This window comes from Neopsephotus bourkii, unplaced genomic scaffold, assembly GCF_033783945.1.
Source record: "Neopsephotus bourkii isolate Nb327-2 ecotype Australia unplaced genomic scaffold, CSIRO-AGI_Nbou_v1 NB_633, whole genome shotgun sequence".
In the NCBI taxonomy this organism is placed as follows: Eukaryota; Metazoa; Chordata; class Aves; order Psittaciformes; family Psittacidae; genus Neopsephotus; species Neopsephotus bourkii.
In genome coordinates this window covers 27685-99773 of record NW_026901132.1, presented here as the reverse complement: position 1 = coordinate 99773, position 72089 = coordinate 27685, and the positions used below count along the sequence as shown (strand labels likewise).

At 40.0% G+C, this 72089-nt stretch overlaps 1 protein-coding gene across 7 annotated transcripts; it reads left to right on the top strand.

Annotated features, from left to right (window-relative positions):
* The first annotated feature begins 32252 nt into the window (after window positions 1-32252).
* Window positions 32253-63733, top strand: GDA (guanine deaminase). 7 transcript variants are annotated; one of them, XM_061352207.1, is made up of 15 exons: window positions 32253-32427; window positions 32471-32604; window positions 38687-38775; window positions 40410-40581; window positions 42624-42711; window positions 45717-45822; window positions 48043-48070; window positions 49259-49366; window positions 50412-50519; window positions 52638-52735; window positions 53540-53607; window positions 54066-54212; window positions 59137-59255; window positions 60931-60958; window positions 61981-63733. In XM_061352207.1, exons 1-15 carry the CDS (start codon window positions 32334-32336, stop codon window positions 62049-62051), a joined length of 1458 nt encoding a protein of 485 aa, XP_061208191.1. In that variant the 5' UTR covers window positions 32253-32333; the 3' UTR covers window positions 62052-63733. The 7 variants fall into 7 exon arrangements, with proteins under 7 accessions (XP_061208191.1, XP_061208186.1, XP_061208188.1 ...); XM_061352201.1 differs by having other exon boundaries at window positions 32259-32604; XM_061352206.1 differs by lacking the exons at window positions 32253-32427; window positions 32471-32604 and adding an exon at window positions 32835-32959.
* Window positions 63734-72089: the final 8356 nt, after the last annotated feature.

The following is a 72089-nucleotide window of genomic DNA, read 5'->3' as shown; positions in this document are numbered from 1 at the left end:
GCACATACGTATGGGAAATGTTCTTCCATTAGGAAAAATTAGGTAATGACCTAACCCTTTGCCTGAAGGTGAGGGGAAATCCTGAAATGATAAGAAAGTATGTCATGGTACTGGCAGGATGACAAAATGAGGGGAAGGATGCTCTTCTCAAAGTGGTGACACGACCTGTCAGTACTGAGGAAGAGCAGTGCCTCACAGGTGAGCAACAAGTAGCCACAAAACACAGATGTTAGGGAAAGTCCCCTAAAATTAGTTAGCATCTTCATGTTGCACCATTAATGCTCTGTCCTTTAGCTAGGCATTTGGTGCCACAGCTGATGAAACTTTGCTGTGAGAGAGCATAGCTGCAGTGGTGGCTGGCTGTGTAGTCCAACCTTTCTCTCTGAAGACAGCTTTTGTTTCTTGCAAGTGTTCTGCCTTTAGCCATAACTGTGGTTAGAAGATACACTGCTGGAAGTGATTGCTGCAGTTGACGCCATGTATGATGGTGGTTGTGAGTCAGCTTGAAAAATTGCTAACTTGGACTTTGGATCCTTACTGAATACAGTGCTGAAGAAGAGAATGATAGATGTTAATATTAGTCATCTGACGAATAAATGTGATGCTGCTGACACAGTTGAATTCCTGTTAACTGATTGTCCTAAGGAGTGTTACCAATTCTCATTTAGTGTGACTCAATGCTGACAGTAATGAATTGGATAATGGACTGTCGGCATGTGTAAGGCAGACATGCAAGATGATTCTTACTTCACAGGGGAAATGCTTATCATAGGCTCGAGCTGTCAGAGTTTGTCATTGTTGATTGTACAGGCTTCCGGAAAGCCAAATTCCCACATACAAGGATTTCTCAGGACAATCTGGATTCATTGCAGTATGAGGAGTCTGGTATGGACACAGTGCTGCCTCCTAGCATAATTCCTGAACAATCTTCTCTGTCAAAGTTCACAGTCTTCTCTGAGACATCCTATCATCAAATGTTTTGAAGTATCATGTGATACAAAAAACATTGCCTAATGATTTACTTCTAGTTTTGCATGGGCTGGGCTCTTCTGTTCGTGTTTTGGCTACTGATGAATCTCTATGCCTCTACAGTACTAAAGTAATACCAGCCTCTGAAGGTTTATAGGACTACTGGTTAATTAGGAAAAGGATGGCTTGTTTTCCCCTGTAATGGGCAGGTATGTGGATGCTGAGATGCAAATTGTGGCATTAGCAAGGAAAATAGAGAAAAACATAGCAGGTAATCAAATATGAGCCACCTTGTAAACCTCTGGCCCTGCAATTATATGTGTTTTCTTTGTTCAGGAGTTCTCACAAGTAAACGGATGCTGGTAGAAAATGCAAAACTACCTCTACTTACAGGAACCATCAGGATGACTTGCTGTCTTAATGAAGAAAGGTTTGTAAGTATCATAAGGACATTCTTGATAATCAGATGTTTAGGAAGCTGGTCGTGTATACTGCCAGCATCTGTTTTGCTTCATTCTTCTGCCTACTTTTTACCTAAAAGCTATTATAGGACAAAACTGTATATGAAAAAGAAAGTATGTGCCCTGCATACATGTTCTTGTCACATACGGTAAGTGTGTGAAGTAAGGTTCATAAATCTCAGAACAGTTGAAAATACACTACTGTGTGAAGTGAAGACTGTCTAGGGATTGATAACATGTTCTCAGACAAATTACCAGTAAGAGGTTAGAAATTAAATACTTGACGTATTTCAGGTAGCAGGTTTTCCTATTAGAGCCTCTGAAGTAGTTAAGATTAAATCAGATGGGAGTTATCTTTTTTCCTAAGAAAACAACTGTTTTTAGAAATAGGGATAGGCACCTAATGCAGTCATCAGTAAGAAGTTTGAGTATTTAAAAACAGGGGCTGAAGATCACATCCAATGCATTAAGATTTCACCTGAATTTTGGATATGTATAGCATCTGTACATGTATTTGCCTTTGATACAGCTTTAGAAACCCAAGTTAAGAAAGGTCTGTTGTAGCCTGATAACTAAAAGTGCTTTGAAAGCAGTACCAAGTATTTTAATGTTTTTTTGCTTTAAACTGTAACACGGAAGATTGGGTTTGTACAAAAATAATGGATTATGCATGCTCCTGAATGGCAGTGCTCACTTGAAACCTCTCTTTAGGACAGCTTTTCTTTCTGAGTCTCCAGTTTGTCACAGCTATGCTCCTTGCACTTGGCTCACTGTTTCCTAAATGCTATGTGAGCAAGTGTGCCATAATATGTAAAAAGAGTCTATAAAGGGTACCCATAGTTAACATATTAGTATGTGTAGCAGCGGTGGAATTTGTAGCTTTTTTTATATCAGTAATCGCAAGCTGTATGTGTAACAGTATGATTGTTTTTTTCTTTTTTCCCTCATAAACCTTACTCTGTTTCCTGACTGTTTTGTTCCTTTTAGGGTTATTTTCTGTCTTTGTCCCACAGCGTGGTTCTGCACTGTAGAAGCTGCTAGCTTGAATGAGAGCTGATGGAGCCTCTGACTGACAGCAGCAGTAGTTTACTCTGGGTTATTCCCAGTAGCAGCAACAGGGTTGATGTCATAACCATAAAATACTTTGAAGTGGTGATGTTTGTGAGATTATGTGAAGTGAAATGAAACCACAGGTCTTGGGGAAAAGGATAAAAGGGCCCTACCAGGTTTTTTAGTATAGTGGAGAAATGCAGAAGCCTTCCATTTCCAAGGAAAAATAAACCCCATAAAATCAGACCATATCTATTATCTTGACAACAGCAGATTTACTATTGTGTGACAAAGATTTTAGAAGTCTCTGGGAATGGCTAATATGCTCAAAGGATAATAGCTTTTTATTCAGTTGTGGTTCAATCTTTCTTATAATGTTAGTGATGGAATTGCCCAGAATGCAACAACCTGTACTTCCATTATTGGGGAAAAGATGTAATACAGTCTTTTATGTTGTAAAACTATAATCCTATGCTCTGCAAAGACCATAAGGATTTGGCATAAATGTCTAGAAAGCCTGATGCTGTTACGCAAAAGTCTATTTTAGGGAAGTGTTACACGAAGGATTAAACTCCGCAGTGACTGGTACTTCAGACCTACTGTATTTACTCCATTTCAGCAGAAAGTTCTTTCTTACCCACCTCTTTCCAGTTTTTCTATTAACCTGGGTTGCATTTGAGTATAAGTATTACTAACACTGTGATTTCTCTGCACCAAGGAAGAATTACACCTTGGATCAGCACATTCAACTAGTTATTCCTTTCTCATCCTCATGACTGGACTTCTCTCCGAAGTCTTCAGAGTACGAGCAAAGTTGATGGCGGCTGTGTTACTTCATAGTCACATTAGCAGCTGAGTGGCTGTGGCAAACAAAAGACAGGAGTGCTCATCCAGTGCACTGCAGAAATTCATGCCATTGGGCATTCTGGTTCCCTGCCACTCGTAGCATGTAGCAGTGCAGACCTCTCCACTATAGAGGCTAGAATTAAAAGTGTGCATTGTACGCCCACTGAGCAGAGAGATTTTGTTTGTCATTAATGAGAGCACAGTGTGTGGCTTACACAGAAGGGTAATGTATATGTCTGTAGTCTTTAAATGGAGAGAAGGGTCTTTGCCAAATATTTGAGGGTGACAGGCAGGATGCCCAAGCCAGGTCTGTCCAAAATGCTGTGAATGGGGAGACGGGTGGGAAGAAAAAGCTTCTAACGGAAATAGACACGGCACTGAGCTTGTGAGTGTGGTAGTACAAAGGTTCACACAACCTGCAACTGCCTCTCTTCATCTTTGCAGTCTACAGCTGTCACTGCAGTGTGCATGGAAATTAGCCAAATAACAAACCTACAACTTCACCATAATTAGCCTGACAAGAAGTTAGTGTTTATTGCCCCCTATCATGTTAAATGAGATTTGCAAGTGGGCTGCAAACAATGAAATAGCTTGTTATGGTTTGAGTCCTCTAAATGTGAGGTGAAAATGAAAGCAACTTAAATAAAACTTTGTAATGAACAGTAACTATTCTGTAATGTACGTGTTCTCCTGAGGCCTAAATGGAAATTATTGAAAAAAGACTAATTTAGATTAAGAATCCTGTTCCTGAAACTGAAGCTAGACTTTCAGAGTGACAAAATATGGAGTTATCACTTTAACTCTGTAATTTGATGGGTTTTAAAATAATTTTCCCCTTCATATTAAAGCTATGTTTGCCATTAGTTACGCTATTGAGCTTAGCTCTATTCTGCACAAAGCTACACCTTTCACCGCAAGACCACTCAGTCATGTTGTTCTGCAACTAGGAATGCTGTGCTCCTTCCTAAAGATAAGTAGTGTTACAAGGGAGCTTGATTTACTGAATAGACTATGTTGGTGGCTAAGTATATCTTCCCTAACTGATTTAACATCAAGATAGTCCACTGGGCTTCATGTTTCACTTAATTTGTCTGAGGGTTGGGTTTTTCTTGTGTGTGTGCTTTTATTTACATGAGTGGTTTGCTACTCTATCATAGACAAAGCCCCAAGATTTGTGTGGCGGTTGCTGTTCCATAAATCAGTTAGGGTACATGCATGAGGTCATAGGAGCTACCAGATCAGCAGGAGACTTGCAACAGAACCTGTAACTCTTACATCCTACTCCAGTGCCTTAGCTATTTGATTTTGCTGTCCACCGTGTGACTTTGACCCACAATAGACAAATGAGGGGTGTGACCTTGTATAGAGTGAGAATCTTCAGCACAAAACAGACAAAAAAAAAAAAAAAAACAGCTCTTTTTTTTAGTTAATAAATGTGGAACAAGGAAAATCGTGCTAAAATATATATACACATATATATATATATAAGCCTTGTGTTTAAAATCGGTACATTTTCTTGCCAGTGAGATGGGGAATGGCTGAGCAAAAGGTGCAAGTGTTTCTGGCGCTGCTTTTACGGACGTCTTCAAGTTTCTCTCTCGAAAAAGCTCGGTTGCAACACCAGGTGTCAGTGTAACAAAGAGAAAAAGCTGACTGCGAAGTTGGCTTCACAGCGCGCGGTGGTAGCGGCTTTAAAACCCACGAGAGCCCTCAGGTCTCCAGGCTGGCTGTGTCGAAGGTGCTTTGCTTTCGTACGCCGGGGCTGGCTGGCCAGCTTTTGTCTCGCAGGGATGCAACAAACCCTGACCTGTGCAGAGAGTGACCTACACTTCTAACAAGCTGCTCAGGAGAGGAGGCTGGGCCAAGGGCAGACACCTGAGCTGAGAATTCTGCTTTTAATCTGGAGTCTGCTTTTAGCAAAAACCTTAAACGGATGTGCTTCCCAGCCTGGCCTCCACACCTGCCCTGCAGTGCCACAAGTAGGCAAATACTGAGTTTTCAGAAATCACTGCTAACGTGCTCATTCAGTATTCTGACAGCCTGTCATGTGAATTAAAAACCCCTCAACGCTCCACATATCACATATTAATCACACTGGACAGGATTACACTTTAGTATATTAAGCTCAGCTCATGAGTTTCCTCAGAAGTCTTGGAAAACTGGCATGGTATGGCTGAGAGAGAAAGAAGCCTGAAAATGAAAAATGTTACTACAAAATGACATTTCACCCAGAACACCTTTTTTTATCATCAGCTTCTCAGGAGCACATCTGAGCTTCTAGTTAACAAGGCCTCAGAGTACCTGTGTATTGGGGCCAACAAAACGTTAGCTCTTATCTTCAGATAGCTGAGAGAAAGAACACGTGAAAAATGAGTTAGTTGTGTGTTGAATTCCACCTCAACAAGGATCCCAGTTACTTACTGTGAAACAGCCTTGGTTAACAGCCAAGCGCCCACATGGCCACTTGCTCAACTCCCCTCTCCTGCAGCATGGGACAGAGTAGAAGGAAAGGGAAGGAAACTTTTGGATCAAGATTATGACAGTTTAATAAAGACAGCAAAAGCGGCACATGCAAGGAAAGCAAAAAGAATTAATTCACCACTTCCTGTGGGCAGGCAGATGTTTAGCTATGTTTAGCTGCTTCCTGGAGAGAAGGGCTTCATCATGGGTAACAGTTACTTGAGAAGACAAACACCATCAAACATCCCCTTTTTCTTCTCCTTTCCTTCAGCTTCTGTTGCTGAGCATGATGCCATGTGGCATGGGGTTTCCCTCTGGCCAGTTTGGGTTGGTTGTCCCAGCTGTGACACCTCTCAGCTTCCTGCCCACCCCTGCCCTGCTTCTTGCTGCATGGAAGAATGTGAAAGAGAAACAGCATTGTCCAGCAATAGCCAAAACACGGATGTGCTGTCGACATCTTTCCGGGCACAAATGGAAAGCTTGACACCGTGGCTGCTGTGGAGAAAGTCAACCCCCTCCTAGCCAGACCCAGTATATTATGTACGGAGTTTGCTTTCTGAATTGTCTCAGTGTTACAGCAATCTCAGCTCTGAGTGCCAAAAGTAGAAATTACTATTAAATTTTCAATACAGACCTTTCTAGGCACAGGCTGAACAAATCTGAGAAAATCTATGAGCATACTCATGGTGATCCATACGCACCAATCTGATGAAATGTTTGCCTCTCACTAAAAGTTAGGTGCTATATTCACCTTGGGGTAAAATGCATGCTGAGCAACACTTCTCTTGAAAAAAGAGATCTGAACTATATTAAAAAATAAAAAAAAAATCTACGTCTTCTTTCTTAGGTATTTGAAGACTGAAAAAAAAAAAACCCAAACAAAAACCACTTATAAGGTGCTGAACATTTAGGAGTGTGATATTTGGAATGAAAGAATGACATTTGAGTTTGTGGTGAGCAGGCACTTTGTCTATTCCTCTTTTGGAGGTTCCTGAATCACTTGACAGATGTGTGTGTTCTGGAGGAGTTAAGTATAAGAATAATCATGAGAAAGACAAGTTACAATCATAAGTGCTTGGGAGTGGAAATCTGGAAACTACTTATGGGCCACTCCTGAAAAGAGAGCTCCTTTATTTGTTCCTTTCACAGTTCATTTCATGCTCTGACTGGTGATCTCTGGCAATTAGCCATGTGCATAAGAGCATTCAGATCCACACCAGCATGTTTTTTTAGTTAGTATGAAAAGTCTGTATAGCAATTCACAGAGCAGCATTGCATAAGAGTTTTGTTCTGGAAGTACTGAAAGGTTTTCTGAGAATTATGGAATTGTTCATTTATCTTGGGTCAAATCCAGACTGTTTAAAAATCAGTACAAGTTTCACTACTAAATCTAATGGTCTCTGGAACTGACATTTTTAAATTTGTACTGTGCTAAGGGTGATTTGACTATGAAACCTTACGCAGTTGTAAACACTTAGAATAAATGCCCTCATGGGCATATGGAGTCTCAGAATAATGGTCTGATTCACAAGTATATTTGCTAGAAAATGGTAACAACCTTGTTTGTCCAAACTAGTGACGAAGAAGTTACTTTGAAAAGCTATTATATCAGTATATATTTCTGATGTGAAGTTTTCTTGGCAGAAAGGCCAATGAAAGGGACTCTCACCTCTCAAACAAGGTAGATTTTGTGGTAAAACTCTTTCCACCCCACCTGGTGTAACTGCTGCTCATCTCTGTCCCACATTCTCTGACCCAGATCTTGGGAAAGGTGAACTGAAGGATGTATCTTCCAGTGGTGTAAGACTTGTGTGCAGAGGGGAGTTGGATAAGACAGCTGCCAGCCATGCTTCTGGTTTTGTAGACTTTTCTTGGGGAATGGCAGCAGTAAAGATTTCCCTCCTGTTGCTGACCAGACTGCCCCACACCTGCACCTGCTATCCAACAGCTGTTATCTGCACAACTTTACATTGTCGTGGCGATCCATAGGTCCCTTGTTAGGACACTCTCAATGAAGAGAGGCTTGAGTGGGTATTGCCAGTCTGAGGGTGTTTGTCCACTGAAAGCGAAATAGATTAACAACATCAGTTAAAATTTTCCCTGTGTTCGCCAATAACATCTTGTTGTGATCTTAAATGATTTCTATGGTAACAGCAGAAGAGTATTTCTATATTTATAACATCACACTGGGGGTGTGCATCAGTGCTGTTTTCTGAAGGATATTTGCAGTTGAGCTATTATAGGCAAAGTCTAAGACTTGCTTAAAACAAAATATACGTTTTATTGTTTGACTTTGCAGGGGAGATGCAGCAGGCAAAAAATTAATTTTTATTCACAGTTTAACTCATCCACCATTTTCCTTTACTGCACTGACTGTGGTGACTGGATTAGCTACAATATTAGCAATGTTCAGATGTCAAAAATGCTTCCTTTACATAATGGAAGTCATTAAAGTGTCAAAATCAAATGTCTGGTCACAATAATTACTGATGATGTCATTATGTTTGTACCATAAGTGCAAGCATTTATAGAGACCAAATAAAAAACATGAAATGCCAATGCACATAAAAGCTACAGTTCCACAAGAAAGCATTTATGATTTAGCACTAATATCAAATGTGCAAATAAAATTATTAACATCAAAATAGTGTAAAAAAATGTTTGTTATCACAGAGTAAATCTAATGGTGTCTTATCAGGTATTCTATGTAGGCATATCCCTACTGCTTTTTAAAATAAGCAGTGGTAAGCTTTTTAAAATAAGCAGGATAAGGCAGTGCCTCGATCTGTGTTAAATGTTGAAAGCATATTTTTTGCAATTGAATTTGATCTACAGTGCTTTTTGTGTTGCAAATGGCACTGTGGTAAAAGGCACAGGCCATCACATAAGTAAACAGTATATGGAACAAAATATTACTACCTTAAGTGCATGAAGGTAGAGAAAGTTGTGTTTTTTAAAGAGATACAACTTTTTAGGAATTGGATGTAACATGGGAAAATTATTTGTCTCTGTAAGCTTTTGCTGGTTTACACAAAATAACATGTAACAGGAGGACTTCAGCTGATCAAATGGCAGGCATCGGCACTGGTCATTTGCTGAATGTGTATCTAGTAAAAAATAATGTATCTCTCTACAGACTTGAACTTACACTTTTAGCCTTGCATCATTTTGTGCAGCCAGACCTTTCCTGTTGCAGATGTGGTCTAGTGTTAAATCACTTGTCTTAAGACAGCTAATCAGGTAGGAAATAGGTAAAAGAAAACTGTTCTCCTCTCTAGATGTTTTTTAGTTAAGTAAGAAAATATATAGCAAGATGACAACATTGTTTAGTAGTAAGTGTCACATTTATAATGGCAAAGTACACGAACTGCATGTATATAGGCTGGTGATGCAACTACAATATGGAGTTACTAATGCTTGCATGAGTTGGTTGAAACTTTCAGTGAAGATTTAATTTTTAGGTGTGTATTTCCCAGCTAAATTAGCAGCTGTTGAAGAACTGGAGTTGAAGAATTTCCTAAGTTCAAGCAGAATAAACGTGGAAAAAAATCCTCTCCCAGAACTATCAGAAGAAAAATCCTTCCCAATGAGGAGTGAGTTGATGAGAATTTGAGCAAGTAGACGAGAGAAAGAAAGTCCTTCCTTTGGTTTGTAGATAGAAATTAATGAACAGAAATACTGTTTTTGTTAACATTCTTTTAATTGTAATTTTTCAGACACTAACTTCCTGACTAGAAATTCTTTTCCTGGTAGGGAAAACAGCTGCAAGAACAAACATACCAGCACAGAAGGGCCTATAAAATATTCCATGTGCTACAAACAACTTGCTTTAAAAGCCCGAATAGTCCTTTTGGCATTGTGCAGACAATCAGCTGGAGTCTAACTTCACCTTCTACAAAAAAAATAAAACTCATTTTTGTGCCATCTTAAAAAAAAGCCACCAAAAAGGAAGCCATGATGTGGTCAGTTCATTTTCTTTTGTTCCTGTTGTCAGTTTCTCCCTTTTGCGATTGCTTGTTGCAGAGTGCAGGGACACTCTGATTCATGCCTGTGGTGTTTTGCATCTAACACAGCCCTATTCCGGTGAACAGTTGTACTGAAATGGGGCCAACCTGGAATGCAACATAGATTTAGTGGGGCAGTCCATTTTCAAGAAAATGTTCCCTCCCTGTTTCTTGTTTAGGAGTAAGTAACCATGGTGACTGCAAAAGCTCAACTTCTGCACATACTCTGAGGTTATCATCTCTTACAGTTTTAGTCCCTGCTTAACCCCCCAAAAAGAGTTACCTTGACAAAATAACTCCATTGTTCCACAATGTGATGCTAATAGCACATCCTTACTTTAAACTGCAGTCAGTGTATCATGGAGCAGATCTCATATCTGCATGTCATATCTCATATCTTGCTAATCTCATATCTACATGGCAATTCTAATGGCAAACTGGAAAAAAAGCTGACCAAACAAGTCCAAAGGACGTTCTCCACATGCAAGATAAGACTTTCAAAACACCCATATGACTAAGAAGCCCAGGGTGTGCAGGCTTCTCAAAGCATTTGGCTCATTGTTGAACATGTTAAAGCTGTCCAGCTCATTTCTGAAGCACGGAGTTGGTCAGTGATGACCAGGTTTGTTCCCTGGTCTTCAGTGTGCCTCCAACATCATCACTGTGCTGGGAAGTCCAGTTTGAGAAGGCCAGGAGAGAGCTGATGCCCACAGTGAAGCAGTGCAGGGGCAGTCAGCATCAGAAGCCAGTAAAGCCATAGCTCTGCCACCACCACCAACCACCCCCAACAGCCTCTACTTGACATGGGCACCATCTCACGTCATTTGGAGATGCATACTGGCTTACCTTGTCCAGTGAGGAATCATGCCTAATGCTAACAATTAATCCCCCAAAAGTTGTTTTTCTGTATTTCTAATGCTTACAGTATGTATCCCAGCGTGGACTGTACACATTCACTTCAAGAAAGATCGTGGACTGATGTCCACATCTTTTGTCCTATTTTAAATGTATAAAGAGTGGTATATATCATCTGTACATGACCTTTCTTACCCTTAATATACCTTTAATGGTTACCTTAATTACCTGTAATGTAAATAAAGGGATGTCTGCTAGTGAAATGCTGCTCTCTTTACCGGAAGTGCACCCAGGTAAATCACTTTGCATGGCTCTGCGGACAAAACTGGAGCAACTGCTCCTCCTCATTAGCTGGTCTAGGATCACTATGATGACTGAGGACAGCTGGTAGGAAAGTACTTTCCTTTTCTTTTCTTTGCTTCTATGAATTGCATACCTCTTGGAAGTGTAAAAAAATACTTTTGCATAAAGTTGCTTTTATACTCAACACCAGCTGCAATTAGCTAACCTGAGAACCTCTCTTAACTTAAAAAGCATTGTTGGAAAGAAGAAACTGAATTATCAAGATAACCATTACAACATTTTCCAAAATCATTTTATAAAGAAGCCTCCAGGTCTTTAACAACCTTTGTAATACAATTATTCTTATTCTGAAGAAATGTTCAGAAAACAATACATTATCCTTCCTTCATTGTTGGGCAATGTGAACTGAATTTTGTAGCAGTGGAAGAAAGGTTGGTGAGGAAGTCAGTATGGCTTTTGAGATCCAGTCAGGACAAATAAAGAGAAGACTTCTCACATCCCCCTATGTGTTGAGAACACAGTGCTGGTTTTGGGGGGCATGCTGGTGGGCAGGCAGCAGAATTGGGTCAGGTTAGGTGACCACCTCTCTTTGCCTGTTCCCAAAACTGGCCTGGAGTAAAGCTGTAGATGGCCGAGCTGGGATAAAAATAAGGGATATAAAGCAAGCTCTCACTCACTGTTTTGGGAGTGTGCCAAACACACCAGCTCCAAGCTGATGATAATGTCTCCAAATAAGTGCTGTCTGAAAATTCCCATCTTGACTTTGGCTAAGCTTTCCCCTGAACATTGGTCTCTGAGCTTTAGGAGAATTTAAGTTACCAGGTGAGAGGTGTCATCTGTTTGAAAAGTCAGTTCCTTATTTTGTAATGGAAGCTGCTTTGGAGATTAAAATGTTTTTTCATTCCTTCCAACATAGAAATGCAATGTAACAAATGACATGCATTTCTGTTGTATGCTGTCAAGAGACATCTAAAACAATTTCTGTTATTTAAAAAAGCATAAAAGTACTTTACATTTTAAATCCTCTAGCCGACAGGTGTTCCAATACTTTAGTGTGGAAACCAAATATGTGCTTGACTAACGTCTTCATTTGAACAAAGCTGAAGTAATAGTTATGAAGTGTAATATTGTCTTTTTCCAAGAAGTAGAAACATTACTTTTTTACCACAGTCCCTAAGCTACAAAGCAAAAGATTGATATTTTAAAATAAATAAATAAGTTAATTACACCAGTCTTTGAATTAACATTCATTGCTGGTAAGTGAAAAGAGACTTAAAGGGATGAGTCAGAGGAGAAAGATGTGAACACTGAAAACGTGCTGGATTCTGAGCGCACCATGCATGTTTCTGCTCTACTTAATGTTTCACTAAACTCTTCTGAATTAGGGTGTGGGAGATTTTGGGGAGGAGGTGTTTAGTGGGAGAGAGTGCTTTTAATTCTTTCTTTCTGTGGAATCTCTTGACCACCAAATAAGCTCCAAGTTAAAAAGCTGTATTTTTCTTGGGTTGGAGCAGGACTCACTTGAAATTCTTTCAAGTCATAGGCTTACTGCAGCTGAAAGCTTGCATAATTTAGCCTTCTTTGTTAATGAAATTAAAACACTACCCTCTCTATATCATCAAGACCTACTAGTGGCTTTGTTCTGTTTGCCATGCAGCCACTCTTGTCAAAAGTCTGACTGATGCAGGGCAAGAAGTTACAGCTTTTGTGAGGTTTGTTTATTTGGTATAGTTGCATAAAAAAAGTAGGACTAAGGCAACGACATCCAGTGTACAACTATTAGAAGGAATTAGATAATGGCCACCTACCAGGTAACACCCCTCTGGCAAACCAATAACATGTCTGGATGAGCTGAAATGGACTGGTTTTAATCTACAAAAGGAGGAAATAAGTCTTAGAGCCAAACCAAAGAGATCTTGAGCCTGGCCATCGTGGACTCAGAGACCCAAAGCCAGCCAAGACTGTGAACATCAGAGCCAGAAAAGGAGCATCAGCTATGTGATGTAGTATGTTAGCCCAACTAACATACTTGATTGATGATTGATTTTTAGATGCTAACAGATTGCCTAGTCTTTGAACATAAATAAAAGCATGTTGGAAGCTTTGAGATTTGCCTGCTCACGTCACAGCAGTACACAGACACCTAATAATAACAGTTGCAACACCACCAAAATACAAATTACACAACAGGTGGTTAACTGCTATATCAGTTCATTGTTTATGTCCACACAATGGTCTTTATGCTTTAACACGCCAGGGACCCAAGATAAACATCGCTGCAGGGAATATCTGAGGAACAAACCTTCCTCCCACAGATAATGTGTTTTACAGCTTGTTTTAGCTGCCCTTACATATTTATTTTTCAGTGCTACGTATGATAATATTCAAGCCCTTTGTAGGACTAACAGAATATAAACACTATCATGATTACCATGGTTACACTGTTATTAAAGTTTAACCTTGCAGATGGTTTTCAAAAATGTTGGTATCAGAAGTGCTGGTAATCTGTCCAATTGGTCTAACTGTATCTTTTTGTCTGAATAATGACTGCACCTGTAACTCAGCCTTGCACAGCAAACCTTGTGATTTATTAGGATTAACTTTTCCTGATGGTACTTCCGAAAACTGAAAAGGTCAAAAGCTACCTTATGACTGGCTGGAGGCTGCTGATGCAGCCTCATCACTGGCCCCCATCAGGGACCTCACTACAGACCCCATTGCTACTGTCACAGAGCAGCTGCAGTCCTGCTGCACCTTAGCACCATGTCTGTCTGAGATGTTTCCCTTCTCTGAGCCACGGGAGCTGGTGCAGCATTATGCTCAAAATCTTGTTTACGGGAAAGATGAATCATGCCTTGTATACAAGTAAAGCCAGAAATTTCTTGTTAGGATGATGGAAATTTTAAAGGTCTAATTCAAGGATCTGTAGTCATCTAGATCTAATTATTAGAAAAATGAAAGAATAATTTTGCAGTTGAATTACTTCTGTGTGGAAAAGTATCAATAATAATAAAATTAAAATTGAAACACACACATTCTGTAGTTTCTATCCCCTTTTTTTACTGATGTTATGTTCACCTTTCTACTGCTTCTCTGCATCTTGAAGTCAATAGCTTTGGACTCCTAGAGAGGGCAATACCAGAAGCTGTCAGCGCCCTGGGTCCTTTGGGAGGAAAATTAGGTTGATGTTGTTAGCTTCTTCCTTCTCTCCCCAGGATCCACTTGAGGCAGATCAGCTGATCAACAGAGTTGTTTATAGCTGCAGGGTCTCTCTCCAGTGCCAAGCCTGTGCCCCATCTCATATCACCCATGCCTATAATCTGAGCCATACATGTGTGTCTGCTATTGCACCAGACTTGGGTTTCTCTGTACTATGTCATTGTGTCAGAGGTGTAAATATCCCATTCTGCATAGAATAACTGCTTGTATCCACTATCTGTATAAAAACAGGGTTGTTGTACACACAAATAAAACAGAGTGATCGTGAGCACCTTGGTCATTGAGAGAAATTGCCTTGACAGGCCAACCAAAAGAAGGTGCGGGCCAGAACCAGTTCAATCAGCACAATTCTGACAAGCCTCAGCCCTGAGGCTTTGCAAATTCAGTGCACAGCATAAGGCCTGTAACTAGCAATGGCAATACTGTGCTGGAGACTTACCTGCTCTGATAACTCTGCAACCCAATTAGCTGCCCTGAGTGGGAAAATCCAGTTTCTGCCACCTCTACCCTTAACAAGCTACATGCCAATTGCTCTAAGAGCATTCTTATTCCCGAAACTCTGGACAGGGAAGGGGTAACACTTCTCAAAGGTATGTGCTGGAATTGGGAAAAAAAGTCATCTTTTGATTAGTCTCCTAGAAGCAGGAGTCTATAGGTATCTGGACATGCCAGGTCTGGATCAAGGAAGAGAAACAGAAGCTGAGATGATGGGATGGGATGGGATGGGATGGGATGGGATGGGATGGATGGATGGATGGATGGATGGATGGATGGCTGGCTGGCTGGATAGATGGATGGATGGAAGGAACTTTGGCATGTATAGCTCATGATTACAAGTACAAAATATGCATTGCAAATAGCCATACAACACTGTCCCTTAAAAAAAAAAAACCCACAAACGTAACCAAACACAATCAAACCAAATAAAAAGAACTAACCTCCAAAATGTATATTATCTGAATTCTCAGCTTTGTCCTGTGCAAAATTTTCAGCATGATTCAAAATTAAGTTCATATAAAGCTCATGAGGTAAGAGCATTTGCCTGCTTCACCTTAAATCAAGCTCAGCAAAGCAATGTTCTAGGAAAATACCCCTTTCCAGGTGACTGTTTTTTTTCGACACCTAGAAGTCTAGTGAACTCCATATGAGGGGCAACTCCTGCCATGTACATTTAAATGAACAAATACAAATGCCAAGTGGCTCAATTATTATGTTTGATGTCCATATATCAGTAATAAAGTAGAAAATGCAGCTCTCTTTTGTGTTAAAATAAAATGAGGGAGAATAATGTGAGAAATGTAAGCTGATGAATTATGAGTATTCAAAACATCTTATTCAGTTCTGGGAAATTAGTATTATCTAACAGACTGCTATACCAATTCAAACCCTGAAGAAAGTGTGAAGCACAGATTTACTTCCTAGACAAACTTATTTGAGATAATAATAGGTGTTAGTTGGCTATTTCACAGAAAGGTCTTGGTGGAGGAAAAATCCATGTACATATGTTTTCTAGTTTGAGTTTAGGTAATGATTATGTTTAATATTCTGCATAGCTGTTTCCCTTTCTCATGCTTTTCATTGAAAATTGGAGTGATTGTATAGGAAAAATGAACAAACAAAAAGTAATCCTCTAGAAACAGGATGTGTTCTGCTTTCCTTTGAGGAACAGAAAACATTACAGCTATGTGTTTTGAAGATGGCATGCTTTTGGAGTTACAGTTGCTGGTCCACCCTTTGAAAAGGGATCAAAAGTGTGTCTAACATGAAAAGCACAATATTTTCATGTGGGGGAAGGTGATCATCAGAGCACAGAAAACTTTGCCTTACTCAGACGACTTGTCGGTGGGATCTCACAAGGGGCAGCTCTGAAGGGCAAAGGATAGCAGCAAAGCTGGCTGGCCTTTAAGGACATCATTTGCCAAGTGTGACAGTGGTCTGCCCTCAGGAAGACAAGGAGACCTACCAGGAGGCCAGCTTGGCAGAGCAAGTAGGTCATGGCACAGCTTCAACATGAAAAGGCACATGGGTGGGTAACAAGGACAGGATGCAAAGGAGGAAACAAGAAACACTTTGCAGGCGTGTAGAGGCAGCATCAAGGAGGCAAAAATTCAGCTGGATCTGAGATCTGCAAGGATTGTAAAGGGCAGCAAGCGCTTCTACATCTGTGTCCTGGGTTTAGCAGTAGCAGTCATTTTTCTCCTTCTTGGTAGCGGGTGCAGTGCTGTGTTTTGACTTTTGGGCTGGGAACAAAGCTGATAAAAATTATGTTTTGGTTTGGCCAAGGACTTTGTGAGCCTCATGCTCTGGCAGGGAGGAGGGAAGCCGGGAGGAAGCAGAGACAGGACACCTGACCCAAACTGACCAAAGAAGTATTCCATACCACAGCACCTCATGCCCAGGAGGTAACGGAGAGTTACCCGGAAGGGCTAAGTGGATGGCAGGGTTGGATAAGGTATCGGTCAGTGCTTCATCAGGCTGAGGGGAGTGAGTTACTGGTCGCCGGGTGGTGAGGTGTTGTATTCTCTTCCCTTGTTATTTCCTTTATCATTACTATTATTGGTGGTATCAGTAGTGATTTGTGTTATACCTTAGTCACTAAACTGTTCTTATCTCAATCCGTGGGAGTTGCATTCTTTCTGATTCTCCTCTCCGTCCCTCCAGGAGTAGGGGGAGGGCAAGAAGGGGGGGAAGTGGGTGAAAAGCAGTCTGGCTGGGGTTAAACCACGACAATGAGTCACAAAAGGCTTACCACGGAAAATGTGGACACATTGCAGGATGGGGTGGGTGATTTAGTGGTAGCAGACACAGATAAGGTTGGTCCTCACCACCTTCTTTGTTGTCAGTGGCAAGTTTTCTAGGCCTCTGCTCTTGCTGACAGGTCTCAAGGAGGAGAGGAGCTACCAGCTGGGGACAGTGGTCCAGTTGATGTTCATTCAAGAGCACTTGACCCACACACACACCCCTGGGACCTATCGGGCTGCATCCCAAGGTACTGAGGGAGGTGACTGACGTCCTTGTGCAGCTGCTCTCCGTCAGCTCTCAAAGGTCATGGAGATCAGGGAGGTCTCAAAGAGTGGAGAAAGGCAAATGTCATCCCTGCCTGCAGAACAGGGCAGCAGCAGCCTGGGAAGCTGCAGGCTGGCTGGCCCCCTGCCAGCCCCAGGTAAAATCAAGGAGCGAGTCCTCCTGAAGCCCATGCCTGGGCACATGAGGGAGCAGGCAATGATGGGAGCAGCCTGCCATTTCATTTATAAAGGCAATTTCAACTCTATTCTGTCCCTTATTTCTTTCCACAGCCTTTTTTACACTTATCCTCGTTCAAGCATGCAGTTATTGTGAAGTATAAATAGGAATAAACTGTAAAATCGTTTGTTATGGACTGATAACACCTGCTACCTAGTAACAGAAGGGCATTGTGCCTTGAACCTGACAGTTATAAACTGCAAACCCAAAGCCCTGAGCAGCTCTTCAGACCTTCATAACCTGTGTTCAAACTGCCTGAATCCTAAATGGTGGATTTGTACATATGCAGAAAATGAAAATCTTTTGGGAGCATTGGTAACTTTTTCTTAGGGGTTTATTTAGTTATGTCCTTGTGAGAGCTATTTATTTAAATCTGACTAGTTAATCTCAGCTTTTATTCAGTCATCATTATCATGGAGACACTTACTGCTGGTCAAAAAAAACCTTTTATGTCTACTCTCCTTCTACATTTATTTACTGTGATAGCAGTTGTAACTGTCCTTCTGGCTGTTAAGCAAATAAAAGGAGAACCTGTTTATGTGCCTTCAGCCCCTGAACAAAGCAGAAGGTTGAAACAGATGGAAAGCCCATTGCACATCTGCAGGCACAGCACTGTGTTTCTGAGGGCAGCAGCATGTAACAGACTTGGTGCAGTCTTTGAATACACTATCTGAAAATATGCCCTTTTCATGCTTTTCAAGCCTTGTGTACTTTCATCTAGGTTCTTAATGCTCTAGTAAATAATAAACACAGAAAACAATAATCAAATATTTTTATTCCAGCATATCAAAGTAAGTTATTTAATAAAGTTTGAAGAAAATAAGTATTACCTATGAGCGAAAGCTAAGCTGAATAAATATACCCTGCACACAGGCAGTGGTGAGCTACCACTGTTATATTACAATTCACAGACCTATTTCTTGACCACAGGAGCAGCAAGGAAATCTCCCTTACTCTGCCTTTACTGTAGACTCTTTGAAGTGCTGACAATATATGGCATCCATAATCATGGAGAGTGAGGCAAAAAATCCCCTTCCTACCCTATACTGTGCCTCCTTCATGGAGTAATACATGACCTTAAGAGCCTAGAATTACAGCCTAGCCTATCTGTATCCTGATGTCATGTTCTGGAAGCATTCACCTCCCTTTTACTGTTCCCTTCATAAAAATTAAAGCAAATAATAAATTTATGAGCTTTGATATAAATGTTTAAATTTGGAAGCCTGGAGAAAGCAAGTAATAATAGTACCTGAAACAGCTAACTACAGTTTTAGTGTTGCATTAGCAGAAAGCAAAAAAATAAAGATATCTAACTTACGATTGATCATTAAGAGGAAACAATCTGTTTTCAGTTCTACTGGTGCATGGAAAGAACGGGTCTATATCTGTCATTTACTTAATCCACAAACTAAGGGACCTTGGTAATTTGCCCCTCTGCTCTCTTGAGACCTCACTTGCAGTATTGTGTGCAATTCTGGTGTCTTCAACATAGAAAAGACATGGAACTGCTGGAACAAGTCCAGAGGAGGGCCATGAGGATGATCAGGGGGCTGGAGCACCTCACATATGAAGATAGGCTGAGAAAGTTGGGGCTGTTCAGCCTGGAGAAGAGAAAGCTGCGTGGAGACCTCATAGCAGCCTTCCAGTATCTGAAGGGGGGCCTATAGGGATGCTGGGGATGGACTCTTCATTAGGGACTGTAGTGATAGGACAAGGGGTAAAGGATTAAAACTTAAACAGGGGAAGTTTAGATTGGATATAAGGAAGTTCTTTACTGTGAGGGTGGTGAGGCACTGGAATGGGCTGCCCAGGGAGGTTGTGAATGCTTCACCCCTGGCAGTGTTCAAGTCCAGGCTGGACAGAGCCTTGGGTGACATGGTTTAGTGTGAGGTGTCTTGCCCATGGCAGGGGGGTTGGAACTTGATGATCTTAAGGTCCTTTCCAACCCTAACTATTCTATGACTCTACGATTCTATGATTCTATGATCTGATCTGCAAGATGTGCATGAATACATTTAGGCTAGAAATAAGAAGAGAAATCATTTCAATTAGAGAAGAGAGGATCTGTAATGGCTGCTGCCTCACAATAGTCAGGACAGAAAAAACCTAGCTCCTCTAAGATGGAAATTGATATTGCATGGATTTGTGAGACTTTATGGGGTAGTATCAGATGTCTGATCTTAGCTGAGGAGGTACTTCCTGCTGCTATATTACCATAAATATAATAAGTCTATAAATGATTATAGAATTCAATTTGGGATGACATTAACAGTAGGTATACTAGTAAGAAGCTTACTGTTTCTAGTTTAAAATAAGTACAAAGCTATCCTAGGATGTAACAGAAAATGGGGAGTATCTGTCTTTAAACACTTAACTGAGATATTTCATTTCTATGCAGTACGTCAAGGCTCCTAACCTCTATTTGTTTCTTAGTAATGACACAAATTGTGTTACTTCAAACACAGTGCAATAATTGAAATCCACCTTGGTGGGAACAGTGAAAGGGTCATAACTTTCACATATAAAGTCTTGCTGGCTTAAACAGTTGCCTTAGCCAGCCCTGCAAACACACAGCAGAGTCACCTCTGCTTTCCAAAGTAATTCAGCAGGTGAATAGCTCAAAAACAGTAGTGTAGAACAGGTTGGTTCTTAAGGGCTCTCATGTACAAAGGGAAACTCTCCATCTGGTGAAATATCAGTGTTCACCCCTATTTTGTGCCTTCTTTGCAGCAATGCTCCTGGAGCTATTCTGCCTACAAGGCTCAGTACAGCTGACACTAATGAAAGGAGCAGGTTCTGGAGCTGTCTTTCTTGAAATCATGTTTTTTTGACTGAAGAAAGCAATACTGTTAAAAGTGGGAAGGAGAGAAGAGTAAGCCGTTGTCACTATCTAGTCATGTCTCCATTGAAATGCCCACTGAGCACCAGTAAATACTGCACTGAGCTGTCTTCATGCCTGCACAAAAATCTTTTATTACCTTACAGTGTGCCTCCTGGGTTGTGTTTGTTGCTGCAGGGGAAAGATTCTCAGTAAAATTCTTAATCCAAGAAATTTATGTTGTGCAGAAATGAAGCAGTCTATGGAAGTAAACACAAATTGAGCTACCTAATGTTTACTTCTGCTGTGAAATGCTTACTCTCCTATCAGTGGTTGAATGGTTGGAAAGTACAAGCCAATGCCAAATTCTTGTAACTGCTAAGAGTAGACAGAAGATCACCTGACCCTTTTTTTATTCACAAAATGATTATTTTATTTTTGTTGCTTTTTATTGTTTTGTATGCAGGCTGTGCTATGTGGGCTGCTGAAATACTTGCATAATGTGTAAATGCTTAGAATTCATATTACACAGAATGTCACTTTTGCTACCTTCTACTGAGTTTCCCTGGGTATAATGAATCATCATTCCATAGCGTAGCTGATATGTATGATCCTGGTAGCAGCACTAGCCGTTCTCATTTCCCTGTAGCTACAGACAGTAAAATGAAAGTGCTTTCCCACTGTTTCTTTATATTGAGCAACAGCTGAAAAGTCATGATTCAATAAAACCATTGGTTTGTTAAGAAAGACAAAGATCCAGAAGGAAATAATTGTGACAATATTTCAGATTCTTGAATATACACGCATCCTTTAGGATTCATTGAGTCTTCAGAATGATGACTGGAAACACATGACCTTGTTTTCAAATGGGAGTTGACTCATCCCCATTAAGCACCAGTCTATGAGGAAAGGTGGTCTGTACATGTCAGTCTGTGTGTATGCAACACTGAGAGTCTTTAGAAGGTAAACTTAGTATAGCCATGAATATTGTATTTTTATGAGTTGATATAAGACATAAGAGAAGGACTAACTTTCCCCATTATTAATAACAAATTAAAATTTAATCATATATACAAAACAGCTAGCTAAGTAATAATAGCAATAATAATAACAAAAACAAAACAAAACAAACCAACCAAACAAAAAACCCCACACTGAAAACTGTTACTGTGAAGTAGAAGAGTGGTATGGAAACACATACGACATACTCAGTAATAAAAGTGAGATTCCCTAATGCAGGAAACAATTCCTAATCTTTCAAGCACTCTCAAATATAAAATCAGCCAGCTGCTCAAATATCTACCTATGCATCTATAGAAGTGAGATGGGGAAGAATGGAGGAGCAGATTTATCCAGCATCCCAAGAAGGAAAAAAGGGAATGATATAAATGAAACTTCCCTTCCCTTTCTTCAAAGACATGGGCTGATTTTTCCAGAAAAACCCAGACAGCTTGTTTATTTGGTCTTTCTTCATTCTGCTATTCATTGTGTTAGTCAAGAATCTTATATCTGCAGTCTTAATCAAACAACTTTTAGTATTATGGCTGCAGAAATACATAATTTGGATGTATAACAGGTGAGGATTGCATTACAGCTTTCACTTATTGTACTTCTAGTGGGAAACCAGGCACTCAGTTTGCTTGTGAAAGGGGTGAATAGCTTTTTGTCTTCTCTCTTTCCTCCTGGTCCTTAAGTTACTGAAAACCCAGATGCTTAATCTAAACTTCATCCAACCACAGATTGCTGTAATTACGGTCTTGAAAAGGCTAGGGAAGAGGCATGTGCGTATGGCACGTATGATCTGAAGCTAGATCTTTAACAAAGTACTTTAGTGTCAGGAGTCACAGGGCTAGTACAGTAAGCTGCTTCACATCCTCCACACTGAAACCACCTCTCTAACTTTTTATTCCTCAGCTGACTGGTGGTTAAAAGAAAACTATTAAAACTCTTTCTTGTTTTGGAGGTGGAAGCAAGCGCCCAGTGGAGATTGGAGAGGGACATCAAAAAGAGTTGCTGCTAACTGAAACATACATTTTCAGAAGTTAAAATCAGAAAATAGGGAAAAACAAAAACAGGCCACAAAACGCTAATTAGACTTGCACATGCAAGTTTAGATACACCCCCTGTGAAATTAGGTATTTTGTTAGCAGACACACTGTCACTGTGGAAGTAGATAATACATTATCACTTTTAAAAACCTTAAGACTGAATTTAATCTGGTTCATCTGAGCATGGTTTAAAGGAATAAATTAGGAACAGAGTGGGTGGCTGCAAGTGGGAAGTGAATAAAAGTATTCGGTGGTGAGGAGTTAACGAACACTGGTGGGTGTTTCTATTTTTGTTCCAGGCACGTGAACCGAGGTTGCTGTTAGTCTTAATCCAATCTTCAACTAACAGACTTAATTTTTAACCATTACAGGTTATTAGAAAAGCTGTCTGCTCAATCTCAAAGTTAATGCAATTATGTTGCATGGAAAGTGAAGTACAAATTGGCTCCTTCAGTGTACAAAGTAATTTCAGAATATAAACATTCCTTGTGAATCTTCTACCTAGAAAAATAAATAGGCTCCTTTCAATAAGAAAAGAAAGGTTCTAGTACACACAAACCCTTTTATTTATACTCAATATTACTGCCAAAATCACAAACAAATGTAACCTTCAGTTTTACTTTGTGATGAAAAACATTCTCAGCTGACCACTTCGTCTTTTGTAGTTTGTGAGAATGCCACCTGTTTTTTTCAGTTCAAACCTGACTGTTCAGCTGTGCAGTGAATAATGCAAATTAGTCACCTTCTGCAGGTCAGCCTTTGCTAGAAGCTGATACTTTAAAAAAAAATAAACAAATTTTGCATTTGCGTAGTTAAGGTAAAATCAGAAGGTCTAACGATAATAATTTCAAAATCATTACCCATTATTTCAGTTCCCTCAGCTCCAGCATGCTTCAAGGTTCCCAGATATACATAGGACCCAATTTCTGCAAAAACAGAGTATACTTTGAGGCCAGATCCTGGGGAGGATCACCACTCTTATCGGGGGATCAACAGGGGTAGTTGAGAGGTTCATAAAACTCTCCAGTCATAAAACTTGCTTGGATATTCTACATCTCTGCATGATTTTTCTGGTGTGACACACCAGATCTGTCACCCCTGAAACATGGTAATTCCTGGGCTCTAGGGTTTGCTAGCACATGGTCTAGAACAGCCCAGACAAATCTAACTTTAGTATCTTAGTATCCCCTGGCTAGGCTTTGCAAACTCCTCTGAAACATGCTGTGTGTTGGCTAGAAACTCAGAATGTGCTACACATCTCTTGATCCCAGACCACAAACTGGTCGATCAGTAGCTACTTGGGATTCTCCCTGGATGTTGGCAATCCATTTCTGAGTGGTGAAGGTGGCCCTTCTTCTCATGAACCTCTGCTGCAATATTGGAGTCCAGTTACATTACAATTTCAAAATCTCTCTGACTTCCTCCTGGAATCCACCTACCCAGAGCCTCCTCTGGAGAACAATACACATGCATGGCTCCTGATCTATCAGCCTTGGGAGGCTCCTTGAAATGCATATATTTGCTGTAAGAACAGCTTTTTAGCAGGTAATGTTTTACCTAAATCTCTTGGGAAAACAAAACAAAACAAAACAAAAACAAAACCCAACCAACCAAACCCATCAGTTAAACATCAAAAAGTAGAGTAAAACATTTTCTCTAACATCCATTTGAGAACAAAACTAGAAATTAGTGTTAAGACAGTGGGAGTTGCAGAACTTCTCCTGGGAATGTATGGGAGTTTCTTTTCTTCGCCCTTAGCCCAGCAGATCTTTCTGTCATCTGCCTTGGGAGCTTAGGGTAGGGATAAATCAAAGCTAGTGTGGCTGTAGGGTCAAAGAGTAGAAGTCCTCTTTTCCCAAATGACACAGCCAGAGCAGAAACAGTACTTCTGGCTGGTACTTTCCTCTTATCCCAAACATCAATTTCTCTGCACTGACAAGGCAGTAGGATAAAACTGTTTTTTCCCCCAGATGACGAAGCACTCACTTAGGATCTGTTGTAGATGCCTTGACTGTTTTTCTGCAGCTCTGTCTGTGTGGAGCGCTGAGAAACAGGAGACCATTTGGTTTGCATAGCTAGCTGCCTTTTATAAAGGCTTAGACTATTTTTTTTTTCCTCTGATGTATCTAATAAAAAAAACTACAAAAATACAGCAGTTTAACTCTTAAAGTGTGTGAATGAGTGTGATTTAAGAGGGACCAAAATTCTCAAAGGAGACAAACTACTTTGCCTGCTCTGTCTTTCTGTTACAGTGTACTATTTAAAGCCCCATACTTGCATATCAAAAGGGCCTATGAGTCACGACAGTACTTCTGAATCACAAAAATGATCTTGCTTGTGGTATGGATGAGAAAAATGGCTTAGCTGTGCACACCAGCAAGTGGCAGATAATTAGATGCATGTGTGTATGAGTAGATGTCTGAAACTGAACTTTTGTACCCTGAACAGAAGCCTGCTATGTGATAGTGGCAACTGGCATGGGGGACAGTTGTAAATGTTGATAACATCTTGTCTAAACACAGGTGTCACATACTGAGTCCTCTCACTGATGAAGGGACATGAAACACCACTTGAGAAGCAGATGATACATCTTGCTTCTGCACACAGAAGGTTGGGAAAGCTGGGGCCTGGTAAGAGCAGTGGAAGATCCTGGCTGAAAGAAACACCCTGGAAGTGGGCTGAAATCCTGAAGATCAGAGCCGAGTGGACTTGAGTGCCAGGATATGCCCAGCATCCCTAGCCATAGACACCCAAGACAGGCAACTGCCATCAGGGACACAGAAGGAACATAAATGATTTCCTGCCTGGCTGTACTGGATCAGCAGTGATCTCCCTGCTGGGGACAGGGTCAAGAGTCTGGGAGCCTGATGCTGGGGAAGCAAGGGAGTGAGTGCATGGAGAAGTCTTAATCCCATCAGTTCTTGAACAAGTCCCAGTATCCAGATCCTTGATGGGTTGCCATTCAATCTGCCTGGTCTGTGACAGCTTGACAGATTGCTTCATACATTTTTTAACTGACTCTCAAAGCATTTCAGAGCTGACATTTACTAATGTGTGCCAGCTGACGCACACCAATGCTTTGGAGTGGAGATCCACTGCTCTTTTCAACAAGCAGTGAAAGAAGTGATGAAAAAAAAACCCAATGTTTTTGATTGCTTTTTTATTTTTAAGTAAGAATTTTCTACTGAAGTGATTAAAAAAAAAAAAAGAATTATGTTTTCAAAATACTGAAAATTCAGACCCCCCCCCCCCGAATATTTAGCAAATCTATTTTACCAGATAAAACATAAGATGGGGTACCACACATGGCCTGCTGTTGACCACTCCATCAACTCATATGAGAAGGAAGACAGATCTCTAGGCATGCTATAAATGTGTATGTGATAGTATGTCCTTACTGGAATTCTGCAGATACCACAGCTCAGCCCTACACAATTATTACTAGCCATTTGGAATAAAATATAAAATAGTCATTGGTAAAATTTGCAAAAGACATGTAGATATAGAAAGCAGTTAATAGTACGGAGCCAGTTCTGCGATCTCAAGAACTTAACTGCCTTGTCTCAAACAAATAGTATGTTTTTCAACAAAAATGAATGCAAGGTGTATGCTTAGGAACAAAGACTGTAGGGTATATTTATCTGGCAGCTGAGACTGACTATGACTGATAAACATACATGACTTCTTGTTGCAGCAGCATGATGGCAAATATGCTGGTTTCAGATATATAAATAGGGACATTACATAACCTCTGCATTTGGCATTAGGATGATTGCTTCTGGTATATCACATCCAGTTTTCAATGTCTGTGAAAGACACCAAAATTAGTCAGGATCCAGAAAAGAGCCATGAGGAACATTTAAGGTTGAAAAACCAAGCTATACTTTGAAAGACAAAAGGCACAATCTATTTATCTTGTTGAAGAGTGTGAAGGGATCTGTTTGATCTTAATGAAAGCACAGCTTTCATAAGTGAGTTTTTCTACTTAAAAAATGGTGTGTCTGGAAATCCAAAGTAAAAAAAAAAATCAAGTTATAAATAATGTGGCTTTCTCCCTTTTTGCCAGGGAAAGATAATCATCAATTAAAAAAATCAGCATAATGTATTATAATCCATAATGAGTTTTCCTTTACTGCCAAATTATGTAACAAGGTCTTCCTAGAGATATACCTAAATATGTACAACCTCAGGCATTGCCAATGGTGCATATACATAGATCATCAGACTACAGGATCACAATTGTCCCTTTTCTTTATATAAATTTTGCTGCATGAGTGGGTGAAGCGAACAGCCATGGAACATGTCACAGTCTAACATCGAGTATAGTGGTTTAGATTAAAATCTGAAGAAAAAAAAAAAAAGGAAATCTCTTGATACAACCAATGTGAAAAAACGAAAAGAACTTTTTTTTTTTTTTTAAAAAAAAGGGGAGGTGGGTAATTTTACTTGAATTTTTGAGAAATTCTGAAAAAATACATACAAACCATAGCAGTCCTTGAATGCTGCAAGACACCACACACATCTGGAAACAAACCTGAATGTGATAGCATTCACAGCAGAAAGACTGCAGGATAAACAGGAGGGACATAACAACTGAACTGAAGAAAGAACTGTTAGTTCTGATGTTAGTGAAAAAATTAAGATGAAGAAATAAAGAATTACAAGTATGATGAAACTATGTTCTTGGAGAACACTTGGCTAGAAAGGAGACCTGATCTAATGCTTTGTACCACTAGTACATGGCCTCTACAGCATGTCTCCATATCTTGGTGTTCTGCCCTGTGGCAGTATGCTGCCTGTGTATGTATTCGTAGTGCTACAGTCTCTAGTTTGCTCACAGCTTTTGCAGATGCATTTCCAAACATACAACTTTGCCCTGACACTGGTTCTGGGAGAAGCCCCATGTGCGTTTGTGAACTCTGTCAGGATTCCCTTCTGACATGCATACATAATGGTTATCATCAATAAGTTGTCCTTTCCTTTCTCCCCTCCTTCCCTCCCTCCCTTTCCTCTCCCTCTTCTTCTCTAAAAGGAACGATTGGGAAGTTGGAAATGTTGTGCAGCTCAAATAAGACACTGCTGCTTTTAGACACCTTAAAAACACTGTTCTGAATGGAAATAAGAAACCTTCTGTCAACAAGTCATAGAAATAAATTCCTTTTCAGTTTTGGAGCTGGTAATCCATGAAACTACGTAGCTGTGTATAAACAAGTTAACTCAATTTACACACATCACTATTGCCATTGGAACTCGGCAAGTGTTTGATTTTTTTTTCATTCTCTGTCCTGGGTTCAGCAGTAGCAGTCATTTTTCTCCTTCTCAGTAGCTGGTGCAGTGCTGTGCTTTTGGCTTTCAGCCTGGGAACAGCGCTGATAACACGATGACTTTAGTTTCTGCTAAGTCATGTTTACTCTGACCAAGGACTTTCTGAGTCTCATGCTCTCTCAGGGAGGAGGGGAATCTGAGAGGAAGCAGAGACAGGACACCTGACTCAAACTAACCAACAAGGTATTCCAAGGCACAGAACGTCATGCCCACTATATAAACTGGGGGCAGTTACTTGGAAGGGCTAGATCGCTGCTTGGTCAGGCTAGGTATCAGTCAGCGTGTGGTGAGCAGTTCTATTCTCTTCCCTTGTTATTTCCCTTACCATTATTATGATTGGTGGATAATATTATTATGATTGGTGGATAATATTATTATGATTGGTGGATAATATTATTATTGCCCCACGTTGAGTGCCAAAAAGAACTGTCGTGGTTTAAGCCCAACTGGTAACTCAGAACCATGCAGCCACTTGTTCACTCTGCCCGTTCTTCTCCTTCCCCCCATTCCTGGAGGGATGGTGAGGAGAATGGAAAGAATGTGACTCCCATGGGTTGAGATAAGAATAGTCCAGTAACTGAGGTATAACACAAACCACTGCTGCTACCACCAATAATAACAATGATAAGGGAAATAACAAGGGAAGAGAGTACAACCACTCATCACCCACCGACCGATACCCAGCCTGACCTGAGCAGTGATCTAGCCCTTCTGAGTAACTGCCCCCAGTTTTTATAGTGGGCATGATGTGCTGTGGTATAGAATACCTCTTTGGCTACGTTGGGTCAGGTGTCCTGTCTCTGCTTCTTCAGGGCTTCTTGTGCCATTCCTCACTAGCAGAGCATGAGACTGAAAAGTCCTTGACTGGAGTAAATATTACTTAGCAGAAACTAAAAACATCAGTGTTATCAGCATTGTTCCGAGACTAAAGTTAAAAACACAGCACAGCTACTGAGAAGGACAAAAAATGACTGCTATTGCTGAACCCAGGACAAGATTGAATGTCCATGTTAGTAAATGAAATGGAGCTTGTTTTTATGGTCATTGTTTCTTACTGTTTTTGAGTGTAATGGATCAACCCTAGCTCCCAACTTAATTTCATACTTGAGAGTATATATTTATGGTGCTTCAGTTTCTTTTTCTGTGTAAAGCTAAGTATTTTCTGCATAATCAGCTATTTCTTTTACAGACAAACATCACTCAAGAGCAGATAAATCAATTATATATTTTCTTTCCACTGACTTAGTTGCTATGTTACAAATTACAGACAAGGTACATGTTGATGATAAAATGCAATAAGAACATTCACTTCTAAATCAGAAGAATAATTATTATACCCTTACACTCAGGCTCCCCAGGCACTTACCCCAGCAGGCTCCTGATAATGGGAGCTTCTATTTGGTGGCATGTAACCCATCAACTATTTTTTGGAAGTGGGGAGAGAAACAAGTTTCTATCTCTTATATTTCTCAGAAGTTGCAGTATTGGCTTTGGTGCTCTGAAACATTGAAACAAGCTGTTGAATTTGTGCTCTGTATAGAGTACGAAGTGAAAAAGAACATCAGGAAGTGAAAGTGTTAATGAGAATGAATGATGCTAAAATCTGTCCCTGTGATCGCAGAAGTACATTGACTGATTCTTCAGTTGTTAGGCTTCAGGACTCAACCTAAAGACTCATTTCTACAATTGGCTTGATGACAATGACTTAGAAGGCAAAAAGAGACTGAAAAGCTACTGACTGCTGAGACTAACTCTTTTTTAGCAGCAGGAGATTAAAGTATGGTGATTATGTACTTAAACATAACTGTGATTTCAAGAAGTTTTTAAAGCTAAGATTAATGTGTAAATGCTATTGAAACAAAACATTGTGTAATCTGTTAAGAAGCTAAACCTCTTTCTCTGAACTCTCAAATGCTTTGCAAAAAAAAGAAAAAAAAAAAAAGAGCAAGTGACTTCATTCACTTTTTAATTAGTATGTAGCAGTCACAACAGAGCATTACCCTTCTATCCAAGGAGGTAAAGTGCCTAACCCAACATATCCCAGCAAAACTAAACATGCATCAGTGTAATCCTCTTATAACAGTGAAGAATGACTCAGTTTTTCAGAGCTGGCCAAGGTCTCATCTTAAGCCATGTCTAGATTGGGTCATCTTGAGCCAATCTAAGGGCATGCATGTGTAGCTGTCATAAACTAACAACCAAAAAAAGTCTGGGAAGAGGGAAGGATGTTAAGCATTTGTCCACCAGCCCTCTTCAGGGGCTTCATGCTCTCCCTCGTGACAGCTGGAAAAAGTAAAAGAAGCCTCTACTTCTTTTAATAGCGAAATTACAAGGCTTTAGTGTTTGGAACCCATTTATGGTAATACATTTATCATTAACAGTGTTTGTTATTGACATTTCTCACTAAAAATGCGAAAGGAAGAAACTCAGTGGTTTTTCTTTTCTTCCCATGCATAAATACAGGCTGGATTAAATTTCACTGAAATCACTGAAGTGCCACCTTTTATGTGAGGTAAGTGGAAGAAATCCCTCAGATTTTTAGTGGAAAAATAGGGTTGGAACTGTCTCAGATTCTCAGGAGCAGCCTATATCCCCACCAAATGCAGCCAAATGGTTTCTCAAGAACAGGAGTGAGCTCTGCTGAACATTACTTTGGACAGCAGTGTACATGTGTCTGTGTGGCAAGAGCACAGGATTTGAAGCCATAAGACATATGTAGCCTGATTTCATTAAGTGGAGCGTGCAACTACCTAGGGCATCATACTGGAGAGGACAGTATACAGTGGGACCCAGCTACCTTTGAAAATTTGGCTAGCTGCTGCCCACAGGGGCAGAAGAAAAGTTGCATTAGCAGTAGCTCTTGCTGAAGAAAGTCATTTTCACTCCTCTGTTCACAGAACAGCAAGTGAACTTACCTTTTCAAGGCTTTGTGTCTGTTCACCCCATTTCTCAGCTCTATTCCTTCTATGTTTTCAGTGGCAAAAAACAGCTTATCTCTCACTCCTTTTTTTTTCCCTCATCTGGCATGGCAGCTTGGATTATAGATCATTTCAGCTGCAGCCTTAAAAAACGCATAAATATCACCCTGAGAAACACTTTTCTAAGAGGGCTTTTGCAAGTGCTAATTTAAAAGACTTTTGGTACTATTTCCTTAAAAAAAAGTATTATTCTGCTTATTCAAGGAAGCAGGAAGCATTACAGTGTTGTAAGCAAACTGAATTGCATTAAAAATTTTCATGCCAGTTTCTTCTCCAAACCTGTAAGATTAATTCATGCTTTGCTTCCTAACTTCTCATGTCAAAGGCATTAGAAATACAATTAAAAAACACCATGTGCCTTAAAAAAAGATCCATTTTATCTCACTGGGAGTCTTTTTAAACCTCTCACAAGAAATTACCAATATCAGCAAGTAAGGTCACTCTAACATGTCCATTTTATTTTTGACACTTTATGGCCTGACTAAGGTGATAGCAGAGTCCAAGTAAGATCATTCAGTTGGCATCAGTAAGTCCCCTGTTTATTAAACTTCCTTCACAGAACCTAAAAAAAAGAAGTCAAGACGTAGGCTGTTGACTTGCCCACAGCAGACCAAAATCAAATTCCTTCTGTGCTTTTCCACTATCTTTCTTTCACCCCACAACTGACCTGGAGAACTTGTAGCAAAGATAATCTGCTATGCATTTGTATGGTGTCAGCACAGTGGGAAGTGCAAAGGTCTTTTAATGATAAACTATGTAATGACAAACTTTTCAATTGAGTTTTGAGAATGATGGTGCTAGTGCCCTGGGTGCCAAGTTCATTCATCATTTCACAACCTGACAAAAAAGGTGTCTTCAAAGGGGAATTCAGATATTACCCTTGGTGTAAGTAATTCAGGTCTGATGAAGTCTTATTTCAGTATTCCCAGAGGCAGACCTCTTCTCATGTGTTCTTGACAGGTTGTTGGAGCAGAATATGGTTCTAGATTCTCTGGATTAACAAAACTCTTTTCTCTTGCCGTTTCTTTTGCTGAGGCTGTTTTCTCTTTTTTTGTAGACCATCTCCTCCACTGAATAAGGCATTTGACTGCCCACATTCTGGTACCTCAGCTGGCATCTATTGTCTACTCCCATACCGTACCAAAGTGCAGTACAGGGGCTGAGGACTGAGTCAGTCTGAGAGATTAATCTTGGATCATGGAGTATGACAGAACAGGTGAAACAAAGCAGTAACTGCCACCCCAAAACACATGCTTATAGTATATTAAAATTAGGTCTATTCTTCTGAAAACGTCCGATAAATTTCCTAGTGCTCCAGGCACAGAAAGACAGGTTACCTACTGCTGGCAGCCTGCAGCACAGCAGGCTCACAAAGTCAACTTTTTGTACATGAAACTCTGGAAAGTGGCTGCAGCCTTCAGCTCGATTGCAGAAGCTGGGTGCCAAGCAGGTACAATGTGTTACGAAACACCGAGTTACATGTCTCAACGCTTCCCTGGAAGTCACCGGCACTCCCAACCGCACCAGGCATTGTTCCTGTTGTAAGCAGCGGGGCACCCATCCCTGTGGCGGGTCGGGTAGTGGGGGTTGGTTTGGGGTGGGGGGCACCCAGCGTTTTTCTCGGCCGCGCCCCGGCCGTCCGCGGGCACCTCCCGCCCGGCCGCAGCGGGGCAAAGGGAGAGGGGCTACCCGGACGCCCGCCCTCCCTCCGCTGAAACCAGTCCCCGAAGAGAAAGTCACCAGGGGGTGGGGAAATGGTGACAGCTCCAGGAAACTGCCGCCGGCAGCGGGAGACACGGAGGGGCGGCAGCCCGGTGGCTGGCAGCTCCCCACCGCCTCCGCCGCGGCGCAGCGCAGAGAGCCCCGCCGGGTGCCGCTAGCCTGCTCGCGGCCGCCGCAGCCATGGACCCCCCGCAGCGGCCGCCGCTCGCACACGTCTTCAGGGGCACCTTCGTGCACTCCAACGCCTCGGCGCCCATGGAGGTCCTCCACGGACACCTGCTGGGGGTGGACGAGAGCGGGACGGTGAGAGCAGGGGCGAGAGAAGGCGCGTTCCGGGGGGAGAGCGGGGGTTCCCCAGCCGCCGTCCCGCTCCGCTCCACCGGGGTCAGAGTGCTCAGGTGCCCGCTCCTCCCCGGCGGCCCCCTGGGTTGGGGTGAAAACGACCCTTTAATGGTCCCAATCAGCGGACCGGGGCAGACAGATCGGCGGACCGGAGGGGTAGGGCCGCCTCCGCCGCGCTCTAGGGAGAAAGTGGCAAAATTACGCACTCCCAAGTACTCGGTGTCCGGCGGCAGAACAGCTGCGGAGAAGTGATTTCTTGTTCGTAGGAGCTGGAGATAACTGGGATGGCTCGTTATCTCCTTGGAGGAGTCTGCAGGTAGCTTAAATTTGGTTTTGAAGTGTGCTAAATATTTGCAAAACAGCAGCGAGCCTGCTCAGGGCTTGCTTTCACATTCTCCCGGTTTTCTTTCAGTTTCACAAGAATGTTTTTCATTCTCTGAGTATCAAAATAATGACTGTGCGTAATTACAGTGTATCCCCCTTTACTCGTGCCCAGTCGACTGACTAAGGCTTTATATTTGTTGAGGTTTTTCTGTTGTCACAGGATAAAGCATGACATATACCTACAAGGAGTTAGGAAGGTGATGACGTGGGGCATGTTAGTGGCACAGGCCGGGTTTGGTTGTTTGTTTTTTTGTTGGTTTTTTTTTTTAATATAAATAACGTATATAGGTACCTCATATAGATAATGAAAAGAGGTAATTTTCTTTCTTATGGCTAAATAACAGGCTTCATTGTGTCAGTACCATTTGAAAGCTGAGCAAAGCACACTTTCAGCCCTTACAGTAATTTTTTTCCTCTGTTCATACAGGTCCATGAGGGCCTGCTTAAAGACAGCCATCTTACAGCTCTTGAGGAGTGTGGCACAAGGCATAGCAAAGTCTCAGAGAAGCTGTATTTTCATGTATGGGAGGGGAATGAAAGCTTACATAATTCAGTATTGGCTGCTGCCAACTAAACCAATAGAGCTATGAATGAAAAAGGGGTTTGGTTTATGTAATGTGGGTGCAGGGGGCAGAGACTCATACCTCTGTTGCTGTCTGTAATGACAATTTCCAGAAAAGGGTTTCTACTCAGCATCCATAGGAAATCAAGACTTTTAAGTGATTTTTCTTGAAAAGCAGGTACCTTAGTAAGCTATATCTAAGGATTTGTGCAATCTGTCACTCTTTTCCCGGTTCTAGTGGATAAGGATGTTGTTTTCCTGGCATAAATTGGAATATTCCCATGCAGATATGTTTTTTTAAAGAAGTGTTTTTCAGAACACCTTTGTCCAAACTTAAATTCCCAACAGAATACAGTCACAAGGACTTCCATTTTCTTCTCTTTATAATACAAATTCTTGGCATTTTACTATTCCAGGACCTGACAATAGTGAGGTTTGGCACCTTTTATTCTAGTACTTGTAATTTAACCTCATGCAGAACTTCCACTGGAATCACTGAAGAACTGGCTCTTCAAGGAGGACATGGTGGTTAGAAAATCGCTTACCTTTATTGTCCAAATTTTCAGCCAGAACTATTTCAGTACTACTCCCAGAGAAGTAACCTTAACTAAATAGGTATCATTCTTCTGATTCATGTCGCTGACTCCATCATAGAAAAATATCGCACTGTCTCTGAGAGGGTTAGCAGATCATCATTTGTGAGCAGCCAGGTCTTGTTCTCCAGTATGAGCATGTCCTTCAAGGGGCAGGCACATACATCCAGCGCCACAGAAACATTGCTCAGATCACCAGTGCAAGTGGAGACGCTCAGCTAATAAAGGCCATAAGTGAAATGTCAGCTCTCTGTGTTTTGCCTGTAGGTTTAAAGGGAGCTTTAGCAAGGAAAATGCTGCTTTCAGGTATGAAGACCCAAGTTGTTGCTAAATTGGCACAATCAGGACTGTGTCCAAATGAGCAGTTTGGGGAGCAGTGTGGTGCCGCTCTTGAGGAATGCAAATAGAAAGGTGACTGTTCCTCCAGAGTAAAAGAAACAGACACAAGTGCAACATGTGAGTTGTCACTGAGATAGTGGTGTAATTACCTGAATAGAATATTAAGTAAATAGAACGAGTGTTAAGCTAAAATCTCCTGTTGAAGAGGGGAGAAGTGTTGTGAAGAGAGCAAATGTTGTGGCATAAGAGTTAATACTGTTAAGTACTGCCAAACATAAATGTTTAATTTAAGCCAGCTGGGATAACATGTGATGTGTGTTAGCTGTATAAGAACAAAGGTACCAAGACACCAACATCCATCTGGAGTTTGTTGCTTAGCCTTTCTCAGGAGGTCGGGCTTCATTCAGGAGCTGGGTCCTGCCTCTCAGCTAGCATCACATTCCAGTTTTGGGAATTAGGCAATCAATAGGCATCGTGTCTAATTGCAAAAGTCAACTAATCACTGTGGGAACAAGGAGGGAAGAGAAGCATGTGGGAGGGGAAACAAGGATGGACTCCTTGCATATATGTTCATTTATGAATGTCAGAGCCAGAAAGAAAGTTAACACAAGCACTGCTGGATAAAAAAAAAAAAAAAAAAAACAAACAAAAAAAAAAAACCAACAAAACCTCTGTGTTTCTCCAGTAACATTCATTTTCCATTCTTCTGTTATTTGCACTGTGGTGCTTGGAGGCATTCAGACTTTATTGCATCAGGTCTGATGTGTAGTTGAGTGGACCAGCCATGTGTTGATGGAGGAGCTTTGGCTGGTAAATTTGCAGATGACACCAAGTTGACTGGAAGTGTTGATCTGCTGGAGGATAGGAAGGTTCTGCAGAGGGATCTGGACAGGCTGGATTGATGGGCTGTGGCCAATTGTATGAGGTTCAACAAGGCAAAGTACTGGGTCCTGCTCATAGGTCAGAACAACCGCATGCAACTCTACAGGCCTGGGGAAGAGTGGCTGGAAAGCTGCTCAAAGGAAAAAGACCTGGGGATGCTGATGGATGGCTGAACATGGAGTCACCGTCTCTGGAAGCGTTCAGATACCATGTAGATGCCCTTAGTGACACAGTTTAGTGGTGGGCTTGGCAGTCCTGGGGTAACCATTGGACTTGATCTTAAAGGTCTTTTCCAGCCTAGTTGATTCTATGATTCTATGTCTGGGAATAAAAGAGGCCTGAGCTAGGCACCAGGGTAGGGAGGTCTCTGCCCCTTATCTTTCGATCCTTTAGCACCATCACACAGGTAGCACAACAGAACTGAATGAACTATTTGTGCACTAATGTTAGCAGTTATTGATACTGCTTATATGATACAACTTTGCCAAAGCACTGGTTGTTCTCCTTTACTTTCTTCTTTACAAGCTGAAGTCTTGCCTGTGCACTTCTCGTGACTCCAGTGACTCTGCCATAGATGTTTTTTCTCGCTTTAACAGTGTTAAGGCCCAGAACTAATTTAAAGGGCCAATGAACCACATTGGTTACCTTGAATGTGCAAGCAAATACTCGTGCATGTCCAATCTTAAAGCCCTTAAAGCATTCAGTGTTGGAAAGGTGGCCATAATAAAAACATGCTAAAGCAATGGGGAGCATCTCTTAGGTAACCAATGAGTACTGTTGGGAAGTGTGTTTGCAATGAGTATAGATGTCTTGCTGATTCATCCGTTGCTGCACTTGACAGTAATGGACCAGGTGTCAAGTTTAAGGTTGATTCCCTATGTTCATCTCCCTTGAAACACATTTTCTTCATAATTCCATGATTTCAGTGTTTTATTTATCTGCACCGTAAGAGCATATAATAGCCACTTCTTTTCCATGGCAACACTTGTTTCCAGAATTTGCCATCTGGTGTTTCATGTTTCTCTCTCTCTCTCCTTTTTTTTTTCCCCACTTTTTTTTCCTTTTTTTTTTAATTCATTTTTTTTCCTGCAGCTCTAACAATACTCATTCTGCATCCATTTTGACTTCAGCAACAGAGTGACATTTTCTTTATTGCTCATCAGAAATTTCTGTAGGTCTGTAGTCTAAGCCCTTTTCGTATATATATAGCTAATTAAGCTGGATATATTCCTCTTTAAAAGGAGAGATGCTGCTTTATGAGAAGTATTAATGGAATACAATATTCTTGCAATTTTTGCTAGTATGGTATTTATTTATAAGGTATAATTTTAATTTTTTTTGGTGACTGGTGTCCTCAACATAAAAAGGACATGGATCTGTTGGAACGAGTCCAGAGGAGGGCCACAAGGATGATCAGGGGACTGGAGCACCTCCCATATGAAGATTGGCTGAGAAAGTTGGGACTGGTCAGCCTGGAGAAGAGAAGGCTGCATGGAGACCTCATAGCAGCCTTCCAGTATCTGAAGGGGGCATATAGGGATGCTGGGGATGGACTCTTTATTAGGGACTGTAGTGATAGGACAAGGGGTAATGGGTTAAAACTTAAACAGGGGTAGTTTAGATTGGATATAAGGACGAAATTCTTTCCTGTGGGGGTGGTGAGGCACTGGAATGGGTTGCCCAAGGAGGTTTTGAATGCTCCATTCCTGGCAGTGTTCAAGGACAGGTTGGATGAGGCCTTGGGTGATATGGTTTAAAGCGAGGTGTCCCTGCCCATGGCAGGGGGGTTGGAACTTGATGATCTTAAGGTCCTTTCCAACCCTAACTATTCTATGATTCTATGACTAACAATTTTAAACATCTACTCTTTAGACAATGTAAATCATATAAGCCATATGTGCATTTGCAAGATAAGCAGCCAAAACCTTCTTATATACAGCTTAGCTGCCTTTGCTTATTTTTCTCTATAGAAAAAGGTAGAAAATGCAAAAGGTTATGTCATACGCATAAAAAGGGCATGCAAGTAACAGATAAACAGTGCTCTTCTGGTCCTCTTGATCTTTCTCTTAAGTTCCTTCCTACTACCTTTTTACAACTATTTGGTCTTGCCTTTACATGATTTTTTAATTGCTGCCTCATAAAATAACTGATGTCATAAAGGTGATAGAGGCCCTCAGTGTGGGAATCTTCTCAGGAGCAGAAGGATACCTGTAGCAGCAAGAGTACTGCCTTGAACTTAGAAGAAAGAGCTTTGTAAAAGGGAGTTAGAAGTCCATGAGTTGTTTTCTGGCAGAAACTATGGTTAGGCAAGAATTCCTGAAAGCCCAGGATAGACAGTCTTTCCCAGGGGCAGGTGGCAGGTTCCTCTGTCTGCTCTGTGAAGTGTTGTGGGAGTCCAGATCCCACTTGGAGCCTGTGGTGGACATTGCAGTTCCTAGACTCCCCAGTCTTTCTTGGAGAGTTGTGCCTCTTATTGCCAGGCCAGAGAATTAAACAGTTGAGGATTCAGGTGCCAAGCATCATGTTGCAGATTAAAATACCATGCAATTTAAAAATAAAGTGTGCTAAAACCCTGACTTGGCAACACAAACTCAGCAGCAGTAGCATCCGTGTCCTCCAAGAGTCAAATGGGGCTGGGTTAGGCTCCAGATTGTAGTTTTTTTTGAAATAAATGAAGATCTCGGGCATGCTTGAAATCTATTCTGGAAAATGAACACTCACTTTTTCCCCCTCACTTTTCTCTTCCCAGGCACTTCAGAAATAAAATTAAAAAAACCACCCAAAACAAAAAGCAAACCCAAGCAAACAAAACCCCAACATTAATGACATGAGCAGAAAATTAGAAAATACTTAGCTCAGTGCTAGTCAGTCCTAGGCAAAACAATTAATTTGACCCTTCTGGTGCTGAATGCTGTAATTGCATTCTGGTAAGGCTGCCACACACCTCTATAACAACCAACCACACTGCTAGCATAGTGCCATGTTACAGGGACACCAGTGGACACTGAAGTCCTTACTCGGGAATTATTGCTTCAGTCTCGTCACTTGAAAATGAATGAATTGTTTCCTTACAAGTTATGAAGTGGGTGCAATTATTCACTGTATTGTGAGTAAGCATTTCAAAAATCATACTTGATAGTTAGACAGAACAAGTATTTCAGTGCAAAACTATAACCTTTGTGAGTGTGCATAATCTCGTTTAAGATGTGATCCATTTTGCCTTTGTGTAAAGCTGATGAGGGATACAAGTTTAAAGTATCTAACCATGTTTTCTTTCTTCTAGATCGTGTTTTTGGAGCAAACTGATCAGCAAGAGCAACTGGTTAGGAAGTGGGGGTTCAAAACGTCTGACATAAGAGAGCTGAGTAACCAGTATGTATTTTGTTTGGAGTAATTTCAGCTAATGGAGTTTATTCTGAGTGAAGTAATGCAAGTCTCTGAGAATACATTTTGGCAGGGAGCACATTATGTCCTATCTCATGGGCAAAACTCCCTTTCAGCTCTGTAAGAACTCTTAACCCAACAGCTGCCTCCATCCTGGATGGGACTTGGAGGGTGGATGGTCCGTGGGTTGTTTGTGTTCCTTGGTTTGTGACTACAGCCATGGCTGAATAGTACTGGTTGATTTATACTGCATGGGACAAAATGCCATATGTAGCTGTCATACACAACCTCTTCTGTGCTTACACAAGTAAATGATGTTCTTTCTTGAAATTACATTTTATACCCATTTTGTTAGCAACGTGCTGTGCCTGACTAGCTCAAAACTCTAGACTTGGCAAATATAGGTGCCACTGACACTACAGATGTAAGACACTTGCTTGGGCTTTGACACAGTTGCTTATAAATTCTAATAAAATTAGAATATTTAAACTTTCTGAACACAGACACTTGGATTTCAAACTGTATTGCAGCTTGAGTGTTTCGTTTTTCCTCAGCCAGTGTAATCCCCCACCTTTCTGGCGAAGTGAAATAGTCTTGGATTGTACCTGCAATGCTTTGCATGTAGCAGCTGTAAACTATACAAGTGTAAACCACTTGTGGCTTAGAGTTTAGAACTGCAGCACTGTTTTAGTGTTCAGTTGTTAAAAAACCTATATGCTTTGTTGGAAGGCCAATCATACAGTATATGTGAGTCATCAGATGTTTTCTTACTTGAAATCGCCTGAGGAAAATGAACAATGCTGGGAATATGGATCAGGTTGTGAAACGTCTTTCAGCATTTCTAGCATGCAGGAAAACAGGAAGAAGGGAAAGTACAAAGAGACTAAATCACCATTCAGTAACCAGGGAGAAGGGCAGAAGAACGTGAAAAATTTTATACTGTATGAAGTTCCATCAAATGTTGATATATTCATCCCTGTTATTGCATGAACACTACATGACAACAAACAGTATTAAAGTTCCATTGTAAAGATGCCTTTCCTGTCCAGGTATTCAGTAGAGAACTTTTCCACGGGTGTCTGTGTCTGCATTTGTAGACATGGTGCTGTTCTTCCATTAAACCTTGAAATTCCTAGATTGAATATACAGAGAGAGACATATTTGGAGGAAAACTGAGATATAGAAAGTTACCATTTTGTAAATATAATGTTCTTGCAGCTAAAGGTATTCCAAATATAGCCATACTAGAAAGCAAGACTGTGTCCAAATCCTCTATCAGGTGTGTTCTAAGCTTGAATCATTTTAGTTATTATGAAGTCAGTTTGGTTTTATTTGTTGGTATTTAGTGTTATTAAAGATAATTGGATTCATCATGCTCTTACATTGTTTTCCCTGTTAGCTATATATAGGTCTGTATAAAAGTTATTCTTCAACTGCTTTATACTGTAAAAGAAGTATGGATAGAGGTGCAGTAGTGATTGATAGGCTGATGCTGAAAGTCAAAGGCTGATCTGTACTTACCATTTACTCTGGTGGATTTTCCTCAAACACTGTTTAAAGCAAAACTACTTTCTCTGGAAAATTTATTAACATTTTTGACTATTACTGTTTTCTTTCCCTAGTGAATTCTTCATGCCAGGAATGGTTGATACACACATTCATGCTCCTCAGTATTCATTTGCTGGTACAAGAGTAGATCTACCTCTTTTGCAGTGGTTGACGACCTACACGTTCCCAACAGAAGCCAAATACAAAGACAGTGACTTTGCAGAAGAAGTGTACACCAGAGTTGTTGTAAGTACTGCAAATATCATTTACTGACTTGATGATATTCATATTTGTGAAATACATGTAAGTTTTCAGAAGGTCACTAGAAATAGTAGAGTATGTTTTAATGTCATGAAAACTAGATAAAACCAACAGTACAGCCACTGTTCTAATGCCATTCAAGATTGTTTCCTACTAGTTCCAGTCTTACTCTGTTGTTGCTGGTGAAACAGTTCATTTAATCCCATGGTTAACAACAAATTTATATATCATCTTTTCTGATATCTGAGTGCAATGACCAACATTTAAGAATACTCTATGAGTATAGCCAGCAGGTGTAGAAATAACAAAGCATATAAAAAAAAACCTGCATAAAAAATTGGAGGATATTTCCTTTTCTGCAAAGGCCACATGAAAGAGAAGATGCTTCTCACAGACAACAAATCTGGGGTGCTTTGAAGTAATTAAGGAAGATATTTCTACATTTGAGGTCCTTGTAGCAGGATTGTCACTGCAGAGGCTTTAGATGAAGTCTGTCAATGGTATTGTGGCACAAAGAGAGAGAGTGTGTTTGAACTAGCTGGTTTTGAGCAGTATAAAGGCTTTAAGGTCAAATTCCACTTGATGAACAATAAGCAGATATACTGATTCTGCAGCATACTGATTCTGTGCTTAAAGGAAATGTATCCTCTAATATGTGGACTGAAATATCTTCAACATATTAAATGATTTGGCCAGCATAATTTCCCTTGCATTTGTCTAAAACTGTTAGAAATAGGACTAAACCTGAAAAGAACAAATATTGTTTCATATGTATCTTTGTACTTTTGGAGTGGTAATGAAAGGCTAGTGAATTTTTCAAATAAAAATTCTGTTTCCAATAAAGACTTTTTACACTTTGTCAAAGAAACAAAGTAGGTGACATTTACTATATTATACCTGGAACCTCCTGTGGTCTACTTTTAGGTAAGGAAATTCTTCAAGCTGATGATTTGGAAACAGCATGTTTTTAGGCTTAATTTAACAATGATGTTAGGAATCCAGAAGTAGAGAATCTTGGGGTTTAAAAGCTAAGAAAGACCAAAGTAATTTGCCTCATTAATGACATTGTTATTTTTGAGACTCATTTTAGAAACCCTTAAAAATGTATTTTTAACTATTTTCTTTAATTTGAATATTGTAAAGAAAAGAGATCTTGCCTTCATTTTGTAAAAAAATTAGCTCTTACCATTCTCAAAAGTTGTGTTGAATGTCCCACCTTCTATCTCATTTAAAAATATTTTAAAGATTTCTCAAATTACATTTTAGCCAGAATCCAAACTTTATTTAAACCTGTATGACGGATGGGTAATCAATAGAGTATGCATTAGTCTCAAGTCTAGGCAAGTGATGCTATAAATTTCATCATGACTTAATGTACCTTTATATGGCTCTTCACTTACTGTTTACGGGCTCCCGCAGTAGTATACGCAGGTATCAACCAGCCTCTCCTTTCAAATGATATAATTCAGTAATTGAATTGCACTCTGAGCAGCTGTTCTCAGTTTACTTTTACCTTGAAGTTTATTCCTTTGTATTCAGGCATAACAAATGGGTGTTATACATGGAAGTATGGATATTTTTGCCAGCTACATCAGGTGACCAAATGAAAACCACTTCTTTTTCCCCAGAAGCCTTGCTTTGCTAGCATTAGGTAAAGAGTGCTTCACTGTGAAAATTGGAGAGCCTTTCAAAACCATGAAAAAGCATAAAAGACTGATTGTATTTCTAAATATAACTCAGAAATTGTTTCCACTTTGACTGAAGGAAATATAGAATGGTTTTTATGGATTTAGCCATTGTGGAAGTCCTGTATAAATTTAGAAGAGGAGGTTTTGTATTTATGATCACTCAGACTTAAAAAAAGCTATTATGAAATTAAAAATCTATATTGTACTTTCTCAGTTCACTACACAATTTCAAAATAACTTAATGTTCTTGCAGTTTGAAATCAGACTGCCTGTTCTGCATTTTGGCAGCTTGGCTATCTTTTCTTCCAGACAGTTGAAACAGTTGATTTATTTTTACAGAGACGAACTCTAAAGAATGGCACGACTACAGCTTGCTACTTTGCGACAATTCATACAGATACTTCTCTTCTTCTTGCTGAAATTATTGGTAAGGCTAACAATGAGTTTTTGAATGGTATTTTTCAGACTGTATTAGTTGAAGGAAATAGAGGTGAGGAGTTTTATACTTGCTAGCAATCTCTTATTCTACTAATGATTTTTTTGTTTGTTTTTGTTCATTTTATCTGTCATAGCATCATAGACTCTTTGAATGATCAGGGTTGGAAGGGACCTTAAGATCATCTAGTTCCAACCCCCAGTCCATGGGCAGGGACAGCACACACTAAACCATGTCACCGAAGACTCTGTTCAACCTGGCCTTGAACACTGCCTGGGATGAAGCACTCACAACTTCCCTGGGCAACCCATTCCAGTGCCTCACCACCCTCACAGTAAAGAACTTCTTCCTTATATCCAATCTAAACTTCCCCTGCTTCAGTTTAACCCATTACCCCTTGTCCTATCACTACAGCTCCTGATGAAGAGTCCCTCCCCAGCATCCTTGTAGGCCCCCTTAAGATACTAGAAGGCTGCTACGAGATCTCCACGCAGCCTTCTCTTCTCCAGGCTGAACAGCCCCAACTTTCTCAGCCTGTCTTCATACGGAAGGTACTCCAGGCCCTTGATCATTCTCGTGGCTCTCCTCTGGACTTGTTCCAACAGTTCCATGTCCTTTCTATGTTAAGGACACCAGAACTGCACACAATACTCCTAGTGATCTCTCACAAGAGCAGAGTAGAGGGGCAGGATCACCTCCTTCAGCCTGTTGGTCATGCTCCTTTTGATGCAGCCCAGGATACGGTTGGCTTTCTGGGCTGCAAGCGCACACTGAAGCTGGCTCATGTTCATTTTCTCATCGACCAGCACCCCTAAGTCCTTCTCCACAGGGCTGCTCTGAATCTCTTCTCTGCCCAACCTGTACCTGTGTCTGGGATTGCTCCGACACAGGTGTAGGACCTTGCACTTGGCATGGTTAAACTTCATGAGGTTGGCACCAGCCCACCTCACAAGCGTGTCAAGGTCCCTCTGGATGGCATTCCTTCCCTCCAGCGTACCAACCGAACCACACAGCTTGGTGTTATCGGCAAACTCGCTGAGGGTGCACTCAATCCCACTGTCCATGTCACTGACAAAGATGTTGTAACAAAATCTGTCCCAACGCCGACCCCTGAGGGAGACCACTCATCAGTGGTCTCCAGTTGGACACTGAACCTTTGACCACAACTCTTTGCATGCAGCCATCCAGCCAATTCTTTATCCACTGGGTGGTCCATCCATCAAATTTATGCCTCTCATTTTAGAAACAAGAATATCCTGTGGGACAGTGTCGAATGCTTTGCAAAAGTCCAGGTAGATGACATCAACTGCTTTGGCCCATCAGTTCTGTAGCCCTATTGTAGAAGGCCACCAAATCAATCAGGCAGGATTTCCCCTTAGTGAAGCTATATTATTCACTTAACTTCTCCTCTCCTACTGTTGTTTCTGCTAGTCTCTTCACTTCCAAATCAGCTGCTGGCAGAGCTTAAGTTTGCTGGAGTTGCTCTTCAGCTCCAGTTTTCTGCTTTTTTTAGCCTTTTGCTATTTGAGGACTAAAGGACTGAATGATAAGAGGTGCAGGCAGTGCGTTTATAATCTGAAGTTTCCAAACACCCTTGGAAACCATAACAATGGGAGTTGCGTCAGGATCTTACCCCTCCGTTTTTGTTCACCAGTGCAAATATCTTCTGTTTGAAAGTGGTGTGATTCTTGCAGGATTTCTCAAGGCTCAGCCAGCTCCCATAACAGAGCAATTTAATGAATATTTCAGTGTCCATCAAAGATTCCCTTTCTGATTTTGTATGAAAACCTGAAACTTTAAAGCTGTTGTATTCAACAAGTCAGACAGTAAAAGTGGGCAAAAGAGATCTAGTTTACAAGTACATTTAAAAGCTTAGATTTGAACATTATATGCATTCCTGTTAAGTCTTACACATGAGTTCCTGGTCATGCGATAAATAGGTGAATCTCAAGAAAGGATGCTGGAAATAGTGGTGGCAATTTTCTCCATCCAACTGCATGTAGGATGCGTGTTAGGAACCTCATTCCTTTCTCTTAAGAAGAAATGGTTTGCTGAGGTCTTTGTGCCTTTTCTCAGCTCAGGGTAATCTACTTCCCCTCTACTCTGCCCTGGTGAGACTTCATCTGGAATACTGTGACCAGTTCTGGGCCCCTCAGTTCAAGAAGGACAGGGACCTGCTGGAGAGAGTCCAGCGCAGGGCAACTAAGATGATTAAGGGAGTGGATCATCTCCCTTATGAGGAAAGACTGAAGGAGTTGGGTCTCTATAGTTTGGAGAAGAGGAGATTGACGGGTGACCTTATTCATGTGTATAAATATATAAAGGGGGAGTGTCACGAGGATGGAGCCAGGCTCTTCTCGGTGGCAAAAAATGATAGGACAAGGGGTAATGGGTACAAACTGGAACACAAGAGGTTCCACTTAAACTTGAGAAGAAACTTCTTCTCAGTGAGGGTGACAGAACACTGGAACAGGCTGTCCAGGGAGGTTGTGGATTCTCCTTCTCTGGAGACATTCAAAACCCGCCTGGACACGTTCCTGTGTAACCTTATCTAGGTGTTCCTGCTCCGGCAGGGGGATTGGACTAGATGATCTTTTGAGGTCCCTTCCAATCTCTAACATACTGTGATACTGTGATACTACAGCTACTGTACTTCAGTGTTTGTGTTTCTCATCCTCTACTTCAAAGCAGTCATCTTTATGTACAACCATTATGAATTCTGGTTGTGGTTAAACTACAGTAATCTCATCCTCAATTAGAACATTTAAAAATTTGAGTACTAGTGTGGAAGAAGAATTTTTTTTTCCTCTCTTTCCTTTTTAGCCTTAAGAGTCACAAGGATGGTCCCAACTTAAAGATAAGAAAAGATAAATTCTGTTCATCTAAAACGAAACTTGCTGGGGTGGCATTTGCTATTTAGATTTCAGTACAGGCTCTGATAGCAGTTTTTGAGAACAAATGAATCTGAGTTTTTATTCTTTTATGGATCTCACCAGATAAATTTGGTCAACGAGCATTTGTTGGAAAAGTCTGCATGGATATGAATGACAGTGTGCCACAATACCAAGAGACTACTGAAGACTCTGTCCAAGAGACAGAAAGGTGAGTTGATTAAATTGATGGTGTAACCTTTAGAAATAAGACTTTTCTTATCCATCTGAAAAGTGAATGTAAATCTGACTGAAGAGCTTACAGGTGTGAATTTATTAGGAACAGGGTTTTTTTTTCCTTTTGATGTCATTGCTTCCTACAGTTCTGGCAATTTCTGCAGTTGCCACGCAGCCCAAGCAGTTTCTCTGTAGCTCTTCCACAGAAAGGGAAAAGCTGCAGCTCTGTGGTTTGCAAAGAATATGTGTAGGTGGCTGTTTGTTTTCTGCCTTCTTTTTCCCTTTCACAGCTCTGTGTGTGGAGGTGATGTGACCTGTTATGCAATGGTGGGGTGGCAATCAGTTCCTTCACTCCCATTAACTTCTGAGCTACTTCCTTCCCCCATTTAGGATAAGCTTTATTCAGATTGTAGGAGTCAGCTTTCATGTACCCCATTTCAAACATGCTATGGTTCTTATCTTCTACAGCATAGCATCAGTGAAATTACTCTAACTTGCAGCTAAGAAAATGAAAGATAGTGAAATCAATGCAATATACATGGCAGAGGGGATCCAAGACTGGAGAATGGCAGCCTGCCATCTTAGGTTACCCTTATGTTTCACATCCATGCTCAGAAAATGCTTAAGCAGGCATTAAGCATTTCTCATGGGACTACTTCTTAACTTGTATAAGTGTTTCAAGTATCATGCTGAAAGAGAATGATACTTGAAACGGTAATAACAGTAATATAAAGGTCTTGCTACACTTGTGTGAAGTTGTTACCTTACTTTTGCAAATCAGGCTAGAAGAATGCAAGTAAAAGTTAGAAATGGTCATGGATTTCTAGCAGTGTTTATGTTTAAATACATTTTAAAACATGTACTATTAATAATTTGCACTCTACTATATACATTATATGCTGGTAATAGTTGTACTCATCTGTAAAGAAGATGACCCATGTTCAAATCTGTTCTACTGCTACAGAAGACAGTGATTCGAATCTGAGCTTCTTTCCTTATCATGAAGTACATAAGCCAAAAAAAGCATAGGGTATTTTAAGAAAGGTATTTCAGTTTTGAAACAATGCTGACACTTTTCAGAGAATGTAAAGAAGAATGAAAACAGCCATCTGTTTCAGGAGATTTTGGATTATCATCTGAGAGTTGTATTTTGTGTTGCAGTTTCTGCTCCAGTCCATATTTTATTATTGTATCAGGTGAGTCAATGAGAGGAGAGACAGACAGATGATACCTAATTCACATTATGTTTTGGCTCTGACAGTCAGATGGTGGGCTCAAGTTTTTTTCAGTCATTGTGGAGGCTGAGCTTAGGTTTCTCACTTCTAGCTGGATCTAGCACCACCTTCAGCGCTGTGAATCTAGCCTCCAGCATTATTTTCTTTTTCATGAGAAGATATTTGACAGATTTGATTCAGCATTTATTGTGAACAAAATTACAGGTTTTTCTAAATATAACTATGGCATAAGAATTCACAGAGATCCTTTCCACAAACCATCTCAAACAGGCTTCTGGAAATTACTTGCATACACTGTGCATATGGATTTTCAAAAAAATTCTTCCCTGCAAAGTCAGAGGAAGTTTTATTTGCTCATCTGCATTATCTGTATTGATTGCTTGGGGTTTTTACATAGAGGTCCCTGAGGAAGCTTCCTTTATTTAACAAAGTAAGTAAATCTGTACTGTATTTTCTATGAGGTAGATATCTATATGCTAACATTGTTAGAAGCATTTCCAGAAAAACAAGGGTCCTGTAAGTGAATGAGGACATATGCAACTGCTATAAGTGAGCATAAAATATTGCAGCATCTTTTAAAAATAGGATTTTAAATAATAGATTATGCTTAATGCTATAATTTAGGTTCATGGACAATTTTTTTTTTCTCTAATGTTGCAGCTGTAGCTTATAATTATGTTTTCAATGAATTTAATGTAACATGTATTTGGTTTTCAGTGACAACTCAGAGCAATTACCACATGTCTAATGCTTATTACTGCAAACGAAAGATTGTGAATATTTAGGGTCAAATTCATAACTAGCATAATTTGGTGTAACTACCCTGACTTCACTGTATTGCTTCTTTTTATTTCATCTGAGAATCTGGCCCAACTTTCTGTAAAAAATGTCTGAAATACTTAAGGTATCTAAGTAGATATTGTCATAATTTATAGCACAGGTAATAGGTTTCTAACAGATTTTTTTCTGCCTTTTTCCAGGTTTGTTAAAGAACTACTGGACAAGAAAGTAAGTAGAGTTCTTCTTCATTCACTTCTGTATTCATGAAATTCCATGTAAATATATGAAATAGTTAATCCCTTTGACAAACACTGCTGACTTAGTGACAAGTCAATAAATATACATGTTGTTTTGTAGTAGAGAGATGTCATCAGTCTGAAAAATGTTCTGCTAGCCATGTTGTTGAGAAATGGACTTGTAGCAGTGTAAATTCAGTGGTGAGAGCACAGCACAGTAGTGTTCTGTGCTTCTACTTTAAAATATATTCGGCTTCCTAGAACGGAAAATTTTTTGGTGAAAGCCACAGTCTCTCACTCTGTGGTATATAAATAGACTAGTGAAAAGAAGTTCTCTCCAGCAGAAATCAGTGTGTTTACAGTACAGTTGCTAACCCATTACCAAATTAGTATATTGGGTCAGCACATGTCTTCCAGTGTGTTTCTAAAGAAATTCAGGTTTACACTCCTGGGGTGTAAATACAGAGTTTACACTCCATACGTATTACAATCAGGGATACCTCTTGTATCAGCCTTTCTTTTTTCAATGGCTTAATTTCTTGATTTTTGTGTCTCAAAATATTCAAGAGCATAGAGTTTCACTTCTAAATCATACGTATGACTAAATTGGCTAATCTGGAGAAGTCCTGAGCTCCTTGTATCAGGAAGATGGTATAAGAAACTTCAAACCAAGTTATCATAATACCATCTTTTAATGGTGCCACATGCACAACTATTTCCTGTGACTGAAGGCAGACTTGTAATGCTCTTGTCTGTTTTTTATGAAAATTTTAATCTGTAAGTGCAATGTATAAGGTAAACATCTGTAGCTCTAGTCTTGGTGTCTTCTCTACTGCATAACATATCTGTTGCTAGCACTAATCTTCCTGTCTAGGAAGTGTAGGGACAGTTTGTTGCTATAATGATTGGAGAAGATCAAGCAAGAGCTCTTCAGTTTTAAATCACTGAATCTTTGATACTCACAGAAGTGGGACTCAGAAAAACATGTGGTCATTCATAGCTTTGATTCTCTATTTCAATGGTGAAATTTCTAATAAAAATAAGAAAAATGACTTTACAGTGTGAGTTGGCAAGGATGCAGTAAGCAATAAGCGATGGACCAAAATATAATTGCTGTGTAAATGCTTGTATACTGATATATAGAGGTAGAATCCCTAATATGTCTTTTTAATATTTTCAGTATCCAAGGGTACAGCCTGTAATAACTCCCCGCTTTGGCCCTTCCTGTACAGAGGATTTGCTTTGTGCGCTTGGCAATTTAGCACAGGCTCGTGACCTCCATGTGCAGGTAACCTGCGAGAGCTCTGTATCCAATTTAAATAATTTGGATAGATAGCATACTGATCAGGGAGTTTCATAATGCCAGGAAAATACTTAAATCACATTCTTACCTTGGGGTCTGTCTTTTACATTCCTCTGAATTTATTAGTGGTACTCTGCAAGAACGCTGTGACCTGCACAGGAAATGAGAAAGCTCATAGGTGGGAGAATTCACAATTCGGCAAGCCCCAGCACATGGTCACTAGAAGACCAGCATCTGGTACGGTAGGGTAGAACAACCTGTGGGTTTGCTAAACGTTGCTCTCCCCTAGTCCAAGGTTGCCACATCTGTCTCTGCCTTCTGCTGCTCCTGCGCAGACCACATTTCAGTAGATAAAAGAATTACTCATCTTCATATCTTGTTTAACATTGTTAATATTGCTGTATGATTTTCTGTATTATGAAGTTCTTCTGTCTAATAAAGACAAATTCAGAAGTGTTCAGGTCTGTTGAAACTTCGAGATGTTTCTTTTTGATTGCACAGTTCTAAGCATATACAGTTTTAAACATATCCTACATGAGGATTTTTTGTCATTACAAACTGGGAATTTTGAAAATATATGCACCAGTGGGAGTACAGGAGGATCAGATTTTTATTTCATCAGACCAGGAATTAATCAGCCCATCTGAAGATACATGGAGCAGGTACCTATATGTTGCCTTGATCCAAGGGTGCACTGTGTGATAGGCTGCTTTTCTCTTTTACCTCATAGTTATCTGTATTATTTTACTTATTATGTTGAAAGTGGGTCATCCTGTCACCAAACTGCTGTGACGGACAATCAAGGCATACCATCTCATTTCACTTTTAAAGAAACAAATGGAGGTTCTCCTCTGGGTCCCAAGGATCTCTCCCATAAAAAACAAGAAAACCAAGGACTAAATCTAACTGTAGGCTTTACAAATACTACTTTCTGTTGTTATATGTTTAGCACAGTAGGTTGCTCAGAAGGTTGTAATGACAGGTTGAATGCTATTTGAAGTACTCATTCCTGTGTATTTTCTTATTGCAGAGTCACATAAGTGAAAATGAAGAAGAACTCAAACTTGTGGAGAACATGTTTCCTGCCTACCAGAATTACACTGAATTATATGATAAAAACAAGCTGCTTACCAGCAAGGTAGCTGCATAAAAACTTCCACAGCATAGCTTAGATTTATGTAGACAATATGATGGTAACTGTAGGTACCTGAAAAGTTTCTATTGTTTTTTCAAAGTCAGTGACATCTGATCTTCTGGAAGGTGTCCCTGACATGGCAGAGGGATTGGAACTAAATGAGCTTCAAGGTCCATTCCAACCCAAACTGTTCTGTGATTCTGTTGTCTAGGTTAAAGTAAATTGGTTTTTATGTTCTTTGTTGCACAGATGTTGATGAAGTTATTGGAACTTTAGACAAGCTCACACTTTTCCTAGTCGTTTTAGGGCAGATGAACAATAAAGGTATTTTATGCTTCCTGATCCATTTTCCAAGGACTCCAGAAAGAATTAGGACAGTGGGGTTAGAAGAAAACTAGGTAAAGTTGATATTGTAGGAGCTGCAATTCTTGGGCAGTACCCAGTTGTCATTATATTACAATATTCTTACACACTGGAAGTTTTGTTCTGTGGTGTAATGGTAGGACCAGCTTAATTTTTTGGCAGTTTCCTACAGAAAAGCAGCTCTTTGTGTTCTGTGTGTGAACCACCCCCCACTTAAGTACAGGTTGGAGTGCCAAGCACTTACTGGTGCTTATCAGACAGTGGAGAGCCCATGCAAGAGTGAGTATGAACAGCTTAACTATAGTCGGAGTGCCGAAACATCAGTCAAACTGATTTAAAATTTTAGGAAAGAATTTTCCGAGGCACAAAGGGCAGCTCGGAACTCCTTGACAATTAGCTATTGAACACTCATTTCTTTCTTTGAAATTGTACCCTAGTAAGTTACTTATTTACAGTCCTTTTCATCTGAGAATTCAGTATGGACTACTTTAATATGTATACAGCATTAACTTTTGATCTCTCATGCAGTCCTATGCTTGCTGATTTGTTGCTTCAGTACCCTAAAGAGAATATTAGCTCTGCAAAACCAAGCCTTAATTCTGTCAGACTTTTATATGCGTAACACTGAAAAGTCGCTGAAAATTAGGGTTACCAGTGCTTTCAGGCATTCGATTAACACAAGCGTAATAACAAAACTGCAGACATTTCCTCCTCCCCAACCACCAAAACTAAGGCAACATATTTTTTTGTTGTTGTTGCTGTTTTGAAAGTATGATTTTCAGAGCTGTGGTGAAATATTTCCTTCTTTTTGAAAAAGAGTACAGATCAGCAGAGATACAGGTCAGCGGCTAATATGTATGTCCTTAAGATGCGGCTATTCTCATCTCATCTTCAATTACACTTGAGCTTGATAAGTAGGGAGATAGATAAGTAGGGAGATAGCTACAGTGCTATTAGGGGATGCTCAGTGGAAACAGGTCCTGTACTGTTCTCATTGTTATTGGCAGATTGCAAGGCCTAACAGAGCTCTTGCTTTTCGAGTAGGCATTTGGCATATGAGGTAATTACAGTTAGATTTGTCTAGAAATAATTGGTTTATGTCCTATTAAATGATACTACCCTATACTTCTGTCTTTTGTGTATACTGCTTGTGATCTTACTTTTAAAGTCAGTTATGCAGGCCAAGAAAGAAAAGTCATTAATCAGTTGCATTAAAAAATAGATTCTTTTAATTAAAGAATATTCCATATATATGTATATATATGTGTGTGTGTGTATATATATATATATTCCATTAATATTCCATGTATATGTATACCTGGTGCAAACCTTTGGAGAGACAATGGGAAACATGTAAGAGTACGTACATCTTCCATTCTCTCTGATGTGTTCCTAGCCCCGGTACTTAAAATCTGTGTTAGCTACAAAATATAAATTGTTAGATTACTGCAGCATTACGGCAACTGGGGAATTCTTGCTTTTGTTCCTGGAAGCTTTTAGGTCACAGCAGGCACTGCAAGAGTCAGCACCCTATCTTCTTAGGTTAATAAATGAAAAAAAAAGCTGAGACAGTGAATATGTCAGGCGTACTGAAGTTAATGAGAGCTTCTCCCCTCTCAAGAGCTTCATTCGAGCAGTGCATTAATTCCCCTTGGTGGTAACAGGTGTCCTTTTGGCTATTAAAGGAGATGCAGCAAAAATCACAGGCTCTGAAATAAATGCAATACTGAGTAAATTGGTGATTCTGTTTTTCTTTAGACAGTGATGGCTCATGCCTGTTATCTTTCTGAAGAAGAGCTGAAACTTTTTAGTCTTCGTGGAGCTGCAATTTCACATTGTCCCAATTCTAATTTTTCGTAAGTTAAGAAAAAGATGTGTACAATTAAATCAAGCTGTTGTTCACATAGTACCCTGAATTCAGCCTACTATTATACAGCTACTACATATTCTGTACATGTACTATATATATATATATATATATACTATTCTGTTCCACCCGAACTGACATATTGGATTGAGCATGACCATTTATGCTCCACTTCTGCATGGACCTGGACTGACTTGTGATCTTTCAACATAGTCATATACATATCTATGTCTCTCTATATAAATAAATATTTATTTCTTTAATGTTCATTCCTTCTGACTGTTCTATTAATTGAAAATTCAGGCCATCTCCCTTCCAAAGTATGCATAGGTTTTGAGGAAATGGGAATGTGCTATATAGTCTTTTTTCTATTAAGCAGAAATGAGATATTGTGTGGTATCCAGCCAGGATACTGTACTAAATGTTAACAGTAATTTTGCTTTTAACATAATCAGTATCTTGTTTGTGTTGACTTACTGAAGCTCGTGATATGACTTCCCATCTCCTGGAATATATTTTACACCATATTTGGACTTTTTCATGGGTATACTGAAAGTTTGTTTTCAGCAAATAATTATAAAACTGGGAGATTTAAACTGAGAAAAACTGCCTTTGTTTTAAATGTTTAAACCCCATCTTTCAGGTGTATGAATGCAAATATTCGGCCCAGTTTAATAAACCAAAGCTATTGCACATGTTCTGATATCCCGTGTCATGAACAGCTGTGCAGCCTTATTCTTCCTGAACTTTCTCTGCAAGTTTCATGCAGAACACATTTCTTCTTCCAATCCAGGTTGCGCAGTGGTGTCTTAAATGTGCAAAAGGTCCTGAAAAACAATGTGAAACTTGGCCTTGGCACAGGTTAGTAGTTTACTTCTGGAAATCACTGTGGGATGCAAAAATGTGCCTCCTTGTCTGTATTTGAAAGACAGCATGTCTCCAGCTTATGGACCTGCTTTTGTTTTTTCACTGCTTCTAGAGTAGTGAAGTCTGGAGTACGGAAATCTAGAGCTGGTTCTAAAATTGTTTAAAAAGAAAACAAAAAATGAAGAAAGTTCTCTTTCTGTTGTGAGAATAAACATGTCTTGAACAATAACTGTTCAGGTTTCTGATACTGTGTTCTAGGTTCTGTGTTGTGTTCTATTTACCTGATGTCTGTGAGACCAGATTTATTAGAAATTACACATTCAGAGACAGTGTTTTGCAGTAAAACTGTCTGTGTTTAACACATCTGTTTGTAACATTTAATTAAAGATCATGTAAGTTTAACCCAGAGAATTATTCCCAAAGCTTGTTTCTAAGAGTCTGATCTCTTCTAGATGTTGCTGGTGGATATTCAGCTTCTATGCTTGATGCCATCAGGAAAACAATGATGGCATCCAATAGCCTTCAGATCAATAAAGTGAATGAAACAGGACTAACTCTTGAAGAAGCTTTTCAACTTGCCACTCTGGGAGGAAGCCAAGGTAAGAAAAAATTTCTTTAAGATTTCTTTAGAGAACTACAGCTCTTCTTGATGTTAAGTCTCCCTCTCTTTAAAAGGTGGCTGAATTCACAGAATTTCTGGTGCCAGAGTGATGGCATCTAAAATTGCATCTGGGGAGAGAGGTCCTTCAGTCTCTCATACCCATGCTAGGCTCACTGCGGAGGAGTACTCAAATTGATGTTGAGACTTTAACAATAGAATCTTAATGATTTTTCAGGGCTGTACGTTTTCTTTGCAAAGATCCTCAGACTTCTTAATCATTACTGCTAGTGTGTTTATCACACCAATTGGAAATTTGTTTTCTCAGCAACCAGCTCTTAGAGGAGAAGACGTGCAATTAAAATCATAGAATCATAGAATAGTTAGGGTTGGAAAGGACCTTAAGATCATCAAGTTCCAACCCCCGTGCCAGGGGCAGGGACACCTCGCTCTAAACCGTATCACGCAAGGCCTCGTCCAGCCTGGCCTTGAACACTGCCAGGGATGGAGCATTCACAACCTCCCTGGGCAACCCATTCCAGTGCCTCACCACCCTAACAGGAAAGAATTTCGTCCTTATATCCAATCTAAACTTCCCCTGTTTAAGCTTAAATCCATTGCCCCTTGTCCTCTCACTACAGCTCCTGATGAAAAGTCCCTCTCCAGCATCCTTGTAGGCCCCCTTCAGATACTGGAAGGCTGCTATGAGGTCACCATGCAGCCTTACCTTCTCCAGGCTGAACATCCCCAACTTTCTCAGCCAGTCTTCATACAGGAGGTGCTCCAGTCCCCTGATTGTCCTTGTGGCCCTCCTCTGGACTTGTTCCAACAGTTCCATGTCCTTTTTATGTTGAGGACACCAAAACTACACACAATACTCCAAGTGAGGTCTCACAAGAGCAGGATAAAGGGGCAGGATCACCTCCTTCAACCTGCTGGTCACACTCCTTTTGATGCAGCCCAGGATACGGTTGGCTTTCTGGGCTGCGAGCGCACACTGCCGGCTCATGTTCATTTTCTCATCGACCAGCACCCCCAAGTCCTTCTCCCCAGGGCTGCTCTGAATCTCTTCTCTGCCCAACCTGTACCTGTGTCTGGGATTCCTCCCACCCAGGTGTAGGACCTTGCACTTGGCATGGTTAAACTTCATGATGTTGGCATCAGCCCACCTCACAAGTGTGTCAGTGTCCCTCTGGATGGCATTCCTTCCCTCCAGCGTATCAACCGAACCACACTGCTTGGTGTCATCGGCAAACTTGCTGAGGATGCACTCAATCCCACTGTCCATGTCACTGACAAAGATGTTGTAACAAAATCTGTCCCAGCTCCGACCCCTGAGGGAGACCACTTGTTACTTGTCTTCAGCTGGACATTGAGCCATTGACCACAACTCTTTGTGTGCGGCCCTCCAGCCAGTTTTTTATCCACCGAGTAGTCCATTCATCAAATTTATGTCTCTCCAATTTAGAGACAAGGATGTCGTGTGGGACAGTGTCAAATGCTTTACACAAATCCAGGTAGATGACATCAACTGCTCTACCCCTGTCCATCAGTTCTGCAGCCCCATCATAAAAGGCCACCAAATTGGTCAGGCAGGATTTCCCCTTAGTGAAATGATGCTGCCTGTCACCAAGCACCTTGTTGATTTTCATGTGCCTTAGCATGCCTTTCAGGAGAATCTGCTCCAAGATTTTGCCAGGCACAGAGGTGAGACTGACTGGTCTGTAATTCCCCAGGTCATCCATTTTTCCCTTCTTGAAAATGGGGGTTATATTTCCCTTTTTCCAGTCGTTGGGAACTTCAGCTGACTGCATGATTTTTCAGATACGATGGCCAGTGGCTTAGCAACTTCATTCAGCAGCTCCTTCAGGACCCGTGGATGGATTTCATCAGGACCCATGGACTTGTGCATGTTCAGATTTTTAAGATGGTCTCGAACCAATTCCTCTCCTACAGTGGGCCCAACGTCTCCATTCTCACAGTCCCTGCGTCTGCCTTCCAAGACTTGGGTGGTGTGGTCAGAGCCTTTGCTAGAGAAGACCGAGGCAAAGAAGTCATTCAGAACCTCAGCCTTCTCCAAATCCTGTGTAGCTAGTTCACCCGAGAGCTTCTTGAGGGGGCCTACGTTATCCCTAATCTGTTTTTTATTTACTATGTACCTGTAGAATCCCTTCCTGTTATCCTTAATATCCCTAGCCAAGTTTAATTCTACCTGGGCCTTAGATTTCCTAACCTGGTCCCTATCTTCCTGGACAACATCCCTGTACTCTTCTCAGGCCGCCTGTCCTTGCTTCCATTTTCTACAAAACTCTTTTTTCATTTGAATTTTCCTCAGGAGCTCCTTATCCATCCAAGGAGGTCTCCTGGCCCTCCTGCTGCACTTCCTTCTGGTTGGGATGCAACACTCCTGAGCTTGTAGCAGGTGATCCTTGAAGACCAACCAAGAGTCTTGAGCCCCCCCCCTGCCCTCTAGGGCTATATACCATGGAACCTTACTAAGCAGGTTCCTGAAGAGGCCAAAGTCTGCTCTTTTGAAGTTTAGGGCAGTGAGCTTGCTGCACACTCTTCTCACTGTCCTAAGGATCTCAAACTCAACCATCTTGTGATCACTGCAACCAAGGCTGCCCTGCAGTGCAACATTTCCAATGAGCCCTTCCCTGTTGGTGAACACAAGGTCAAGCATGGCACCTCTTCTTGTTGGTTCCTCTATTACTTGCAGAAGGAAGTTGTCTTCCACATAATCGAGGAACCTCCTGGATTGCTTGTGCCTGGCCATACCGTCATTCCAACAGATGTCAGGGTGGTTGAAGTCACCCATGAGAACGAGGGCCTGTGAGCTTGAGGCTTTTCCTATCTGCCTATAGAGTGCTTCATCCACAGATTCCTTTGTACAATCATGAATCCTGTTTGTCATTAGTTTCTAATTTTGTTTCTGTTTTTGTAGCTCTCAGTGAGGCAGTTCATCACTGTCTTTCCAGCAAATCAAAACATCATGCAAATCACTCCTCAGTCAGAGAAAAGCACAAAGTTTAAGCAGGATATGCAAAAATATTTTTTAAGGTATAACTACATCTGCATAATATACTCATATAGTGTACATCATATAGTATATCAATTATTTTGGTTCACTGGCATGTTTTGCCATGGTCATATGCAGATCCAGATTTATATGCTTAGGAAAGTTTTAGCAGAACTTGTATGATTTACCAGAGAGCAAATCCACACGTAAGTAAAAATTTAATGCCATTTCAGATAGCAGAAATGAGCTAACTGCTAAAGAACTGGTCCTAAGTCTTCCTGTAGTTGTTGGAAAACACCGTCATGAACAATTAATGGAAGTCTGAAGGAGGTAATGAAAATATCATCAAACAGGTCTTCTCAGGGCTGCATTTGAATTTCTAGAGGGTGTAATGGGGAAAGAGAGAAGCCAGAAAACGGGCAGGGGACAAAAAAGGAGAGGGTTTGGGTTTTTTTCACAGTATATACTGTTCTCATGAAAGGTGGGAATAAATTAGCTGAGATATGGGAAGGAATATTTTTAAAACCCCAAGCTCACACATGGTTTCCCTTCCCAGCTAATCTTGCTCTTGTTTTATCTGGGTTCTTAGGTTTACTTAGTAGTCTTATTATTTTTTTATACTGATTTTGAGCTGGCTTTTACTTCCCAAGTCACTTTCGAGGACAGAATAAAAACTATTCATACAGCCTTCCAGTAGCCTGGACAGGTACGGTTTGCAGAGATTTAAATGGGCGATTATTTGTGTTGCGGGTCTTTGTTTTGCGAGACTCCTAAGCACTTGTCACCCCCTTGTGTTTAATCTAAAAATTGCAGTCTGCTCGCAAACCTTACTTTTTGTACATCTATGAGATCATTTTCGTTGAAAGTCGTAGGTAGTCAAAATATTTCACCATTTGCAGGAGTTTCACCATTTTAAAAATACTGTGAAGTTCCCGCCACACACAAACTTCACTGGAGGCTGAAGTTCTTTTGTTGGAGGGGAGCAACCTGAAAACAACTGAACAAATTATTTGCAGGTATTATCCCCTTTGATAACTTAGTTTAACTCAGCAGTATTGGAGAACATGTGTTAGTACACATATACTTTGTCCAATATCTTAAGTAATTTCCAAGGAGACACAGAGGCCTCTTTTTACGTATTCCAAGCACTTGCAAGTTCCTAGCTGCTGAAGATGAAACTGTAGATTTTCAGTGTTTATGGACCTGAGAACTAGAGGTTGTAATAAAGCTTTGAAATAACAAGCCTTACAGGTGGGTATGAAACTTCAGGTCTGGCCATGATTTTTTTTCCACACCACATTGTTCTTTATTCCTGACAATTACTTTAAACTGTTCTCTCTGCACACCTCTGTTATTATCATGTTGTTACATGCAACTATTATAATAGGTATATACAAACTGTCAAAGCTACTTAAGCTGTTTAAATAATTAAATCTAATACTGTTTTAGAAAGGTCATTAGTATTATATACTTTAATCTTTCTGTGATGTCATTTTATTACCCCTGTTGGAGCTTTAATTTTTTTGCAATACAAACAATTATTGTTACCCTTTAAACTGATAGTGGTCTATACATCACATCTGCAACAACATAAAATCAATGGAGTACATTCAAAGAACAAAAATCAAAAGAGGGGTTCAAACTCTTTTTCAGATTTCTTTTACCCTTGAAAGATGACCTTCAGAAAGTCACCAAAATACCTTTTTTTTTTTTTTTTTTTTTTACTGACAGGTTACTTAAGAACTCAGATGCTAGCATACTTACTGTTGAATTTGCTTTCCTGTTTTTCATTGTATTAATCGAAATTCTTGTCATTTTTCTTATGAACACCTCAAGTAAATTTCCAGGTGCTTCCAGATGGTGGAAAGAGTTTTCTGTTGAAGATCTCTTCTATTTTCATCCTCAGCTCTAGGACTAGATGACGTGATTGGCAACTTTGAGGTTGGCAAAGAATTTGATGCACTGCTAATCAACACGAAAGCTTCAGACAGCCCTTTTGACTTGTTCTCTGCTGATAATTTTGAGGTAATCAGAACAGGATTAATGATCAAAAAAATTACCAGTAAGGATGTGGGGAAGGTCTGTGATGCAGCCAGAATAAATCTCTTGGGAGTTATTCCAATAACAGGAATCAGATGTAATATACCACTGCTGTCTGTATTCAGCAAAGGAGGCCAGTGTTTTGGTTTTTTTTTGTTTTTGTTTTTTTTGTTTTGGGGCTTTTTACAACCTTGCTGTCCTCAGTGACTGTCCCATATCCCCATAACTAAAATTGCATGTAACATTTTAAAATGCATACTTATTTAGCCCAAGCTGATAATTAATCTATTTGCAGCGACAGAAGGCAGCCAAGAAAAAGCAATTTAGTTTTAGTTAGTGCTTTGACTTCAAACTCAAAAATAGCCACCTGTTACTAGATAAAGATTAGGTTACCTTGACCGCACTGCTGTTGTAAACTTAAGAAAGAACTTGAGACAGCTTATTTGAGTTGAAAGCACAGTTTTTATGCAAACATGTAAGAAGTATTGACATTATGCAATAGGCACATTTAATGCAAAATCCCTTATGATTTGAAAAGGTAATGATCAACCTGAATTTAGTGATGTGTCCAGACTCCCGATTGCTGTCTCTATTTTGAATGTCACTGTTTACTTAGATATGTCGAAGGAGGTGATCCTGCCCCTCTACTCTGCTCTTGTGTGACCTCACTTGGAGCACTGTGTGCAGTTATGGTGTCCTCAACATAAAAAAGGACATGGAACTGTTGGAACAAGTCCAGAGGAGGGCCACAAGGATGATCAGGGGGCTGGAGCACCTCCTATATGAAGATAGGCTAAGAAAGTGAGGGCTGTTCAGCCTGGAGAAGAGAAAGCTGCGTGGAGACCTCATAGCAGCCTTCCAGTATCTGAAGGGGGCCTATAGAGATGCTGGGGAGGGACTCTTCATTAGGGACTGTAGAGATAGGACAAGAGGTAACGGGTTAAAACTTAAACAAGGGAAGCTTAGATTGGATGTAAGGGGGAAGTTCTTTCCTGTGAAGGTGGTGAGACACTGGAATGGCTTGCCCAAGGAGGTTGTGAATGCTCCATCCCAGGCAGTGTTTAAGGCCAGGTTGGACAGAGCCTTGGGTGGCATGGTTTAGTGTGAGGTGTCCCTGCCCATGGCAGGGGGACTGGAACTAGATGATCTTAAGGTCCTTTCCAACCCAAATCTTTCTATGATTCTATGTGGGCATAAGTGGTAAGGTAGCTGTTTCTTAGTCTGTTTAAACCACAATAATATGGATTAGATTAAATTCTTTAAACCTTCCTAATTCAAATAATTCTGGAAAAAATATTTTCACGTTTAAGTCTAAACATTTTTAGATAAGAATTCTTGGAACTTTAAGAATGAATATTTTTTTTTCTTATTTTTCAATAAATGAATGAATTTGAGAACTCTTAAGAAATAGGAAGGGGAGGTACTATGTTTTAGGCATGTATTTGTTTATACTGTCAAACTTGTGCAGTGTTTTCTTCCCAAGATGTACAGCCTCTTTACTGAAAGTTGCTTATGAGGAAACACGGAAATTAAGTTTTGGTTTACTGCTAGTAGGAATATTATGGGAAACTATTTATATCAGTTCTTTCATGCTTCAAGTAATTATGATATAGGATAGCAGATACACTTTTGAATTTTGTTTTCTCACACTTTTTTTTAGGACACTCTCCAGAAGTTCCTGTATCTAGGTATGTTCTGAATCTCTGCCCACATAAAATTGTCTTCTTGTTTTCTATATAAAAAATTGCCAAAATTAATGTTAACATTATTAATGAACTTATTTATACATAATTAAATATACATTTGTTTACAGTAATTAAATATAGTTATTTACAATGTGTATAAACAATGTCACTATTGGTATTTATTTGCATAAAATATACATTTACTTGTATTTATTAATGTTTGTTTAGAAATACTGAATAAGAACTGAGTGGTTTAACTTTTTTTCTTTGGGACATAGTTCAGCATGATCAGATGCACTTTGTAATATTTATTACCACACCTATATTTATATACAGCATGAGCTAAATCATATTTCACAGTAAATTAACAATGACATGCTAATCACCAGTTCAGAACCAGTTAAACTCAGAAGGACTTCTGCAGACCAGTTACCATTGTGGATTTTTTTACTCCCCCCCTCCCTCCCAAAAAAAAAGATGGCCTTTAAAACACAGAAAACCCAACCAAAACAATTCTACCCTGCTAAGAGAACAGATACTCTTTGCAGGGCATCGTATGGAACAAGAGCTACACTGCCTGTTACCTTGTTACCAAGAGGTAACTGGTGGTATTTCTGGCCATGTTTGTGTCATACTCCAATTCAGCTTTTGCCTTTTCGAGAAAATAGCTGAGGCAATCCAGCTTTACTGCTGCCTGGTACCTAAGTTAGTTCAGATGTAACAACATGAATTCTGTACAGATACATAATGTTTCCAGGGTCTGAATCTACTGAATATATAGAAAGCCCATGTCACACATTAGCAGCTGAATGCTGTGTTTCTTAAAAAAAGCACGGGTAGTTTAAACATTCATTGATCTTTGTGGTAGCCCTGACTATTTTTCTCCAAATAAACTTTCACAGTCCTAGGAAACAGTCACTGCAAATGGTGTATTCCAAAACTCATTTATGGATTGCATAATTTTCATTAATTAAATCATTGCATAGATTTAAGCGCAGATCTCTGTTTTGACCATGTTATTTCAGGTGACGATCGGAATATTTCTGAAGTGTACGTGGCTGGAAGACAAGTGGTTCCTTTTTCAAGTTCAGTATAAATCCATTTCCCTTTTCCAAAATACTCTGCTGATCACTCTGCATCTGATTTCAAATAGATTGATTAAACACAGTGCCTGACCATCAGGAACGACACCTCATTTTTGTTTAATGTTTTAAAACTTGCAAACACTAAAATTTTGTTAGACCTTTCAATAATTACTTTACCAAATTTGTCATAGTTCTAGAGGAAAAGATTATTTAAATTTCTGTGTAAAACAGCATGTGTGCATAGACAAGGCATTTGGTAAATATCTTAATTAAAGAGGACACCTGCTATTCCTTTTAATAATAGTGTAGGAAGCATTATGAAGAGCAGTGAGACCATCATTGTCTATAATGCATCTCAATTAAAAAAAAATATATAATAAAGAGAAGCCAGTGCTAATAAATTGATTTTTCAGGTAATGAATATAATGGAAGAATTCAATCTCTGTAATATTATATTATTTCCAAGTGTGGTAAAATCAGTGGCATTTGGGGGCATTTAGAACATTTTCCAGTTTTCTTTAGGACCTTATTTTTTAAGGAAAATTGGATGAGAAGTATGTATTCATAAAATAAAATAAGGGTCCTTATTATTAAAAGAGCTCCAATTTGTCGTCTGTAGTCAGACAGAAGAGAATTAGTGGAAGAACTGAAAGAAATGGGGCATTAGTTGTAGAGACATGGCCTGTGAGAATGGGAGGGCTGCATTGTTCTGTGATACCATCAGCTGAAAATGCATTTCCACAGAATTTGTTCCTAGGTCTAGAACTGGTCAGCCAGACCTTCCACCTACTCTGTTGCAATCATTTCAGCTGAGTGACAGCTGAATGAAACCTGTGTAAATTTAGAAGCAGGCATTAAGATACTTGAGCAGCTACTCAATGGCAAACAAATCATGATGTTTTTCTGGACTAAAGAGAGTGCTTCATCTAATCCAGCTTCCTGCAGAACCTTCTAAAGGTCATCTGCTCCTGTTCAGATAGAAGGAGCCCCTTCTTTCTGCAAGGGAAGTGAATTTTTAAAAAGTCCAAGAGAAACAGGGTATTTCTGGCCGTTACCATCTTTGACTTGAGGTGGAAATTGTTACTGGACAACACAGCTGAGCTTTAATGTGCTCTCTGGTTTCTTTCAATATGGCAGCCATAATTCCAGCCTTGTACAATTCCAGGTAAAAAGTGTGCCCTTCTGATTTTGGGAATCTATGTGACTTCTTTTTGTTTAAAAAAAGCATATTTCACTATTTTTTATCAGAGACTTCTTTTTTTTCCCCTGAAATTGGTTTGAGAGGGGATTGCTTCTTGTTTATGATGTTTTTGCAAGACAAAAGGTGTAAGCTTTAATTTCAGTGTCAGTAGAGACAATATTGTGTTGAGTTACTACAGATACGTGTGGAATATTGTTATATGGCCTGCTTCAAACTCCTTTAATTTCACTAAGCTTTGTTTCACACTATTATCTCACTGTATGGGGATATAAAGGCACAGGACTTCCCTGTGTTCACAGAACAAGGGAGGTTACTGCACCAAAGTCTCATTTCATGTCTACTTCCGAGAGAGTACTTGACCCAACATCACTGATAACTTTCTGATATTAAAAGCATATTCAGAGCTTATGTACCATTATGGTTACATCTACATGAGCCAGTATGGCATCAAGTGGAAGTGTAAGAGCTGGCTTGGGCACTTAGAGCAGCACAGTCTTTTCAGTTTGGTTTGTAGTTTTTTTTTTTTTTTTTTTTTTGCCATAGCCAATTAGCCCTACTGACCAGCAGGGGATATTGGCTTTTAGGCACCACCGAGGTGTAGCTACGCGGCTTGCTCCTGGAGAGTTAGCTCAGTATTTTCACAGGGCACTGTGCTCTCTGTGTGCTTGCAGAGGTGCAGCCTTCATATCCATTATGATCAATGATTCCTAAGGCTTTAGGAGTCAAGATTTGGGGATTAAGATTTCCATATTCCATCAGGGTGTTTTCCTAACCACTTTGTTTTTCATGTGTCCCAATCACCTACACAGTAGCACACATGCTTGGCAAATAAAATCGTCAGCTCTTTAACTTGTTTTCCTGATTCAGGGGGCATTTTTTCTCATGAATTTTGACATGACTTTAATTGACCAGATTTCACATTCCAAAACCAAAGATCTGTGAGACATATATTTTAATCCTCCCAGCTACTGTTTAAAACTATTTTTAGGGAGTTGCATGGTTTTCAGTTCTGGCTTTCCTTCAAGAATGTTTTCTGGTGCAGAGAAAGATTACACAGCTTTGTGTACAATGTGTGTTTGTGCCCTACTTCTTCACCTCCAGAACTATAAATTAAATCAGCGCTTTTACTTTAGTGGTAGCCTTGACTGTCTCTGATTGCACCGTTTCTCACTATTTTGTAGTGTTGTTAAGAATGGGATTCAGCATTTCTTCTTAAAAAGATTCCTGGGGGAGGAGGAGTTGCTTATTTGCAAACCGCGAATACAGAAAAACTTTAACAAGTTCAACACTATACTGCTGGCCCAGTTACAGAGGGATGCTTTGGCAGCCCTAGGATAACTACTGCCAATGAGCTTTGTATCTGAGTGTTGGCTGTGTCATGAGCAGTTTAATTCTTGTTCAGTTCAGGCACAAGGTAGGAACTCTGCCTTTTGATTATAGCTTTACTAATGTCTAGTACCCAGACACTACCCAGGCTTAGAAATGGAGACTCAACTTTTGAAGAATCTTACCTGGAGGAAGAACTTCATTTGCAGATGGTGCCATGGGCCCCTGCAGTGCCAAAGACCAGAAGGAGTGAGGACCAAGTTCTATATAGCATTACACTAATTGCTGAAGTCCTTAGGGGTGAAGGAAAGAAACCTTAATTTTATGTGAAAGGAAGCCAGTGGAGGAATTAATACAACAAATAAACCAGGGGGTACTTTCAACTGCAGCATCTGAAATAGAATTCAATGGAAGAAGGCTGTAGAGTCAGAAAAAAAAGTGAGGTCGGGTTCTCTGAGATAGTCCTGAAAGCTTGTTCAGTGCAAGACGGCTTACACACAGGAATATAAGAGTTTAGGAGATACAGAGGATATAGTTGCCGAACTTCTCTGAAGCAAAATGTTGGTTAAGTTCCTAAGGATCCTACTGTGAAGTTTCAGTCCTTGTGACTTTCTGGCTATGTGTAGATTTCTGAAATACTTGTTCCAGTAGGGGAGGATAAGCAGATGAAAGAGTTACTGCTGGGACTTGTAAATCTACACTATTGTAACTTAAGACTTCATATAGTCTGTTTCCTTGGATATATGTCTCCACTGCATATGCAGTTTGTTTCCTTGGATAAATGTCCCACTGCATATGCAGTTTGAAGCAGGCCAAACGATTGGTTCAGACTCTTCGTGTCTCTTTTAGAGGCTAGAGTGTATTTGGCATGCAGCTGGGCCTCCAGTGTAGTTTTCTTCAAAATAAACTAAATTCTTGCATACCAAAACCACCCTGCAAACTGAACTAAGGTTCTGTAAGAGAGGATGATTGGAAATTCACTTCAGAGCAGCACTACTGTCTCAAACCAAAATGCTAATGGAAACAGAGCTGAGGACTTGGACTGTTTTCCTTCCACCCTTATTGCCACAGAACTTAGTACCTGAAGACTAATAAAAGCATCCTCCTTCTCTCCTCCTTCCTCTTCTTAAGAGGAAAAAAAAAAAAAAAAGGTAAAAACAAAGCAACCAAACACTGAGGGGAGATGAGTAAGTGGAAGAAAAGAAAGGGATAATTTTCAGTCAATATAAATTGACACAGTGCTACTGACTGAAAATAAAGCTTCTGGAAAAATGTACACACAGCTGTTTCCAAATGTCACTCCCTATTAATTCTCTTGCCAGCTTGTGGATTGATCTTTGTTTCTTAATGTGTCTTTTGTGTTCAAAGTTATCACACCATTCAGACAAAGAAAAGGGTAGTTTATGGAAAGCTTGCTTGTTGGTACAATATGCTTACTGTGTTCTATGTTCATATGGGCACTTATTATAAAAGGAATGTATTTAAATTACTGTTACAGGTTGATCTTATTGTGTCACTTTAGGTTTTGATTATTAATGAAATGCTAGTAAGTATTGCCTATGCATTATGCAGAATTATTTGAATTATTCATGTGTGGCAAGTGGAGTTCTGCACTTTAAAATGTTGCCTTGACCTAAAGCAACATTTGGGTTATATTTATTCTGTGGGGTTTGTGCAACCAGAAAGCTCTGTAGGGGAAAAAGTATGTGTTTGCTCACTGGACTAAACATTTTCATTATTGTGTTCTAAGTGGACTTATTGTTAGAGAAAAGAAATTTTAAAATGACCCTATATAAAAATGTGTGATTATACACTCATGAATGAAAAAAATATAATGGTTTAATGAAAGCTCACATAAACAGTAATATTTTAATTTTAAAATATTTACAGAGAAGTAGATTCTTTTGTATTTTAATTGTGATTATGCAATGCAGATTAGCAAAAAGGTAATAGTCCTTGCTAAATATCTACTATTCTACTGCACAAAGGTGAATGCAAGTATTCTGATCATACATTCAAAACCAATTCACAAGTCTTGAAATGAAGACTTGTGTATTGTCTTTCAAAGAATATCCCAGTTTTAAAATTAAAATATATTAACAACATTACTCAAACAGGCTGTTTAAAAGTACTGGTTTGAGCATTTCCAGGAACAATCCATAACAGATGATATGGTGAACAGCTTTTAAAATACCGGATTTCTATGAATAAACGGTCTGCCTTATCTGCAGCCTCTCTGTAGCAGTGGTCAACTGATCTCTAAAATGATAGTGTACAAGTAGTAGGTATTAAAAAAAAACCCAAACCACAACAAAACCAAAGGATTTTGAAAATTTGAGAAAGGACCACAAAAAGGAAAAGAAAAAAAAAGAGAAGAAATTTTAAAAGGGCAGTATCAGAATGCAAAATAACACAAAGCAGAAAGAGGCTGTATCAGAGGAATTAAAAAACAAGATAACAGTGAAGTTTTAGGTGGGAAATGCTCAGAAAAGAAGATACATTTTCAGGCAATTTTCTGTTAAATCACAGACCTTATTCCTTCTGAAAGCCATTGAGGCCCAAGACAGAGCACATTTCCCAAGCAGAACTTACATGCTTGATAATACAAGCCCAAATAATTGTAGCTAATCCTAGCACAATTACATAACACTTTTCAACCTCTCAACCTCTACTTCAAAACAGTAAAAACTCCAGAAGAAACCTCATGCAAGTGCAGGCTACGCTTTATCTCCAAATGTCCTATGAAGCATTTCGGATTGCCCAGCTCATACAGTAAACTAATCTGGTCCTGGGGAATAATCTGTGCTCCTGCATGCTCCAGTCATCATCCTCTGTCATGTGTCTCATGGAGCAGTGATGACTGAGTTGGACACTGGGAGACAAGCATGTGGTGTGGCTAGAGTAACTGAAAATAAGCTAGCTGTCTTAAAAAAAATCAGACTGTTTTGAACTTCAATGCACTGCAGAGAGCACAGGGTTTTAAATTACAGGAACACATAGTTGATTGTGAATTTCTAGGTGCTAGGTACTTTGGCTTAAAGTTGGAGCTTTTTTAAGCCCTGGTACTCTGTGTGCAACAACTCATGCTTCTCTCAGCAGTAAAGCCAGCCAATGACACTGGCTCTCTATACAAAAACCAATAGCAACATCAACAAAAATAATTCTTTGGAAGCGAAAAGGACATCAGCAACATCAACAGCAATCTGTTGTGCAAACTTAATAGCACTATGAGGTTTTTTTGGTTTTTGGTTTTTCTTTTTTTTTTTTTTTTTTTAAAAGCTGAGCCATGTTTTTGGAGTACAGACTCCAGGAAATTTTGGTGGAAATTTTTTCTTGGAAAAGGCCCTGAATCAGAATGTACTCCAATCAAAGGGGCCCCCTGTGGCTTCTGTAGAGGCAGTCACTTATGTAGAAGTGAATGCAACAGTCAGGCCTAGACTCACACTTCCTCCTCTGGTCAGAACTCACTTCTATTCTGGCTTGAGACCATGGTTTCTCATACTCCTGGTTTTAGTTTGAAAGTAACTGTTGAATGAGTGGAGTTGGGAGAAAGATAGGGCTAAAAGGCAATCTCACACCCGCCTGCCTAAAACAACTCAAAATCCTTGTCCCAGCAAGCAGACACTATGTTTGCACAGCTCTTGAACTCAGTGATTTGGCTTAATGACTTAAGTCAGCTCTTAACAATTAAATTCAGCCAAGACCAGGACATAAAAGACCCAGAGGTAAACTGTGAGCAGCTAACAAAAACATAATAATGTTTTAGCTTGATCTGCACTTAAGTCACCAAAGGCTTTGCATAGCCAACTGCACATTTAGGTACAAAAGCTTCCTAGATGTAAGCTTTCAGGAGAAGAGACCAATCTTAGTGACATGAGAAGGCTTTGATCTCTGTGTGCTATCTGGCTTTGTGGCTTCAGAGCTGGGCTGTATTTTCCTTAAAAAGCTTTTACTGATGAAGCTTTAAAAAAGTGGGTGCACATACTCCATAGCTGAGGAAGTTTTCAGCCCTTGCTTCAAGGCAGACCTTCTTTCCCCAAAGGAATGTTGACATCTCAGTGGAGTAAGCTTTTCTGATTCTGGTCCTTGGTTTTGTCTGCTTGTTACCTGTTGTGTGCAGGCTCTGGTTCTTTCGTTTGTGAAAAGTGCCTAACCGGAGTTAATGTTGAATTTATCCTTCCTGTTGTGCTCATGTAGTTTCAAAGAGCAATGTATTAGATAAAGATGGCTTATGTGATTTCTGCTGTTCTGCTTGGTTTTGATCATGCTAAATGGGAAGTCATGTACTGTGGAAACAAAATAAAGAGGCCTTGTATTTACACCAGCCCTCATCTCTTTATGTGTTTGACTTTGGAGGAGAGAGAAAAAGGTGTCAAGCTGACAAATGAAGATTTAAGGTGAAGATCATAATACCCAACAAAGTGTTGAAAATGCACAGAACTCACCTTTTCCCTGGGAAACTCAGGCACACCCATCATAGCGGTTTGCAAATTCTGTTTAACATGCATAGTGGTATTTAGGGGATCTTTTTCAGATTCAACCCTCTAAGATCTTTTGATGTATCCATATTACAAGATTTGTTGGCTTGACAAGTCAAAGCCAGTGCTTCAGTAACCTCTTTATTATTTTGTGTCTAAGTAGACTATCCTGAAATGCTTGCTTCTTGTGCTTGACAGCAAGCATACAGGGTCATATCTCCTGTGATGTGTTTTTCTTCACTTTCTTACTTTGCAGAGCTTAGGTGTAAAAATGTCCCCACTCTAAGCAGCTCTGAAGCTCACCAGAAGTGGGTTTTCTTAGAACAAAACTACCACAGGAGAATCACTAATTACACACAGAAGAACTGTATGCTGTTTTGAGAATTATATGCAAGTTGTTACCAACTTATGCAGAATTATGTCCACAAGAAATAAAGCTGCTCTGTATTTTCATCAACCAACTTATCAGCAGAAGTCGTTCAAACTACAAAGAAAAGACAAGCAAAAGAAAACTTCTGTATACTCAACTTTTCTGAATAGAAAGGCCCACTTAGGTTTTTAATGTAGGAATGCTGCTACTTAACGTTTTATTTTGGGAAATAGCAGTAAGAAATGTATGTGCAACATTTTGCTAGAGTACTATGTTGAGACTTCCTATTTAAAGCATTATAAATCCCAAATGTGACTGTAGTTGTTATACTATACGGGATTTGTGAGCCACTATGAAAATTTGAGAGCCTTTGAGTATATTGTCAGTAAATCTCAGGCTATAACTACCTTTCTCACTACGATGAGTTGATGCAGGCACATTGTGCACAAGCAAACACTAAATTTTCAGGCTTAAAAAAGCCATTGAATAGCCAAGAACACATTACCAGTTTGATTTTGTCAGTTTCCCATGGCTATTAGGAAGAAAACGAAGACTCTTCTTGGTTTGGGACCAGATACTGGATCATTTATAACTGAACTTAATAGTTTTATAGCTCACGAGTTACGTGTGTAGTTAAAATGCAAGATGAAGGTTACTTGCACTACGCTTGTACTCCATAATCAGCTGTCTTCCTCCCAAAATAGTGAGTTTATGACTGCACTCTTGTGTTAATTTTGATTAAAACTGTCCTTTAGGATTAAACTACAAATATGGTCAGAAATGCCATGAAATCTGGATTAAATATGAGCAGTGCCTCTTCCTTTCGTATGTTGTCCTAGAGGTACTATCTCAAAATATAAAAGATATTTTGCTTCTTAAAACCTAGAAGTATTAAAATGGGAGCTAAAGTTTAAACTCAGCTCCTACTTAAACAAGTCTCATCCCTCCAGCACACTGGTGAAGGTTCATAGCTGTGAGAAACATGCACAGAGCAGGTGGGCTAGTGTTGTTCCAGGCACAGTAGGTAAGAGCAGCATGACACTACACACATGCTAAATGCTCATCATCTTGGCTTATTATGGGGGCTTGGTCACTCAAGCACGGTGCTAGAACTCTGTGCTAACAGCCTGGGATGTAGCTTGGCCATCTCATCACTCAGCCAGCCTACATGAGCAGCCCAAATTCTGGTCAGAGGGCATAGTTTCCTGTACTCTTTGGCTGGTGCCCCTATCACTAGGGCATCCTCACCTCAATACCATCTCAAACTGTCAAGAGTAAAACTAAATTGAAATTGCTGTACTTGCACATCTTCTAATACAGTTCGTGTGCATAGACAGCTCTGTTTTGGGACTCAGATAAGGTGAGGCAGTGTGTCATGGGACACTGTGTGGAAGAAAAAGGGTCCAAGTGCTTGCAAAAAATCAGCCTGATCTTAGGAAATACTCAACACTTAAAATGGAAATGAACTGATCAGATTGGCACTTTTGGAAAATTTCCCCTAAGTGACCTTATTATGGCCTTTCAGTTCTTAGATGAGGCATGTAAGAAACATGGGGAGAGACTTTTTAGCAGGGCCTGTTGCAATAGGACAAGGGATGATGGCTTTAAATTAAAAGAGGGGAAATTCAGACTGGATGTATGCAAGAAATTATTTACAATGAGGGTGGTAGAATACTGGCACTGGTAGAATAGTGGATAGAATACTCCGGTTGCCCAGAGAGGTGTTGGATCTGCCACCCCTGGAGATATTCAAGGCCAGGCTGCATATGGTTCTGGGCAGCATGGTCTAGTTGAAGATGTCTGTGCTCATTGCAGATGGGTTGGACTATTTGACCTTTGAAAGTCCCTTCCAATCTAAACCATTTTATGATTCTGGGAGCAACCTTCTTAAACACCTACACTTCAGGTTCTTATTCTCTTTAAAAAGAACAGTGGTTGGTAATACTGCTTTGTAAAACTCTTTGAGAAGTTGCAGGGCAAATGGAAAGAAGAAAGATAAAGTGAAACAGAAAGAATGGATTACAATGGAATTTAGTTATACATGCTCCTAAAAAGGAGCTTTTTTAATTCCCATTTGAGTAAAGAGCATCTGTAATTAATGCTGGCAGGGGTGGCTTTTGTTTCTAGCCAGGATGGTAAACTGTAATGAGAGATACAAGTATTCAAGTACAACCACCTGTGCAGAAAGAGAAAGGTATACTTGGTACAGTAAAACCCAAAACTGTAATACAGGCAAGTGAATGTCATTACTTTATTGTCACATCACCTCATTAAACTGATGGGTGATTTCAGGTATGGAGGCCATGAAGGCAGCATCTAAACCACTAGAACAATAGGGTACAAAGCACCCCTCCTGCTCCTTGCCTGGGCACAGGCTGGGTTTGGGATCACCTGAAATGATGGTGGGGATTACAGAGAAAGTGCTTTCCAAGGGCATGGCACTGAAGAAATTAATCAGTTCCCCACCAATCCCTGGGTACCCTAAATATACACAGCAAAGACTTAAAATGATTCTTCCCGCAGCAACATCATCTTGGCTTTTCCCTGCAAGAAAACCCAAGTAATTGCCCTGACTGAAACATTCAGCATAGAGCTGCTTGTAAATTGTGAAATACTTCCTGGTGGAAAAATGTTGTTCAATTAAAGTATTGTTTCCAATGTTTCATCAATGCCA

Bases quoted from the DNA above. Each gene is read 5' to 3' on its own strand.
- GDA (XM_061352207.1), top strand. From the start codon at position 32,334: ATGGTGACAGCTCCAGGAAACTGCCGCCGGCAGCGGGAGACACGGAGG. The intron at 40,582-42,623 runs GTAAGTACTGCA...TTATTTTTACAG, and splicing joins AAGTGTACACCAGAGTTGTT to AGACGAACTCTAAAGAATGG. The intron at 49,367-50,411 runs GTAACCTGCGAG...TTCTTATTGCAG, and splicing joins CTCGTGACCTCCATGTGCAG to AGTCACATAAGTGAAAATGA.